At 40.3% G+C, this 63,838-nt stretch overlaps 1 protein-coding gene and 3 long non-coding RNA genes across 5 annotated transcripts; 3 read left to right on the top strand and 1 right to left on the bottom strand.

Moving 5' to 3' along the window:
* Positions 1–5,452: 5,452 nt before the first annotated feature.
* LOC145437425 (uncharacterized) lies at positions 5,453–13,958 on the top strand. The gene is made up of 3 exons (XR_013914660.1): positions 5,453–7,288; positions 9,857–9,937; positions 12,045–13,958. It is a non-coding gene; the product is annotated as an uncharacterized LOC145437425 (long non-coding RNA).
* Positions 13,959–15,292: 1,334 nt separating this feature from the next.
* Positions 15,293–19,230, top strand: LOC145437400 (uncharacterized). 2 transcript variants are annotated; one of them, XM_080314615.1, is made up of 4 exons: positions 15,293–15,860; positions 17,005–17,095; positions 17,554–17,633; positions 18,681–19,230. In XM_080314615.1, exons 2-4 carry the CDS (start codon positions 17,044–17,046, stop codon positions 18,888–18,890), a joined length of 342 nt encoding a protein of 113 aa, XP_080170741.1. In that variant the 5' UTR covers positions 15,293–15,860; positions 17,005–17,043; the 3' UTR covers positions 18,891–19,230. The 2 variants fall into 2 exon arrangements, with proteins under 2 accessions (XP_080170741.1, XP_080170739.1); XM_080314613.1 differs by lacking the exon at positions 15,293–15,860 and having other exon boundaries at positions 16,303–17,095.
* A 264-nt stretch (positions 19,231–19,494) lies between these two features.
* On the bottom strand, positions 19,495–23,147 carry LOC145437401 (uncharacterized). The gene is made up of 4 exons (XR_013914653.1): positions 22,407–23,147; positions 21,368–21,469; positions 20,827–20,910; positions 19,495–19,779 (listed from the first exon to the last, which is right to left on the bottom strand). It is a non-coding gene; the product is annotated as an uncharacterized LOC145437401 (long non-coding RNA).
* A 479-nt stretch (positions 23,148–23,626) lies between these two features.
* Positions 23,627–33,815, top strand: LOC145437402 (uncharacterized). Its single transcript, XR_013914654.1, has 3 exons — positions 23,627–24,929; positions 31,465–31,600; positions 32,220–33,815. It is a non-coding gene; the product is annotated as an uncharacterized LOC145437402 (long non-coding RNA).
* Positions 33,816–63,838: the final 30,023 nt, after the last annotated feature.

Genomic DNA, 63,838 nt, shown 5'->3' with positions numbered 1-63,838 from the left:
ATGTTTTATGGACGAAGCTATCAATTTGTCGGTGGTGTACACATCAATCTTGTGTATAATTTTTTCTTAACCGCTATATCTCTTTCTTCGGTTCAATTAAAGCGTCTATCTCCAACACAGCTACATCTCCAAGTGTAAGTTTGTTTATAATAAATATATTTCATTTCATAGTCACAGCTGCAGAATAAAATGCTAGGGAAATATATCAAAATTATTGCTCAAGAATAAATTAAATAAATTAAGAGTAATACAAATAAATTATCGGTAATGCATATGAATTAAAATGTGAAGACAAAAGGGCGGAGTTGTAGGACCACGCAAGTTTCTACGCATGATTCGATCATGGTACGCGAGACAACAGACGAGATTAGCAGCGTTGCGATGTTTCTAGCACCCTGGCGAAAAGCTAATAATATACATATTGCAAAAATAGAACCTATCGAAATATTGAAGGACAGGTGTAATATTGAGCTGAAATAGCATATAAATATCAACACTACCCTCCTGCGATCTTCAACGCGCACTTGTTCGACGAAATGCCAAAACTGTTGTTTCGAAGTGTATTCCCAAACCTTGCCTGCCATCGCGTTCAATACGGTTACAGTAGCGTGATCTCTGCAGTTTTTATCCCATAAGTTGTAGGTATCTTCAGTGTCGCGCAGCAATTTCTCAATGATGGCTTTGGATTCTTCTTTTTCACTGCTCTGGAACAAGGTACCACAATTGTCGGACTTAACCGACTTTACTTTTTCGATATACGTGACAGCGCGAGCTCCCAATACGGCTACAGGCAGGTAGGTTTTGTCCGGGATTCTTCGGCTAATAGTGAAGCGTGCTTCGTGGTCGAAACGAAGCTCGATGCATGTGTGCCGAAATGGCTCACGTTGCTCTTTGCGAACTGTGAAACTGAAGACGGTCGATTCCTCAAGCGATTTTAGAATATCCGAGTAAGTTTGCGATTTCGGCGCGTTCCATCTATGAAGATGGCCGAGCATATTCGTTATTTCAGTAAATCCAATTCGGTGATCTTAACTTCCGTGTCCCCAGCATGATGCACTGTACTCACTTTATATGTTTTTCCTGAACTTTTTTCCCTGCGACGCCAAGTCGCGCTCGAGTGACTTAACCCCCGCCTGACCTTAAGGCATACTCTTTGAGGTATGTCTGGCAAGAGATACGCTAAATTTAGAGTGTCGTATTTCGCGTATGTTATGTATCAATGACTGAATAGAAACAGCCAACGTATTACATCATATGCCGCTGATATACCCCTTACCATCCCCAAATCTTCGCCAATACACTCTAGCACTTCGCTCTCGTATTTCATGATAAGAATTGTCTGAATATATACTTCGACACGATACAAGCGCGCATCATGTGGCGATGTTAAATGACAGCAAACGACGGATCACTTATCAAAACCGTATGTTTCTTTCTTGCATATCATAAAACTTACATAGATCGCTGCAGTATTTATTTTTCGAATATACTTATCGCCATCGGTAGACCGCAGACGAAGACGAATTGTCAACTGAAATTTATCAGGATGATGAACGGCTATGGAGTTTAAAATGATGGCATAACGATCATTCCGAAGTCGAAATATCAACAAATCTTACATGTAAAACATACATAACAGATGAAAAGGTGTCATCGCTAGGTTGCAGTAATAATTATTCGTCAAATACCAACTGTCGCTACCATCGCAAGTGCGTGAAATAGCTGATGGGCACGGAAATAGCTTATCAATCGCATCGAATTTTAGCGACGAGTATATTTCCTATGGGATTATAAGCTTGGGACGTATAAGAAGTTGGTATATTTCAATTGCTGAATACGTGATCTCCTACTTTTACGTCGTTGCCACCGAGCTTTCGTATGCGAGTGTTTACTCCACAGTACCACTAACCGGGCATGCCATAATCAAACTGCATGATATGTGAAACTGTAGACTGATTGGAAATACGCTAATTGACAAAAAGATAAGAAATATCAAGGAGCTTTGAATTCTTACAAAAGTCGCAAAACAAAAGTCGGAAAAAGTTTCCAAATTAGTAAAGGTTATTTCTGCAGATTTGTTGAAACTAATAATGCACGAAGTCCCCGTGACTATAAGTGCGTAAAAGTAAGCGAAACTTTAGCCGTGGAATGTCCCCTTTTTAATACTGGCGTAAGAAGAAATATCCCGAGTTTCGTTTTATAATTTTAAAGTGTCGCTTTGAGAACTGTTGATGATTGTGTTTTATGTAGAAACGTCCCAATACGCTTCTGCATTCAGAAAGGAGAGACTCATACATCGTCAGGTCGCGTGTCGTTGGATTACCAAGAATACCCAAAACAACCGGTAGAGAGGAGAAAAATTTCGGAAACATGATATGCGACTGGTGGGTAAATATCCCACAGACAGAATTGAAACTCGACCATAATTCAAACGATCAAAATTGACGGGAGGACCGCGTGAAAAATTACCATGGCAACCGCAGCTTTGAAGAGAGTGTGAATAAAGAGCAGTGATTCTCAATTTTCTTGACCTCGTGGCACCCTCGGAAAGGGAAGCATAGTTCGTGGCACCTTAGCACTTAGAGTATACCATGCCACTGAATATAGCATAGTTGACGTTGAACCGATGCAACACGATGCTTGCCATGAATAACAAAAAGAAAAAGGTTAATCTAATCACGGCATGACATTGTTCGGTCCTGGTTTTTTAATGGTGGTGACTAGAAGAACGTCAACACCTTCGGCCAGACCTCAACATCAGGACCCTATTATCCAGATTCTTTTGTTTAGTTATCGCCTTCTTAAAGCTACTAGTGTGGGTAAGTTGGCGTTCCAGCGCCATTTATAGTGAAGGCCCCGGTGTGATTTCTGGCGGTAGCATGTTCCTAACTGTTGGAGGTGTTTCTGAGATTCCAGAGAGAGAGAGAGAGGGGGCAGAGAGTGGAAGAGAGAGAGAATGAGGGTGAGAGAGGAAGAGAGAGAGAGAGAGGGGGAGAGACGAAGAGAGAGAGAGACACACACAGAGAGAGAGATGGCGATTTCTCCGCCCTCCTAGCGGTGAGGTTGATTGTTACATTTGCCCCTACTTACACTTATCCTCGGTCTCCCCTACTTGAGTTTGAAACCATATACGGGAATGACGAGTTTACATTTTCGATTAATTTTACGTCCCAATTGATTCTATGCTCATAGCCGTACCTAGGCGCCGTAATGGACAAATTCCAGGTTACTTGACGAACCCAGACACGATCCATGTAACAACGGCAACGGCAATGCGTCTTTGCATATCCTTAAAACAACAAAAAACAAGCAGATGCATATCTTACGTCAATCAAATATCGTTTTTAAAGCTGGAGACTCGGCGGTAACGGGGATTTCGAACTTTGGCCGTGGGATGTGCCCGTTTTAATACTGGCGTAAAAAATATCCCGAGTCTCGGTTTTATAATTGCGAAGTGTTGCTTTGCGGACTCCCATGACAGTGTTTAATGCAGGGCCGGCCAACACGTGGCCCGCGAGAAGGTTTTAAGTGGCCCGCGAGGTCATTTCCGAAACTAGTAATATTATCAAAAATGGATTGCACAGATTGTGAACTTGCAAGGCCAACCAAAAATTTGATTACTCTGGCCGCCACACTTGAGATGTGATGACTAAAATATCAGAACCGACGCATTGGCAGATCCATGAGCCAGTAACATTTTGGCAGATCTTCGTACACCACAATAAAGCAGAATAATTTGCGATGTATTTATCAAAAGTAAAAATTTTTTACACGCTTCGCGCAAGATGTTGTCACTCAATTTCTCGCTTTTAATATTGATACATGAAAATTAAAGAACACCTAATGTATCAGATTGAGTCCAACTATATTCGTGATTACGAGACAAAGTGCCGTTTAACATCTGCGACCTTGCGTTTGCGCTCGCAGAAAGACCGTCGACTATGAAACCTAGGCACAAAATCATTGAGACATGTTGGTCGAAGCTATCGATATCGATATGTCCAGGCGCCGAATAGTCCATTCCTTTCAAACTTAGCCCAGTGATATACAGCAGGCCCGCAATATAGTCAAGTGACAATAGTATTGACCTATGAACTTCGAAAAATTTTCGCGCTTCGCGCGGCTAGTGGCCCGCGCAATAGTTCGTCAATCAAATGTGGCCCTTTGGCTGAAAAGGTTGGCCACCCCTGGTTTAATGCAATGCCAATATTAGGTAACATAGAAACGTCCCGAAGCGTTTGTTCGGTCATAAAGGAAGGAATCTTACGTTGTGAAGACGAGTGTATTTGGATGAACATTAATGCCCAAATCGGGAGAGAAGAGAAAAATTTCGGAAACATGAACTGCGACTAGGTGGAGAAATATCCCTGATAGATGAAATACAGAATCAACAACTTCAAGTGATCGATATTGACGGAAGGGCGGTTTGCTGAATTACCATGGCTATCGGAGCTATAAAGACCAAACTAATAAATAAACAAGCACTGCCTTGCTTAGGATCAAACTCAAAACCGAACCCTTTTGGAACGTAGGCTATTTATCACCAAAAATCGAGTTATAGGCTAGTTGGAGTTTATAAAAACCCTTCATGAGAAACATTTGCGCTAATTTGCCGCGTTGTAATCGTGTGAAAACTACTAGATAGCATAGTGATAGAGCGTCAACCCCGAGACCGTTAGGTCCTGTGCAAAATGACAATCCAAGTCACTCTAACGACGGCTCAATGGTGAAACTGGTTTCCGTGACTTTCCCGCCATAGTTGATCGGACTCCGTCATAGCATGAACAATTGGACATTCGGTGGTAATGAATCAATAACCTTGCGGTTCCTTCACAACTCAATCGTTTCCGAATTCCCGAAACAATGCAAATGGATATGTGTTTTATTTACCGATATTACGCAAGAATTTCCTGTATATCTCAATTGAAAGTATATTTGATTGAGGACCATTTCGTGGAACTTACCCGAATGCTACATAGAGTAAGGCAGATCTTGACAATAGACTAGATGGGATGGCGCAATATGTGGATTGGGCCAACCTCATTGTGAATAGAGTTGAAATAATGCTCAAGAGAAATATCGACAGAGTGAATCCTGTCAAAGATGCGATAGAATTAAGCTAAATACATGGGGTTAACCACACGTCCTCTTTTCAGGGGATTTGTCATTATTTTTGACATTTTTGAAACTGTCCTACGAGGACGCCTAAATGTCCTCTTTTTTGGAAATTTTGGTTGCCTAAACGTTAAAATCCAACTGAGGTATAGGAAATCAGTATTCAAGTAACGGCCCGGCGGGTCTTTTGGGAGTTGAGTCAGACATTTGACCTTTTTCTTAGTCAACCAACTACACAATCGCAATAAATCTACCAACTTTTCCGGATTTTTTCCGGTATTGTAAGTCAGCAGATTTTCAGATTCCCAAAATATGGTAACCCTATAAATATTAAAATAGCTGGTTCGTGGTACAGAACTTGAATATAGCTTTCAATACAACATCCATTGTAGCAGTATATTTATTTAACTCGAAGACTTTTCGGGTGCCTCTTTTCAAGAGTTATCGGCACACTGAAGAGATTTAAACAGATTTAAAAGCAAAACCAAAAAGGCAAAGTATGACGCAACAATCAAAATCACAGACCATGAAATTCGCATTGTATCAATGGCAACAATAACAAACTACGAAGTATACGGACATACGGTACTATAGTAGCAGCACAATTTGTAAATAAACAATTACACGCACGGAACAACACGCACTAATGAGAAATTTGTAGGTTATAGAGGTTACAGACTGCTATGATGATTACCAAGCATATGCTTCGTCAATCGGTCAGCATCTGAGCGAAAACCTTGCCTGTGCACAGCACTATGATGACAATATGTTCACTGTCATTGCGCGTGGTAGTTCTGTGTTTCATTTAAAAGTGTTGGAGTCTACTATTATTCAGTTGAGCAAACCTATTTTATGTAGACAGAAAGATTTCCTCTATAACCTACAAATTTCTCATTAGTGCGTGTTGTTCCGTGCGTGTAATTGTTTATTTACAAATTGTGTTGCTACTATAGGACCGTATGTCCGTATACTTCGTAGTTTGTTATTGTTGCCATTGATACAATGCGAATTTCATGGTCTGTGATTTTGATTGTTGCGTCATACTTTGCCTTTTTGGTTTTGCTTTTCAATCTGTTTAAATCCCTTCAGTGTGCCGATAACTCTTGAAAAGAGGCACCCGAAAAGTCTTCGAGTTAAATAAATATACTGCTACAATGGATGTTGTATTGAAATCTATAAATACTAGGTATATATATTGAATTTATATACAAATATCGTTCATATTCACAGCCTATATAGATATGTACTTTGTGAATTACTGCTCAAATTTTGATTTTCTTCGTACTTTCCTCATTGCTAAATTTGATGGATTGAATGTTGATTTTCGCCTTGAAATTTTCGTTACCGGGGACCAAATCATCCCTTTCACAATTGAATTTGTGTTGTCCTGCAATTGTAATTTGCGAATGGCTGTGAAATCTTTATTTTTCAAAATTTCCTTTTTCTGGCCTTGATAATTTTTCGATTTGCTGAAAAGCTATTTTTAAATATGATTTCTTCTATCCAACACGTAGGCCTACGCCTTTATTGTCTGCATTTCATTTCTTACGCTATTATTGACCGTGGTGCTACAGACCAACAGGTGATAAGCGATTTTTTTAAATAAACATCAACAACAGCATTTTACTCTACGCATTTTCTTGACATACTTGGCAGTCTTAGTCGAGTAGGTTACATTCGCAAAATCCAAATCGAGACCCAGTTTTCTTGAAATGACAATGTCATCCCGATATGTATAAGTTCATTGGCAATTAAGCAATTAGTATCACGCTGTTGAGTTCCTACTGAACATCTGATCACGATTTCCAAAGTAAAGCCTCGCCCTTCCGAACTGGTATCTGACTGGGAACAGAAGTCACATTGAATTGCATCAGTTATTCATTGTAATGTTTTCGTTCTGTATGAAAATTACATTTTATGGTTGTGATCTTTTAACGCTCTGTTTATGCACAGGTCATTTGTGTACCAGTAATCAATGTTCATGTATTAGAGGTGCAGTTAGATGTGTATTGTGGTATATTATAGTTTTCATGACTCAACGAAATGTTGAGGTTCCGCGAAGGCCTGAAGGTTTGCCTGAGTGTTCCGCGGGTTAGTAAAGGTTAAGAGACACCGTTCTAAATCGTTCTCGCCTTCACCGCGTTGTTCACACGAAAATCAACGCATTGTAAAGGTAAGAATCTATCGTTTATCAACTACCAAATGAAAAAAGTATCTTTCCCAGCAGATAATAGGGACTTGGGTCCTGCGATAGCACATAGCAGGCCTGAGTGATTGTTCAACCTTGTAATTCGGCTTAATTATAGCGATCCTCCACTAAACACATTGAACAAAGATAGTTTAAATATATAACTTTCGCTATATTTCAAAGAAACTGCGTTAGATTATGTATCAAAGCGAATGATTGTTTACATTATTGCACATAAATTGACTAAATCAATCAACACATCATTGGGATCATTGTAGCATTCTTCTCCCAAGCATATTGAACAAAGATAGTCTCAATACATATAAGTCTCGCTTTACTTCAATTAAACTGTGTTAGAATATGTATCATAACGAATGATTGTTTAAATGGCATTTTTAAACGACACTTAAGGTAAAAAAAAATGCCGGAAACATGTTTTATCGAGGAATATGGTCTAGGTCAGGGGTGGGCAAACTACGGCCCGCGGGCCGCATGCGGCCCGCAACACCGTTCTGTGCGGCCCGCGAGAGTCTGAAAAAACTTTTTAAAAATATTGATAAAATGGGTACTAAAAATCGAATTATTGCAGTGACTTGATTAACTTTTTATTAGTATATTCCACCATGATAATTCTAAGACAGTTATTCTCAAACTGGTGAGCGCGCCCCCCTGGGGACGTGAAAGCATCTGAAGGGAGGCGCTAAGCTGCGCTTGACCGAAAAAATTTTCGCGCTCCGCGCGATTTACATCCAGTTCAATGATATTGCTCTGTCTATAGTCTGAATTACATCTACAAATCTCTGATCCACAGTCGTAACCTTCCATGCCATCAAACTACCCGTTAGGTTTGCTAGCAACCTGGTTGCGTTTTGTGATATGACGATAAGGGGGCGCAAGATCTTTCACCACCATAATTGTCTTAAAAAGTTTGGGAACCACTGATCCAAGGAAAATACTTAATATCACAGCGAGTTAGCTGCAACGAGATTGAAATAATTTGGATCACGAGAGGGATTTCAGATTGGCCACTCCATTTTTAATAATTTCAGTGTTGTGCTGATAAAAAACGATTCGGGCGTGTCTTAGGTAGGTTCGTTGTCTGTATGCGTATAATTGGGGTATTTATATTTTATCCACACATAGTAGAAGCGTGTTTGATGCTAACATGGATGCTGTCAGCATTGTGTGTCCTGGAACTGAACCAAAAGTGGAATTGGTAAATCAATGAGCAGATCGCTTCTCTCAGATTTAAATTTCAATCCTGTTCTAACAATCGGCTCAACCGACTTTGATCTCTATAGTTTTGACAAATTGGTTATTGAGGTCCTACAACCTATGAGATCTCACCACTATATATGTTTCTGACGCGTGTACGATATCATCAATGCAATGTTTTGTTTGGTTTGTTTTAAATTAGCATAACTGTATTATCTCCATGTCCTCACTATATAATCAAATATCAATATTGCGTTTTGGTTTATAATCCCAATTTTATACAGTGCGGCCCGCGAATGGATTCAGATGTTGAATGCGGCCCGCGAGCTCAAAAGTTTGCCCACCCCTGGTCTAGGTAATATCAAAAACTGGGCTCAACTCATACGATAGCATACGATAGCAGGTCCAGAGTGCTTGTTCAACCTTGTATTTCGGCTCAATTACAGCCTCCTTCTCCCACACACATTGAACAAAGATAGGTTCAACAATTACCTTTTTCTTTATTTCAAAGAAACGGTGTTAGAATATTTATCACAAAGAATAATTGTCCAAATTATTGCACATTAATATAGTATATAAATCCACACTTTAAAATGAGATGTGGAATTTCAGAGGTGCGCAACTTTCAACGCACGATTCGATCATGGTAAGCGAGATAAGTGATGAGGCCAGCAGCATTGCGCTGTCATGTAGAGTCAATAAGATAGTTATTGCAAACAGGAACACGACGGAAATACTGATTGACAGGTGCAAAAGTGTACTGAAATAGAATGCGAGGATGGCCGTTATGGCGGTCTTCCATACGCACGCGTTCAACGAATTTCAGAAATTGCTGCTTTGAAATAAATTCCCACACTTCTCATTCCATCGCTTTCAAAACGATCGCAGTCACGTGATCTCTACAATTTTTATCCCATAAGTTGTATGAATATTCGGTGTCGAGAAGCAATTTCCCAATGATTGCTTTAGACTCGTCTTTCTTCCTGCTCTGGAACAGGGTACCGCAATTGCCAGACTTGACCGCCTTTACGTTATCGATATACGTCACAGCGCGGACCCCTAACACGGTCGCGGGCAAAGAGGTTTTGTCTGGAATTCGTCGGTTAATGGTGAATCGTGCTTTGTGATCAAAACTGTTCGCGTTCCTCTTTGCGAATTGTGAAACTGTAGACAGCCGATTCCTCGAGGGATTTTAGGATATCGGCATATGTTTGCGATTTTGGCGCGTTCCATCTATGAAGATTGCCCAACATGGTCTTTAGCTCAGTTCTACCAATACGGTGATATTATCTTCAGTGTTCCAATCCTAATGTATTTTAATTGCTTATATATCTGCAGACTTTTTCCTTTTGATACCAAGTTTCAAACTCTCGTTCGAGAAGATTTCACCTCCACTGACCTGGTAGCGCGTCTTTTGAGGTACTTATCGTTAGAGATCAGCCATATTCAGCGTGTTTTTTATGCTATCAATCGAACAGTATTATTGTTACCCGCTAGAAACCGACAACTGTATTATCCCGTGGATAATCCTGCTACAAACGCAACAAGTTTCATCATGTTCACAATTCGCACGGTTATCATACAAACACCCCACACTTACGCAGCTCCACTATCACACTCTCGTAAGACCCTTTCTCGTCTTAATGACACGAATTTCGGTAATGAATATATTGCCCGAAGCTTTTTGAGCCAACAATGTTCAGGGGTAATCGTCGGCATAAAGAGAATTTCAATAACTTGCATATAACTACATTGCATACAGTCAATTGTGACGTCATAGAAACAAAACAACATCAAGTGCAGACAAACCGAGAGCGCAGCTAGTGGCCAATTTTTAGCTGAAGCAAACGTTCCTTCTGCTGGCATAAGCGCGGTTGATGGATCTTAATGGATGTCGATTCCAGCGCGGAAAAGTGAAAAAGTGTGCGACCTCTACCCAAAATTGAGAATCTGTCGTCACTATAATTTTTTGCGCAAGTAGCATGCTGAGCTAAATGTCTGCCAATGGCAGAGTTCATTGCCACGGCCTGATTGTGTTCCAACACCCTTAGGTCAGTTTCAGTTTCAGCGGCCTGTTCCTGGGAATTTAATGTACTTAGGGCCGAGACCAATTTCTCTACTGAGTAGCGATTCTCTACTCAGCAGCAAATTTTTTACTCAACTCGCGCCAAAAAGTATACTCACACTCAAATGCGTTCGAATCGGCACTCAAATCTAAGTCAGCGGACCACCAGACTTAAGTGTCAATTTTTGCGGTCGAGCAGCCAACTGTAGGCATTTTAGGCAACAGTCGCTGCGGGGTTCGCCAAATACCGAAATACCGGACACCGGTACGGTACTCTATTGCTTTCTGCTGAACGGATGAAATCAGTGTCGCCTGCTGTACCATTTCGGCTTCTTGTACGGTATCTCGATTTACCGGAATGGTAACTTCTGCTGTATGAATTCGTTAGCGTCAAGTTCCGTTGAGTGAATGAGTGCGCTTTGGTGGATTTTGTTCCATAAAATTTTATTATACATACCGTAAGGCATGTCAACTGCCATTTGAAATTTATAAATACAGAAATGGCGACAAAGGTTGATCGTCAAGCAAAACCGACAAGTTTTGGGCTGCTGCTAGCGATTGAATTCAACGCTGCCGGCACTTTACGAATGCTCCTCTCACAATTAAGACGATGCAGCATTTTGAACCTGAACTGATAGAATTCTTGGTGATATCCGTGTTGGGATGGAGTCACTATACCTTCAGGCCTTTCAAAATTCAGACGAGACTCCCCGTCAACAGACCAGCAATAAGCTTTTGGAAACAAAAAAATGCTGAATATATCAGGGAGAAAATGTAGAGTGGATATGGCAAAGTTTAATGGTAGAGGAGCTAAGTGATTCGTGCATTTACACGAATTTACACATTTATTTACACGATATCGACGCATTTTGTTCTTAGAGGCCTGCACTGACGTTATTGTGGCCTGTTGTGAAACTTTAACTTGATAGATTTCGAATGGGTTTGTGGCATCTTGCGAATATACTTCTGTGGGGCAATGGAACGTTGTGGGTATCTTCAAGGACTTCTAATATTTCTAATGGGCCATCTTCAAAGGGTATTGATAAGGTAAATCAGTGAGATCGACGTATACGTAAGTAAGTTTTGTGACGAAATAACGAGGAAAGCGTCTCGTTGTCATGACAAAATCGTTCACGCGTGTCTGGTTCAAGGCTAAAAAAATCTGGCAACACAACTTCGGAAAATGACGCCTGGAAATCGATACTCAACTGAGTTGAGAGAATTGGCGCGCACTCAACGCTGAGTATCGATCGATACTTAGTTGAGTGGAGATACGCATTTAAGCATTACTTAGTTGAGGAGAAGAATTGGGCTCCACCCTTAGTCTCGGTAACACCTTATCAGACACGTTTGCACTCGATAATGGTATTCCACAAGGAAGTTTGTTGTCTCCGACTTTGTTTGCAATCATGATCAATGACTTCCCTCATGACCTTTCGACTAACATCATTGTATTTGCAGATGACGTATGGATTTGGGATATCGGACTAAACGCTTGTGATATAGCCTTAAACGCGCAAGCCTCGCTCAACTCCATTCAGAAGTGGTGCCATTACTGGGGATTCAAAATTAACGCTAAAAAGTCGGCCAGTGTGTTGTTCACGAGAAAGCGCAAGTACCCTAATATCAATTTACTTATTGGACAGGTCGAATTGCGCTTAGAACGAGAGTTTAAATATTTAGAGATGACATATGATGCAAAACTCAACTATGGTCCACATTCGCGTATGGTAGTCGCAAAGTGCTCAAGACGGCTCAATGTATTAAGGGCATTGGCTGGTACTGTCTGGGGTGCCTCGAAGTCTTGCCTTATGATCGCATACACAACTTTGATAAGATCAGTTATGGAATATGGTATTGAGGCGTATTTATTCTCACCAAAATACATATTGAAAGCGCTACAGTTGCTTCAGAACAAAGCGCTGAGAATATGCAGTGGTGCTATGTCGAGTACACCATCGTATGCATTACAGCACTCGTGTCATGAACTGCCTATGCACTTGCGACATCTGCAAGCATGTCTCAACTATCGCTGCCACATCATGGCAATCGAAAACCACCCATGTACATTGTACACCGCTAACAGAGCAGAGTTGGCATGAAATTTTTCCAGATTCATTTCGATTCGGAACTTTTAATATGCTCACAAGGTTGAACGAGGGCATAAAAGACTTGAAAATAGCAGAATATAATCCTTATCCCGACGCTCCATGGAATGGAAAACCATGTTACACCGTCGATACGCACTTGCAATCGATCATATCCAACATACAACACCCTGATGTAATCAAGTTTGAATCCAACCGCTATATTCTCTCTAAATATGGTTCTTATATACAAATATTTACTGTTGGATCGAAAACAAAAATTAGATACGGTAGCAGGTTTCCACGTAAAAGGACTCGGAGTCGATTCCCGCATTGCCTTGGATGGGAATCTATCAGTTTTTTCAACAGAACTTATTGCGATTCTGAATAGCCTAAATTGGGCGCGTAGCGAGTGTCCAGATCAGTCAAACATGGCTATACTATCGGATAGTCTAAGTGCCCTACTCGCTCTGCAATCTCGACAACGTGATAGTCAGATTGTTTCCGATATCATTATGCTTTACAGGAGCCTTTCTGGGCGTTCAATACGGGTCACCTTTATCTGGATTCCAGGACACAGGGGCCGTTAGTCGAAACGAAAGTCCTGACATCGCTCAGACCCACAGTCCAACTCCCAAAGAATGCAAATCCATCGTTACTGACCATTGCTGGAATAAGTGGAAGTCTGAACCAGTCAACGAAGACTCGCAATACCAAGGCCTCATACGCACTAAAGCTAAATCTCGCGGAATTTCTTGTCTCTCACGTCGTGAGTCATCGATCTTGATCCGACTCCAAACTGGCCATTGCGGGTTGAGCGAACATCTGCACAGGATCGGATGCCATGAAAATGGATTATGTGAACTGTGCGCACAGCCTGAATCAGTGGAACATATCCTGCTAAAATGTCCGAGATACTCAACTAACAGACAATATGTCATCGAAGCTGCAAGGACCCATGGCGTTATCATTCTATAATCAGAAATTCTTACTAGCCCTTTCACTGCAACACCTATTATAGAATTTGCACTCCTATCGAAACGAATAATTTAGAAGTCTTGTTCTAATCAAACTTTCGGCCTGGTGCACAAGACCACAGTAGCCGGGCACCAATAAAAACCCCATACCAACCAACACAAATTGACCCGAGTCGAGTCGAGTTACTTAACGCATTTGAAAAACATGACTCAAGTCAAGTCGCGTAACCAAAAAATCGTGACCCTGTTATCTAATGTAGAAACGTATCAATAGGTTTCTACCGTCATAAAAGATAGGGCTGGTGTAAATAACCGTACACTGTAAAAAATAAAGGTGGATTTCGGGGTGGAATCAGGGTGGATATATTGTTTCCGCCTATGGTCGAAGGAGGGAGAATAGAATATACCTTCAGAAAGGTGATATCCTTCTTTCCACCCCTATTTGAGCGTGGATGATGAATCGACCTATGCGCATGAGGTGCTTATACGGGATTGTTGTCGCGAAATTGAATGTATCTGCGCAAGGTGGCTGGTTAAACACACATATGAAGGCCGGAAGGACAGTGATATGGGATTGTGTTACAGTCATATGTGATTTGTTACCCTCATACACCGAGATAATACTTATAAGCCAACCGTGCAAATCAAGCACATAATCATCGAATGAAATCTCTCTCTCTCTCTTTATTGTGCGGGAAGCAGATATTTGTTCAATTTGAAAGTGTTAGAACCAACAATTATTCAATCTTCCGTTGATTGTACGCAGTACTAGTAGTTCGTCCGTTACTTAGGCTTACCATATTTTGGAAATGTAAGAGGACACTTTTTCAGAAATTTCAGACATGCAAAACTGGAGAAGAATTCTCAAAAACCGGTAAATTTCTCCCACTTCGTGATCGGTTGACTAAAAAAAAAAGGTCTTCACTACCGCTCAGAGCTCAAAATAACGTTTTTCTCTCCACATTGCCAGGTGGATGACTGAAAAAAAAAAAAAAAAAAAGGTCTTCTTTTCGCTCAGAGCTAAAATCACAGCTTTTCCCTCCGAAGCTAATTTGCGGCATATCACTCGCATTTTCCTCTAAATCTCACCTAAATTTTCAAAAAAGAGGACAAAATCTCAAAAAAGAGGACAAAAGGGCGTCCTCCGAGGACACTTTCAAAAAAGTCAAAAAAGAGGACAAATCCTCTTAAAAGAGGACGTATGGTAAGACTACCGTTACTATAGATAACTATGACCTACCGTTACCGTATAGTTCGAAGTTTGTTGTTGCCATTGTTACGGTGCGAGTTACATGGTCTGTGATTTTGACTGTTACGTCAGAATAACACAGACGGTGAAAGAAATCGTCAGACTGATGCCTGCTTCTGATTGGTTGTTTAATTACTAAAAAGTTCGGGTGGTAAAAAATATGGCGCCGACAACACACTGAACACAGTTGTCTTCGACAGATTTTTGTAGTAAGACAAGCGAGATTTTGTGAGTCCATCGAGTATGCGAGAGGGAAATAGTTGGCTTTGGATTATGGATTGGCTTTGTCATGCATGCATTATAAATGCTTTATCGTGTTGGACATACTTGCCCACTGCCCAGCCTATCAAGTCTTCAGCTGTAAAATTGGATCGTACAATCACATTGCCACGACATGCAACAGCTACAGAATGCATTTAAATTGCCATCACATGACGGTGCAGGCCAGACGCCAGCCATTCATGAACATTTGCTAATCAATCTGTCTGTTTAGGTAGCCATGAAATTGTCAGTTAAGCTATCAAATTATTGTCGGCTGATTACTGTCGACGATGCTTCTGAGATAAGAAGTGAGGGTTTCGGAAATATACAAAGGTGAACTCCATGAGCGTGACTTCAAAATCCAGTGTTATGACAGAAGATTTGGCCAGTATGTTGATCTGGAGAATGCGGATGTCGGAGATATTGACGTCTTCAAAGTGGACATTGCAATATGTGAAGTAATTGTAAGTAAGCACACACTGCATTCACATCATTTACTTGAAAATTACCAAGTTTTTCCAATGCCGTTATTCTTCAAATGAGCTATATAATTTATCATGTAGCTCAATGTTTCATCGCCAAGAAACGATCTGATATTGGTTCAAACGGTAACGCAGCCACATATATCTGTTGCAGATCAATGTCTCCTTACTGATTTGCGGCCCGATTCATCTGTTTCTGTCCAATTGGATAGTAGTGCACGGTGAGTCAAAAATAATTGTTTTGTTTGATCAACGTCACAAAAATTATCTTCCACTGTGTGATACAGACCTGGACAACTAGGATTATCTCACTAAATTAGAGTGAAATGCCAGTAATCTAATTTTATTTTAATTTGTGAAATGTTTCCATGCTCAAATTCTAGTTCTAATCTAATTTGGAAAAAGCTCTAGCTCTAATTCCAGTTCTAATCTAATTTGGAAAAAGCTGTGTAGCTCTAATTGTAATTCTAATCTAATTTGGAAAAAGCTGTGTAGCTCTAATTCTAATCTAATTTGGAAAAACCTGTGTAGCACTAATTCCAGTTCTAATCTAATCAAGGACAAAAATAAACTACGTCCTTTCCTTTCCTTTCCTTTGGAAAAAGCTGTGTAGCTCTAATCCTAATTCTAATCTAATTTTGAAAAACTTGTGTAGCTCTAATTCTAATCTAATTTGGAAAAACTTGTGTTGCTCTAATTCTAATTCTAATCTAATTTGAATAAAAAACTGTGGTTCTAATTCTAGTTCTAATCTAATTTGGAAAAAGCTGTGTAGCTATAATTCTAGTTCTAATCTAATTTGAATAAAGCTGTGTAGCTGTAATTCGAATCCTATTTGGAAAACTTGTATAGCTTTAATTCTTATTCGGAAATGCTGAAAATTTTCTAGTTGTCCAAGTCTATTGCGATAGTCGTTACATTTCTAATGTCGAACTCATCAAGCGTAGATTTCACTGGCAACCGTGGCCCGTGGGTATACATGCTTTGTAATACTGAATTCTGCAGTACGGTTTTTGTTTTGTAATGGTACCCCTGGTCTGCCCCAACCTTCTTTTGATTACGGAACATTGATAGTACTCAAACATTCACTCTTGCTGGTGCGAGACAACACTGTTGTGTTTAAGAACTACGATTGGTCGTGTGTCGCAAGTCCAACAGCTTTCAAAAATGCTTCATGACGACTAAGTTTGGGTGCCACTATTCTGAATGTCCTATCAAGTTAATTCGAATTATTCCACGCCTGAAAAAGTAGAGTAAATGCACAATTTTCATCCGCACAAATGCAGTTTGAAAAGAAATGCTGCAAAGCCAATTTTGGTTCCGTCAGTATTCCTTGCTCCCATAAGTACACATCTCTTTACCCAGGTAAATATGGCATTGCGAAGAAAATGAGTGATCCATTGGATGTGCTGTCGGACATCCCCCTCAGGTACTAATGACGGAAACGATAGTTCTGGTGAGTTGTAGTAAATTTTGAACTGAGCTGTTGGTTTTAACAGAACTAACGATCTCGTCAATTATGCAACCAAGTAATTAATTGTGATCCATGATTTTACATAAGTGCTCATTAGTCATGTTCAATTGTACAGCAATCAACATCAGGAATTGCCATCAGTTTTTGTGCCATTTTTGATCTATGCTAGGGGTGGCCAACCTGTAGCCTTAGAAGCCGATATGAATAAATAGGTGAGCTCGGAGTATAAAATGAATGGACATAATAGACAATTTAATGCGGGTATTTGGCGTCAAGTTGGTGCAGTACGACTGTGCGCTGGAATGCGGCCGTATGCTGTTTTAATATTAGAAAATGAGGCCGTGAATAGCAAAAAGGTTGGTCACCCCTGATCTATACCAATACCTCCTTAGCAAGCAACACACTTATGCTCTGTAAGTTAGTTGTATTTTGTATTACAGAATCTGACGATCTAGATTGGATGATTAGTCTACCTACCATTTTCCGCGAAAAATATTCCAACTTCTTCCTGGTTGATCAGGTACGAATATTTATCGATATTATCAAGCAGTTATTTGATTTCAAGTATACATAATTCAGGACTGTCAGAACGATGAACGATTCGATAGTCCTGGTCGAAACGTTTTTCCCCACTGTGAAAATTACCCAACTTTGCATTTTATAGCAACTATGTAATTGTAGTTTAAACACATTCTTTTCAACGGTATGTATCCCATTGCTATTAAATCGTTTTTAGTCTGGCATACTTTCATAACTAATCACGTTGCTGGGAATTCGACAGCAAAGCAGTCATATTCTCTATAGCTGCAACCGATGAAATAAAATCAGATAAGAGCATTTGAATATTTACTCCTGCTCAAACGCCCTGCTGTTGACAAGCCCATGTACCCTTTTCATAGCAGTCGCAGTGAAGCAGTGGTGTACAAATGGCGTTTCGCAAAGCAATTTCAGGGTGTCCACAAACTCCGTGGCAACATGAATGATAACCTAATTTTTAAGCCCAAATATAGATCATCACGCCGTACATTTCGGCGATTACAAGTATATAAGTAGTGATCTCCAATCCATGTTAGTGCTGTATACTTCAAGTGAAGTCTTGAGAAGTACAGCTTTTTCAAAAAGTAGAACTGATCGCTTAATTTCAGCTGTAATTCGAAGGTGGCCACTTTTCAACTCGATAGATGAATATTCGCAACTTACCCAATATAAGTAATGACATGACAGTTGCAGTAAAACAGAGTAACAAATTTAAAAACTTTTGACTTCTTGACTGGACGGTCAAGAAGAGGTCAGCGGTGACGACAAAAAGTTGTTGTCAACGTGAATTATGACTAACGCCTGGTTGTCAAGTCCACCTAATGTTCATATGCCCGAGCTAGAGGCGGAGAAAGTAGTTACAAGGCTATACTGAAGTAAAAGTAGGAAGACAGAATTTTAAACCAGCTACAAGTAGAAGTAGATTGACTGTCTTTTGATACTACTCAAGTGAGCAAGTATTTCTGAGTAGTTATAATACGCTACCAATATGTATGTTTGACCTGTTTCACAATACCAAATCTTTCTTTAGATGCCCAAATCAGCCTACCTTACAATTTCTTCTGCTGGGCAAAAGAAGGAGTGGGCCATCTACTTTGATGGGGAGAAACTGGGAGATATCAACAGCTTTTATGAGGGATTTGCAGTGATGCTTTCAGTCCACGGGATATTCGACATACAGTTTTCGACAAACATCAGAAATTCCCTCACTTTCATGTCAGTTCTAGCACACTGCCAGTGAAAGAGATGAGTTCTGCTGTTCGCACCAAACTTGGTAAAACCTGTGACTAATTTGAAAATAAAGTTTTGGAATAAAGGCGATGCTGTGATTTATGTCAACGTGAATTATGAAGATTTAATTTGGATGTTGTCCGCATCTATGTCGTTTGACGAAGATACCCGGATAGGATGAGGTGGTGTCTGGATAGGATGATGGGGTGGTTAACCGATAGGATAGGGGAGGAAATTTCTCCACCTAAAATAGGTGGGGAAGCCCACCACCCTCTTCGGGTGGGTAAAATACCACCTCCTTTGGGTGATTTTTGAAACACCTCTGTAAGGTGGCCACAGTTTTTACAGTGTACACTGTAAAAACTGTGGCCACCTTACAGAGGTGTTTCAAAAATCACCCAAAGGAGGTGGTATTTTCTCCACCCGTAAAGGGTGGTGGGCTCCCCCACCTATTTTAGGTGGAAAATTTTCCTCCCCTATGCTATCGGTAAACCACCTCATCAGCCTATCCAGATACCACCTCATCCTATCCGGATATCTTCGTCAAACGACTTCGATGCGCATAACATCTAAATTAAATCTTCATAATCCACGTTGACATAAATCACAACATCGCCTTTATTCCAAAACTTTATTTTCAAATTAGTCCCAGATTTTACCAAGTTTGGTGCGAACAGCAGAACTCATCTCTTTCCACAGTGTGCTAGAACTGACATGAAAGTGAGGGAATTTCTGATGTTTGTCGAAAACTGTATGTCGAATATCCAGTAGACTGAAAGCATCACTGCAAATTCCTCATGGAAGCTGTTGATATCTCGGACTGTCTCCCCATCAAAGTAGATGGCCCACTTCTTCTTTTCCACAGCAGAACAAATTGTAAGGTAGGCTGATCTGGGCATCTGAAGAAAGGTTTGGTATTGTGAAACAGGTCAAACATACATATTGGCAGTGTATTATAACTATTCAAAAATACATGCTCACTTGAGTAGTATCAAAAGACTGTCAAACTACTTCTACTTGTAGCTGGTTTACAACATAACTCGTACCGAGTAAAATTATGTCTTTCTACTTCTACTTCAGTATAGCCTTGTTAACTGCGTTTAACGCCTCTGGCTCGGGTATATGAACATTAGATGGACTTGACAACCAGGTGTTAGTCAGCAGCTCACGCTGACACCAACTTTTTATCGTCACCATGCCGACCTCTTTTTGACCGTCCAGTCCTGCGGGCTGGACACCCTCAAAAGTTTTTAAATTTGTAACTCTGTTTTACTGCAACTGTCATGTTATTACTCATATTGAGTAAGTTGCGAATATGCATCTATCGAGTTGAAAAGTGGCCACCTTCGAAATACAGCTAAAATTATGCGTTTAGTTCTACTTTTTGAAAAAGCTGTACTACTCAAGATGTCCACTTGAAGTATATAACACTAACATAGCTTGCAGATCACCACTTATATACTTGTAATCGCCTAAATATACGGCGTGATGATCTGAATCTGGGCCTAAAAATTAGGTTATCATTCATGTTGCCAATTGAGTGTGTGGACACCCAGAAATTGCTTTGCGAAACGCCATTTGTACACCACTGCTTCACTGCGACTGCGATGAAAAGGGTGCACGGGCTTGTCAACAGCAGGGCGTTTGAGAAGGAGTAAATATTCAAATGCCCTTATCTGATCTTATTTCATCGGTTGCAGCTATAAAAAATATGACTGCTCTGCTGTCGAATTCCCAGCCAAATGATTAGTTATGAAAGGCTGCCAGACTAAAAACGATTTAATAGCAATGGGATGTATACCGTTGAAAAAATGTGTTTAAACTACAATTACATAGTTGCTATAAAATGCAAAGTTCGACTAGGACTGTCGAATCGTTCTGACAGTCCCGAATTATGTATACTTCAAATCAAACAACTGCTTGATAATATCGATAAATATTCGTACCTGATCAGACAGGAAGAAGTTTATTTTTGAGGAAAATGGCAGGTAGACTAACCAATGTAACCATCCAGTCCAGATCGTCAGATTCTGTAATACAAAATACAACTAACTTACAGAGCATAAGTGTGTTGTTTGCTATGGAGGCATTGGTGTAGATCAGGGTTGACCAACCTTTTTGCTATTCACGGCCTGATTTCCTAATATTAAAACAGCATGCGGCCGCATTCCAGCGCACAGTCGTAATGCACCAACTTGAAGCCAAATATCCGCATTAAATTGTCGATTATGTCCATTTATTTTATACTCCGAGCTCACCTATTTATTCATATCGGCTTCTAAGGCTACAGGTTGATCCCCCTGGCATAGATCAAAAACGGCACAAAAACTCATGGCAAGTCCGGATGTTGATTGCTGTACAATTGAACATGACTAATGAGCACATATGGCAAATAATGGATCACAATTAATTACTTGATTGCATAATTGACGAGATCGTAAGTTCTGTTAAAACCAACAGCTCAGTTCAAAATTTAGTATAACTCACCAGAACTGTCGTTTCTGTCATGAGTACCTGGCGTCGAATTGAGGGCGATTTCCGACAGCACATCCAATGGATCACTCATTTTCTCGGCAATGCAATATTTACCTGGGTAAAGAGATGTGTACTTATGGGAGCAAGGAATACTGACGGAACCAAAATTGGCTTTGCAGCATTGCTTTTCAAACTGTGAGATGGCATGCACTTGTGTGGATATACAATATGCAATATGCATATACTTTACTTTTGCGGGCGTGGAATAATTCAAATTAACTTGATAGGACATTCAGTACAGTGACACCGAAACTTAGTCTTCATGAAGCATTTTTGAAAGCTGTTGGACGTGCGACACACAACCAATCGTAGTTCTTAAACACAACAATGTTGTCTCGCACCAGCAAGAGTCAATATACTATCAATATTACGCAAACGCAATCAAAAGCAGGTATATGGTAGGCTTAACATATTTTGGAAATCTAAAAAGAGGACACTTTTTCAGAAATTTAAAACTTGCAAAACCGGAGTAGAATTCTCAAAATACCGTTTTTCTCTCCACATTTCCAGGTGGATGACTAAAAAAAAAAAAAAAATCACCTTTTCGCTCAGAGCTCAAATCACCGTTTTTCACTCCGAAATACCCCCCGGAGCTTCACTTCTGTGCTAATTTGCGGCATATCACTCGCAATTTGCTCTAAATCTGACCTAAATTTTCAAAAAAGAGGACAAAATCTCAAAAAAGAGGACAAAAGGGCGTCCTCCGAGGACATTTTCAAAAAAGTCAAAAAAGAGGACAAATCCTCTCAAAAGAGGACGTATGGTAAGCCTAGTATATGAGCAGACCAGGGGTGGCATTACAAAACAAGAAGCGTACTGCAGAATTCGGTCCTACAAAACATGTATACCGACGGGCCACGGCTACCAGTGGATTATACGCTGGATAAATTCGACAATAGAAATGTAACGACTATCGCACTAGAATTGGACTACTAAAAAATGTTCAGCTAGCAGCAAGTAAATGATGTGAATTCAGTGTGTGCTTACTTACAATTACTTGACATATTGCAATGTCCTCTTTGAAGACGTCATCATCTCCGACATACGCATACTCCAGATCTAGATACTGGCCTAATCTTCTGTCATAACACTGGATTTTGAAGTCACGATCATGGAGTTCACCTTTGTGTATTTCCGAAACCTCTCTTCTTATCTCAGAAGCGTCGTCGACAGTAATCAGCGTACAATAATTTGATAGCTTAACTAACAATTTCATGGCTACCTAAAGAGACAGATTGATTAGCAAATGCTCATGAATAGCTGGTATCTGGCCTGCACCGTCATGTGATGAGAATCTAAATGGCATCTGTAGCTGTTGCATGCCGTGGCAATGTGATTGGACGATCCAATTTCACAGCCGAAGACTTGACAGGCTGGGCAAGTATGTCCAACACGATAACGCATTTCTAATACAAGCATCACAACGCCAATCCATAATCCAAAGCCAACTATCTCCCTCTCGTATACTCCATGGACTCACAAAAACTCGCTTCTCTTACTACAAAATTTGTCGAAGACAACTGTGTTGTCGGCGCCATCTTTTTACCACCCGAACTTTTTAGTGATACAACAACCAATCAGAAGCAGGCATCAGTCTGACGATTTCATTCACCGTCTGTATCATTCTGACGTCACAGTAAAAATCACAGACCTAGTAACTCGCACCGTAACAATGGCAACAACAAACTTCTAACTATATACGGTAACGGCATATAACTAACATACGTAGTAACCTATATAGTAACGGTCGAACTACTAGTACAGCGGACGACCAACGGACGATTGAATAATTGTTGATTCCAACACTTTCAAACTGAACATTGAACAAATATCTGCTCCCCGCAATGAAGATAGAGATTTTCATTCAATGATTATGTGCACGGTTGCGCGGTTGGCTTATAACTATTATCTCGCTGTCTCTGTGTGTGTACCGATATGAGGGTCACATATTACATACCAATGTCCTTCCGGCCTTCATATGTGTGTTTAACCAGCCACCTTGGGCGCACGCATTAAATTTCGCGACAACAACCCCGTATGCGCACCTCACGCGTATAGGCGGATTCATCATCCACTGTCAAACAGGGGTGGAAAGGAGGATATCACCTTTCAGGAGGTGTATTATAGTCACCCTCCCTTGATCATGAGTGGAAACAATATTTCCTCCCTAATTCCACCCTAAAATCCACCTTTATTTTTTACAGTGTAGGGGTCGACAAAATACCACAAACAACAAAATGACGGAGAATTAGCAAATTCAGAAATCGAAATATCAACAAAACGTATATGTAAAACATACATAACAGATGGAAAGATGTCATGGCTAGGTTGCAGTAATTTTACGTCAAACACCGACCACTGTTATTACCGCGCATGGGCGTAAAATAACTTACATACACAAAAATAGCCCCTCACTCCAATCTCATTTTTGCAGCGAGCATATTTTCAATGGGATTATAAACTTAAGACGCATATGACGTTGGCATATTCAATTTTTGAATACGTATTCTCATATACTTTATTTTGTTTGCCTACGAGCTTTCGCATGCGAGCGTTTACTATATGTTTACATGCCATAAACAAACTGCATGTCATGGGTAGACTTACTGAAGATTGGAAATACGCAAAATGACATGACGGCAAGAAATATCAAGGAACTGGAATTTTTACAAAAGTCGCAAAATATTTCCAGGTCAGTAAAGGATATTCCAGCGGTTTTGGTGGAACTGGAAACAATAATTGCAGTCCCAGTGATTGTAAGTGCGTCAAAGTAAGCGGACGTTGAAAATATCAAAAAAGATGCGTAATCTCGACATAAGAACAATGTTTTAGTTCTGGTTGTTCATTATTATTAATATATGCTGTTAGTATGTACCGTGATACAATCGTTCATTATTTAGGTGGGAATTTATATTATATTGGAACTTTTCGAATACTGTAATTATACATTTTAATCCTATACATTTAACGTACATATGGATTGGTTTATGTCCTGTCCCAATGTACCCTATTATGAACGAGAAATACAAATGAAAAAAAAAACACCCTATTATAATCTGCGAAGACGTGACACACAAAACCTTTGATGTGATAGAAGATTTTACTAACCCCTACACGAGTCATGTAACAACAGTAATTGAAATGCGTCTTTGCATGTCCTTAATACACAAAAACAAGCAGAGACATATCTAACGTAAATGAAATATCGTTTGTCAATCTGGAAATCCGGCGGTAACGGGGATTTTGAACGTTAGCCGCGGAATGTGCCCGGTTTAATACTGACGCAAGAAGAAACATCCCGAGTTTCGGTTTTGAAATTGTGAAGTGTCGCTTTGCGGACTCCCATCATGATGTTTATTGTAATAACATTATTACTTAATTTAGAAACGTCGGAATACGTTTCTCCAGTCATAAAGGAGAGAATCCTGTGTCGTAAGGACGCGTGTCGGTGGATTAGCATCAATACCCAAACCGGTAGAGAAGAGAAAATTTTGGAAACATGATCTGCGATGAGGTGGGGAAATATCCCATAAACGGAACACAGAATCGACAACTTCAAGTGATCCAAATTGAAGGGGGGGTTGTGTGATAAATTAGCATGGCAATCGGAGCTATGAAGACCAACAATAAATAAACAACTATTGAATAACACAGGATCAGACGCGAAACCGAACACTTTAGGGGCGTATTTATCACAAGAAATCGAGGTATAGTTAGAGTTTATAAGAATCCTTTGTGAGAAACATTGTCGCTAATTTGCCACGTGCAATCGTGTGAAAACGACAGGATTGCATAGTGTTAGATCGTCAATCGCTAGATCGCCAGGTCCTGCATACAATCCTCGTCCGAGTCACTCTGACGGCGGCTCAAGGTGAAACTATGGTGTCCGTGACTTTCCCACTATTGTTGATCCGACACAGTCAGTCATAACAAAAACATTTGGTAGTACTGAAACAATAACCTTGCGATTCCTTCACAACTCAATCGCTTCCAAATTCCCGAAACAATGCAGTTGGATACGCATCTTATCCGCCGTAATTCCGCAAACATTTCCTGTCTATCTCAATTGAAAGTAGGCCTATATATGATGGATGACCATTTCATAGGAACTTACGTGAATGCTACAGAAAGTACGGCCGGTCTTGATAATGTACTTGACTGGATGGCCCAAACCGTTGAATGGCAAATCTCATTGTGAATGAGTTGTAAGAATGCTCCAAATAAGTATGGGCATAATAGGTAATCCTGTTAAAGTTGCGATGGAATTAATCTAAATACTATGTATATATTCTGAATCTGTGTACAAATAATGTCCTCATTGACAGCCTGTAGATATGTACTTTGTACACTACATTATACTCTGCATTATATTGACATACTTGATAACCGCGGTGGAGAGCATTCACGTGAGGAACAATCACCACTTTCACTCGATATACCATGCCTGCATGAAAGATGTCTGAATGATCTACGTATGAATTTAAAACATTATCTCCTTGACCACGTTGTGCACACAAGAATCGAAGCATTGTAAAGGCCAGAATCTATCGATTATCACCAATCAAGTGAAAAATTCTCTTTCTCGGCAGATAATAGGATCCCGGAGACCACGATAGCATGCCCCGAGTGACCATTCCATCTCATACTTCGACTCAATATAGCATTCTTCTCCTCCGCACATTGAACAAAGATGGTTTCAATAAATAATTTCCGGTTTATTTCAAAAAGACAGTGATAGAATATGAATAAAAACGAATGATTGTTTAAATTATTGCACATGAATGAATTCAATAAATCAATACTTTAAGATGAGATGACGAATTTTCACAGGCACGCAAATTTCCACGCAAGATTTGATCATGCTAAGCGAGACTACTGACGACACCAGTAGTATTGCGATGTCTCTAGCAGTCTTATGAAGAGTCAATAAAATAGTTATTGCAAACAGGAAGACTACGGAAACACTGATTGACAGGTGCAAAAGTGCACTAAAATAGAATACGAATATGGCCGTCACTCTTTTGCGGTCTTCTACACGCACACCTTCAACGAAGCTCAGAAATTGTTGCTTGGAAATGAATTCCCAGACTTCCCCTTCCATCGCTTTCAAAACGATTGTAGTAACGTGATCTCTGCAATTTTTATCCCATAAGTTATAGGTATCTTCGGTGTCGCAAAGCAATTTCCCAATGATTGCTTTGGACTCGTCATTGTTTCTGCTCTGGAACAGGGTGCCGCAATTTTCAGATATGACCGGCTTCACATTTTCGATATACGTGACAGCGCGAGCCCCTAACACTGCGGCGGGCAGAGAGGTTTTGTCTGGAATTCGTCGGTTAATGGTGAATCGTGCTCTATGGTCGAAACGAAGCTCGATGCAGGTGTGCCGAAATGGCTCGCGTTGCTCTTTGCGAACTGTAAAACTGAAGATAGCCGATTCTTCGAGGGATTTTAAGATGTCGGCATACGTTTGCGATTGTGGCGCGTTCCATCTATGAATATTACCCAACATGTTCTTTAGTTCAGTTCAATCAATCCGGTGATATTAGCGTCAGTGCTCCAATCATGCTGCATTCGCATTGCTTATATATCTGCAGACTTTTTCTTTTTGATATCATGTTTCACACTCTCGTTCGAGGAGATTGTAACTCGGCTGATCTGGTAGCGTGTTCTTTGAGGTATTTCTCGTAATATATATATCCTATATTTAGCGTGTCTGTTTACGCTATCAATCGAACAGTATCAATGACCCGTTAGAAACCGACAATTGTATTGTCCCATGTGTAAGTCCGCTACAAACGTATCATACTACATCATGTTCACAAGTCGCGCGATTATCATACAAATGCCCCGCAACTAACATAGCTCCGCTACACTCCCGTACGACCTTATCTCGTATTGACATCAATTCCGTGTGATGCTCTTTTACATAAGATTGTTGCTGTGGCGATGTGACAAGATGCTAATCTATATCTTAGCATGGTAGCCATTATCCACATCACACCCTCCGAAATCGCACGGTTACTCCAGTATAATATTTATTTTTCGAAGCTTTCCCATCGATCGCAAATGGGACGTATCGTTCACACTCTATCTATATACATTTGCTTAAAATGAGGGCTATATCGTAACTTAAAATAACGGTAGTAGGATGCCGCAATGATTTGGAGCCAAGTTATCACCAATACTCATCACTGAAACATTTATTAACAGATAGTAAGATGTCATTGCCAGGACACGGTATTAATTTCACGATCAAATATCCAAATTGGGAGTTCATAATACCGCTACTGCCGCGAAAGCGTAAAATCACAAATCTTTCTGGAAATATATCCTGAAGCGTAGTTTCTTGAGATATGTGGTTGGAAAACAATATTCGTTATGTTTAGAGATTTACCGAGTATTGCAAACTCTGTTCTTAAATAGCTGGTTCGTGGTACAGAACTTGCATATAGCTTTCAATACAACATCTATTGTAAAAGTATATATTTATTGAACTCGAAGACTTTTCAGGTGCCTCTTTTCAAGAGTTAACGTCAGACCAAAGCAGTGGTCGGGAACCTATGGCCCGCGAGCCATATATGGCTCTTTTGGGTATAAGATATGGCTCTTTGCCAAATATTTATTTTTGTACTGAATTGATCAATATCGCAGCGACTTGTTGGCATATTTTCATCACGGCTAAAATAACTATTCTCGTGGCAGTATAAGCATGTCTTCGAGAGGTAAAGACAATGCCGTCTTCGGGTTTAGGGGCTTGGACCCCCTCTCTTCAAAATCATCAATTTTAGGTTACTGTCACGCCAGCGGCCAAAATATCACTCGCAAATTCCATGCGCCAGTTTTGTTTGTAATAGAATGGAGCCGAATTTCGGCACCTGTTAATTGGCACGCTAAGGATTAGTTCTCTGATTGTGCCGTTTATTTAGTTGACTGACATAACCATTACTTGTAATGTTAAGATTTCTCTTATGTATTAAACGTTTATCGTGTGGCGACATCGTTTCGTGATGCAACAGGGAGTACAGGCTCTGTATCGTGGCGTGGTGGCATCGATGGGATTCGAACCCACGGCATCGAAATGACTACTGACTCAAACCTCCTGGCGGTGTATCCGAATCGAAATCATGAATTGTGCGATACGTTGACTCGAAGAGCACAGCAGATATGGCGCCGCCCATTTCAAAACGCAGTTTTCAAATACACATTGTCTTCCTGATCTACGGCACGAAACGAACTGTTGTGGATGTGACACTCCCAATTACAAACTCGAATTACAAACAACGCCATAGCTATCCACGATCCGTTTTCTCCACGTTCTGTGTAGCATGAAATTTATGCGTGTAGCGCAACATTATGTTACCGCCGAATACTTTGAGAATGGGGAAGTCGGTATGTATATAGGGCGGAGATAAAAAAAAGTTGGATTAGCCATAAAAGTCGATTATCGCGTTCGTCAGGATTTATCAAACCAGGATTAAGGAAACCGGTTGATCGCAGCGCATAAAGTTAGTGTAGATCTCTTGATTTATCAAACCAGAACAAACTATAGATAACTTGTTATCTATAAAAACTGGGTACCATTCCTAGGCACGAATATTTCTAATAATGACCGTGCCGATGGTCTCCTAGGTAATAGCTTCACTAATTATGTACCCGCCATTGCAGAGCTATACCTAATATTCTATAATCCATTTCTTAGTTGTACCGAACGCATTGGACACGACCTTCATTTTGCGATGATGATATTTCGACATATTACTGTGGCAGTTTCGCTATCAACAGGCTGCTGTTTCATTCAACAAATTGACAACTGATGGCCTTTAACGCGTTTTCGCATTATGATGCAACAGATAACGCCACTTGATTTAAAACTCGGGACACCTCGACTAACCATCGGGGGTAACCTTTCCAACTTGATGAGTCGCAATTAGCAGTGTTTAATCACACGATTAGCAATATTCCGGATCAGCTAACTTTATTATCTCCGCCTGAGATGCGTCCCGATTAGCAGTTTTTAATCACATGATTAGCATTCTCCCAAATCAGCTGACTTTATTATCTCCGCCCTTGGATTTTTGGAATCAGTGTGACAGTCACATTCGCTTAATATCAGTTATAATAAATTCTAAACTACTTATACAGGGAATTGCGTTATCCTTGGTGGAGCCTTGGCCCGTCTGCGTCTTACCTCTCGTTTCAAGCTTTATATTCGAACAATAAATACCAGTTTTTACAGAGGAAATGTGGCGCACACGAGGAATCCCATGTAGTGAGTTCGAATTAGTGCTACCATTACGTCACGAATTTTCAATTGTGACGTAACAGTTGATTTGCATGTATGGCTCTTTGGGAGTTGAGATGAAAAAAAATAGGGCCAATATGGCTCTTCGGCCAAAAAAAGGTTCCCGACCACTGCACTAAAGGGATTGAAACAGATCTAAAAGCAAAAACCAAAAAGGCAAAGTATGTCCCAACAATCAAAATCACAGACCATGAAATTTGCATTGTATCAATGGCAACAATAACACACTGAAATTAGACGGACATACGGTACTATAGTAGCGACGCAATTTGTAAATAAACAGTTACACGCACGAAACAACACGCACTATTGAGAAATTTGTATGTTATAGAGGAAATCTTTTTGTCTACATAAAATAAGTTTGTTCAACTGAATAAAAGTAGTCTCCAGCACTTTTAAATGAAACAAAGATCTGCCACGCGCAATGGCAGTGAACATATTGTCATTATAGTGCTGTGCACCGGCGGAGTTTTCACTCAGGTCCTGACCAATTGACGAAACATATGCTTGGTAATCGTCATAGCAGTCTGTTTTAGCAGCCAATTTGCGCTGACGTGCGAGCTCCGTGCGATCATTTGCGCAAGTTTTTGACCGAATCAATTTGGGGGATGTGCTGCTTAATACGCTCAAACAATCTTTGAGATGTACGTCCTACATACCTACTATCACAGTGGCACTTGTATTGGTAGACAACATTACTTGCATTAAAAGCAGGAAGTACATCTTTTCGAGAGTTAGGCAACAAGGGTTTCGTCGTGTACACCACATGCGTGTTAACGCTGAAATAACAACGGTGAGCAGCCGATTTAATAAGTTTTTCAAAACGGTTAGACACGTTACCTAGCCAAGGTAGGTGTAAGAATGCCGGGCGTTTTTCTGGGCCATATTTGGGAGCTATATCCGATTTTTTTCAATACCCTAGTGATGGTCTGTGATTTTGATTGTTGCGTCATACTTTGCTTTTTTGGTTTTTGCTTTTAGATCTGTTTAAATCCCTTTAGTGTGCCGTTAACTCTTGCAAAGAGGCACCCGAAAAGTCTTCGAGCTCAATAAATATTCTTTTACAATGGATGTTGTATTGAAAGCTAAACTCAGTTCTTTGAAAATGATGGAAAAGGTATATTTACGTAACTTCTTTCCAAGTTACGTTCCAAGGAAAACATATGCTGGAAGTTTGGTGGCATTGCAGTACATGCATCAAATTGGATTACCAGCAGGCCTATGAACAATCCGTGTTTTGGTGATAGTCGTACATGATTTTATTTTGGCCTATCGTTATAAATAATATGTACAATTAGATATGTCGACGTAAATTTATTTAGATGGAAATTTATATGATACAGCTGAGCTTTTTAATTGCCACGGTTATATTTCAATTTACCTTCTGTTTTGTATATTATCATTAGGGCGATTTTTTTGACATGTCAAAATTTTTCAAAATTGTATAAAAATTCAAAAAAAAATGACCTCTGCATGTTGTATGTATCGTAGATTTTGCACTGGCGGTGACCTTATCATTTGATATTTTACAGCTTGTAGCCTCTACTTTCTAGGCCTGCCGTTGTAAACGGCCAGTTGTCCGCTCATTGCGAATCATAAACGGTCAAATGAAACAAATAGGTTGTCATGGTGTTATGGTCACCGTACTGCAATGTCCTAACTGAAGCAAGACTGCGGGGGCATTGCATGGTTCTTAAATCAAGAAGCGCATGATGAAAAATTTTGATGTATACAACATTGTCAGAATGAAGAAACAAGGTGTGTCACCAGGAGTGTACGCACAACTTCAGTGTTGTCAGCCAACAACTGCTGCTGTTGAACGTTCGTTCACCATTCCTGGCAAGCTTCTTAGTACGGACATACACTTTCTACCCAAGAATGTAAGACAGTATCTTTCGTTGTACTACAACAAATTTAATTGATTTCTACCATAATGCGTATTGTAACTACTGGGATTCTTCATATGGCCAGATTTCGTTAAATTACTAGTATTTCATGTAGGCTAAACATTTGTCAGTTTTTAGGCCGAAGCGTTTTTCAGACCAAACTTGTTCGTTAAGACAGCCAGTTCCTACCAGAAACGATAAGTAGTACAATTTCAACATTATGTGTGAAACCCCTAATTTGCATACGTGAGGTCAAAATTTAATCAAAGTTTAGTTTTTTTTTAGGTCAAAAAAGTCAAAATTTTAATTTTATAGGTCAAAATTTTAATTTTTCTGGGTCAGAAAAAATTCGCCCTAATTATCATTATCATTAGTTCATGGAATTTTGCACAGAGGGACCAATAAATATGACACGAATACCCGTTAATAAACTGCATAGACCTGGTGTACCAGACGTTTGATTTGATCTGAACCACTATCAATTTTCACCAATAATATCAATAATAATGATAACATGTTTCCACAAGTTATCCAAGCTACTGCTCTGGAAAATGCACAAACATAGTGTTACTTTTTGTCTTCCGTTTAATTACCTACTCGTCACCTTGCACAGATATAATGGAATTGGATATCTCGGGTGATTATCGCAAGCCTGAACACGTGATGTCTAGCCTCCACAATCGCAATACGTCGCTAAGTGTCCTTGAACGATAACAGAGCACTTATGTAAATGAAGTAACTTTTCACGGGAGAAATTCGGCAGAAACGGGGATTTCGAACTTTAGACGTGTCTACTTGGCGTGTGGTCGCATCAATACTGGACTAAGAAAAAAAACTGTGCGTAACGATAATGGAATTATTACGTGTGACCCTACTGTCTGACGTTCATGGTATCCTGAGCAATAGCATTCAGTCGCAAATGCTAAAACGCTGCAGTACGTTTTCCCATCAGAAAGGAGAGAATCGTAAATCGTCAATGAGCGTGTCTTTGAATTACACTCCATACCCAAAACAACCGGCGGGGTATAGGAGAAAATTACGGAAACGTGATACGCAAGAGGGTCGCAGCAAAATCCCAGACGGACTTCGAAATGCATTGTGTCGATCCGGATTGATGGCGCGGTATGAAAAATGGCGTGACAATCAGAGCTATAAAAAGAAACAAGTATTGCCTAATAATCTGCTCGTTTGTCGCTGTTTTCTTTACGCTGTCATCGTGCGATATAACGTCGATATTGAAAAATCGCATACCGTCCAACTTCTTAATCACTACAGGTTCTCTGCTCAATTTTCAGACTATAGCAAGGTTTCCCAACATCTTTTGCTGCTCGAACCCTTTCGTCAGGTCAGGGCATTCTTGTTACTTCCCAAAAATTGAATTTTTCGGCTAGATATTGCTAAATTAAATGCTTCTACAGCTGAATTAAACGATAAGCCGATACTTCACACAAAAATGCAAAACAAATAAATGTCAGTCATTCTGTTTGTCCCTTCTCAGTGAGATATTTGTTCCCACTAAAATTGGATCAAACGATGACTCGATTCTACTCATGAAAACAGGCGATTTCATTTCTTGATATATGTCATGGTCGAAAAGCCACATTTATTTTGATAAGCTGTTGAGATGTGAATTATTAACATGCATGCTTTGTATAGCCGGACTCGCTGTAATCTTGTCATAGCGTGCAGTATAGTGTAGCGTATTTATGTGTTATACGCGTTATTTCGCCAGCACGTGGCAACTTGTATATTACATGTATTATCGACATTTACGCTTGCACTGAAGTCGAATGAATTGATGTTATCTTTGTAAATTAGAAAATAAATTGAAACCCGTTTCATTTGATTTGGGCGGCTACGTAGTACGTACGTTGTAATCCGAATTATTATGAGACAATTTGGCTTTCGCATAATATCTTTTACTATTTCAAAATAGAACTGTACGGTGAAATCTGTTTGAAAAGCTGTTTTGTGGCCCAGGGATATTTTTACCACCCGATGTTTATTTCGTAACCCCAAAGGGTACGAGTACCTTCGCTTGCGAACCCCTAGACTAAAGACTGTAAAGCGTGACACGAGTAGGGCCTATTCAAGATTTCGGCGCTTCTTCGATATACCCCCGATATCAAATAAGTGTTCGCAATGACACCAACAAAAGTTTCCCATGAACCTGTCAAAATTTATAAACGTCAAAATAAATTGTTTTTCGTGTTGGGATTGGAGTTGTGGTTCCGGGTGGGGGATATTGGGGTTGAGGATTAGGGATATTAGGGCTGGATGTGAGTTAGGTGAATGGTTCGGGTGATGGAAAGGAAAGGACGTAGGCCTAGTTCATTTTTGTCCTCGATGTTTTTGCGGCATATACACCGACTCGTGATACACATACACACGATCTGCGCATATGCATATCATGAGTGTCTGATGTGCATATGCCGCTGGATAAGGAAGGTACAGATATAGCCTTTTACGGCTTTCTAAGTCTTACAACACCCCTCCATGCTATCCCATCAATGCATGAGCGCCAAACATGGAGGCACGGATACCAGTGTTACCAATCAGGTCTTTGGTCTGACCCGGCCGGGGATCGAACCAACGACCTACCGATCAAAAAGCCGGACGCTTCACCATTACGCTACCTTGTCGGTCGGTATCCCCTAGGCTTCGGGGTATCCCAATATTATGGTCGTGCATGGGATGACAGACAGTAAGGTTGGGGTGGTCGAGGTTTGCGTTAGAATGGGGATGATATCACCGCAACCCTAATATCCCTCACGCCGAACCCTAATGTCGCTAGTCCCAAACGAAAATGGTGCGTCATCGCCCCAACACTAATATCCGTCATTCCCCAACCCTAATATCTGTTAGCCCTCAACCTAAATATCCCTCACTCGTACCCCTAATATCTCGCACGCACAAAACAACACAATTTCTTTTGAAGTTGATAAATTATGACATGTTCCTGGAAAACATATATTGGTCTCATTGGGAGCACCTGTTTGATATCGACCAAACATACTTACTCACTACTTACTTGAGGACTTGTGAGATCTAATATTTCTATCTCCACTTGTAGAAGCTTTGACATGTCTTCGATGTGTTAATCTAATTGCCTCAAATCTCAACTTCGTGACAGACCACAGACCGGCAGATATGAGAAACACCCCGCAGTGGTTTTATGAAATCACAGCACCGTGAGATTTGTAACGTAGCAATTACACAAACGACCTGTAAACAGTCAAGTATCATACGTATTCACGTTTTTGACTCACAGCCCTTGTTCGCTGTTACAATGTTACGTTTTACTGCGAAGTTTAAGGGAGACGTAAATGAGTAAGCAGACCGTGACCATTAGGGTTGTCCATAATTTGGAAAATCTCAAAAAATATGCGTATCCATGTCTCATTCTGTAGATTATTGGTAAAAAACGTCAATGAACCTGCAATAAGCTCATAGGAAAGTCGTTAACATTTGTCTAAATGCGTTTGAAAGTAGCTGCCGTAGAGTGGGCGTGTTAGCGACCATAGAACGGCGAGATGACTAGTAATCGAAATCACGTCTCTTGATTGGTTTTCCAGCTATGCTTGAATGATCACGACCACAGCGGCTTGCTGATTATGTGCTTCTATTAGTCCAAGGAGATCGCTAACGGCAATGATTCTGCAAGCGCATCGTACACAGGTGATTTATTATTAAAATGAGACATCTGGTCATTGAATGTTTTAGTGTTAAAACTAGGAACGATAGGTTTAGAGCAACAATAGCCTCTTACAGGCATGACAGAGGTGAAACAGCGACTGATTGTGAACTTAGAGAACTAAGTATAGATCCAAGAAATACCTATATATGATATGCTTGAGATTACGCCAAGTGGTCCTGCTTTTCTGGGTGCAGGTATGGCATATTAGACATCACCAAACTGGTGCAGCATATATAACATGTGAGATGGATGCTGGACACAATCCTGTATGCTCAGAAGATATGTGGGCCGACCAGGTAGCTTAAATTGGATTTCTGAAGAAGAGTGTAACCACCACACCGCTTCAATCCATCCTTTTTATGTCCATGTCTGGTTTGATCCAAGCATTAGTCGTTATGCAGCCGGTAATGACCTAACATTCATTAAGGACATGCTAAGCAATGTAAGCAAACTGTCTTTTTACTGGTCCTACCAGCATAGTCTGTGCTTATCTTTAGACCTCTTTGCCTGGCATCATTGATGACTTTGCTGGTATGATTCATTATGCTGCAAGAATCTGACAAGTGCCAAGCATAAATGACTGATTCATCCTGCCCTTACAGCATTCAAGACTTCAATTACGTACCACGACAACAGCCTAATAAGATCAGACAAAGTACTTTCAATGACAAGCTTTATATTTGTATTCTATGATGGTACATCCCCTCTGAAACTAGAAATTCGTTTACCACTTGCATAAGCGCCTTTGCACTATTTTTCCGCATGATTTTGTGCTAGGCATACAGGCTGCAACGGCTACCTTCACAATAAGCCATCCAGTCATGCATTTAAAGATATTGTGAAGCAGCTGTTCTTAGTTCATCATTTATTTCGTAACTCAATATGTTCTGAATTAATCCCAAATCATTAGTTGCGGACCAACCTATAATGCGCTTACAGAATCACCGCCGTCAGCCGACTCCTTGACCAGCTGATCATCAAGCCGCCAACGTCGTGATCATTGAAGCATAGCAGATTAGCCAATCAAACGCCGTGATTTCGTGATTACTAGTCTACTTGCCGTTCTATGGTCGCTGACACGCCCACTCTACGGCAGCTACTTTCAAACGCATTTAGACAAATGTTAACGACTATCCTGTGAGCTTATTGCAGGTTCATTGACGATTCTTAACTATAATCTATAGAATGAGACATGGATACGCATAAATTTTGAGATTTTCCAAATTATGGACAACCCTAGTGACCATCACTAGTGATACATTTTTCTTACTTGCTCCCAAGCCTCGACTTAGTCGTGTGGTTCTGAAATAGACAGGGTTATCTTCCAGTCAACCCATGCTCGGATTATTTCACCGTTGAGGGACTGACGATATATGTAATGGAGATGTACCAATATTATGGTTTAGTTGTCACGATCTTAGTATCGGAAATGACGAATGTTCTATAAATTAAATAAAGAAATATTAATGCACGCAGATTCGAATGCACCTAGTCATCACGATGATTCGCGATGTCAGAAATGTCTAGATTGTCCAGAATATTCCCAGTTAGGGGCTTAACTCAGAGTGATATTCTTTTCTCGGAACAATTTGGATTTTCCAGATTTTCACCATGCTATATGTGCTGCATGTATCAAAGCAGTATCACAAGTTTTGATATACGTAGTTTGACTTTCACACCCATGCCAGTTGATATAAACGAGTCACCCATAAAAAATGCTCATGTGCATGTTCAAATTGTTCATATTTGGAGAGGTTGCTTCCGTTTACATGTTCCACTTTTTGAGGTGGTTATAGAAACAAGATAACCTGCTCTGCCTTATTCTCACAATTCTCCGCTGATTGTTCATAATATGATTTTTCAAGTTCTTTCTTGATAGAATTGTGTCCTAATGTTATAGTTGAATTCATCACATACAATGTCTTAGTTTTGACTGAAATACTAACGCCGGTTGCCGAGTTTGCAATTTCATGCTATATAGTGCCCTGTAACAATTACCTATGCTGTAACTATAGTTTCCAAGATGTATAGGTGACGTATCAAATTGAAGACTGTGGAACACTGGATATGGTATAGGTGCCGCTATATGACTATTACCTTTTAAAGCACAAATACTGATTTTTATAATAATAATAACTAACTCCAAAAGTAAAAATCTATTTCTGTCATCTTGAGAAAGGAAACCCTCCTTTGCCCTAGAACTTTATTAACCGAGAACTTGCATGCTGCAAATTGATATCCAGCTCGGTTAGTCGTTTGAACCAATAATTTCGTTTACTAAATATCTACCCGTTTATTTCAAATTCGCAGTGCTGAAATATTATAAAAACAACAGTACATTCGTCGCGCATAATTAAATTAAGGACCTACATATAAATTAACAGTGAATGAAACATATTAAAATTAAATACGAAATCGCGGAATTTCAGTAGGACGCAAATTTTTGCGCAAGTTTTGATAGTAGCAAACGAGATAACTGACGAGGCTAGCAACGTCACTATGTGTCTACTGGCCTTATGAAAAGTTAATAAAAGACTTATTGCAAATAGGAAAATTAATGAAATACTTGAGGCCAGGTGGTTGACCACGCTGAAATATAATATCAAGATTGCCGTTACTCTTCTGCGATCTTCGACACGTACGTACTCAACAAAGTCGAGAAACTGTCTTTTGGAGGTAAACTCCCACACCTTTCCCTCCATTGCGTTCAGCACCGTGGTTGTCACGTGCTCTCTGCGATTTTTATTCCATAAATTGTAGGTTGCCTCGAAATCGCGAAGCAATTTTTCGAGCATCGCTCTGGACTCTTGCTTGTCTTGGCTCTGAAATATGGTTCCGCAATTTTCGGACTTGACATCCATCACTCTCTCGATATAAGTGACTGCACGTGTTCCCAAGATGGCGATAGGCAGGAAGGTTTTATCGGGAATTCTCCTGCTGATGGTGAAATGCGCTCTGTGATCAAACTGAAGTTCGATGCAGGTGTGCCGAAAAGGCTCCCGTAACTGTGAAACTGAACACAGCGGACTCCTCAAGGTTCTTCAGGATGTCTGCCTGAGTTTCTGATTTAGGAGCGTTCCATCTGTGAATATTAATGAGCATACCCGATGAGAGTCCAATTCACTGTTATCAACCAGAATGTATGTGACACGGGGTTTAGTAGCGCTTTATATATGTAGATAAAGCTGAACTTTCTCTTTGGAGAACAAGAATTTCACTCTCTCATCGCGTGTGGCATATGCCGTAGAGGAGACCTAATTATATCTAGATACCGCTAGGGTATCAATTACTAGTAAGTATTGTCTGGCGTAGGCCAGCTCCAAACGTACTGCATTACATCATTCACACGAAGTGTACAACTTTACGTATGCGTATACTGAGACACCAAACATAGATACCTTCACAGGACACACATTAGCTCACCAATACACTCTACAACTCCGCATTCGCAGTATTGATAGCATCAACAGCTGTTATGATCTGATTCTGTGGCAACGATAATTGTTAGGTAAACACTGTCACCTGTCATTTTATCAAGATTGTGATGCAATAATATAATAGGATTCGAAACTATTTCAAGAGGAATTTAATTGAAGCATCCACCCTGACCTGCCCGCGCTATTTGAAGGAGCTGCCTTTAAAACAGGGGTTACCAACATGCGTCTATTTCTTTTGTGACAACCATGCCAGTCGCCCAAGTTAGAGATCACAGCGTGTACCGATGTAAAGTTTATAAAATAGTGGTTGTTGGACTGTGCGGCCTATTTTATTCCGATATTGAACCCGTGCGGCCTGCGGCCTCGACAAGATTTTAAAAGTGGCCCGCGGCCCGTTTTGAGTTATCGATCTCTGTTATAAAATGAAACATGCACATTTCACTTTCGGGTCTGCTTTCCTATAACGAGCTGTGACTCGCGTTCACAATCGCAAGTGCTAAAACAACCGGTGCAAAACCCATGGATCCGATGATCTGACCTTCGTAAACCGCACGAACACATAGCCTACGTAGAGTCAATATACGAGTGTGGAACCTTTGTATGGGGCCGAAGTATATCTTGATAAGATTTAAACGATTTCGCCCAAACCCAAAGCTGTAGTTTTGGTAACGTTCGGAAGAGGGTCGGAGACGAGCTTGTGTTTGAGAGGGCTCTTACTGCATGATATCAAAATATAATCCCTGCAATATTGGTTGGTTGGTTTGTGGTATTCATGGTGTTTGTCGACTACTATGGTCATTTACACCAGGCCGATATTCTTTTTATTTTCCGTAACTGCCGACTTATAGCACGGCCCACCTCTAGGCTTTTGTAAGACACCGCTGACGCGGATGATGTGGCGAGGAGGAGCCTAGGTAAACGTCCAACACTTAGGTATCGGAATTCGGAAGTCGACCTCGGTCGGACTCGAACCTTTTGAGTGATTTTTATTCAAGTATGTACATAAAATATCAATAATTTCATAAAGAAAATCTTTCCCCTTCATCGGGTCATCTCGTCTCAGCCGTCGCCGAATTTGGATTTGTAGTCGAGGTCGTAGCCGCTCGGTTCATCTCATCTCGCTGTAGTAGATGTAAATTTGTAGTCGTGGTCGTAGTAGGAGCCGCCGGTATCTGGCGCTCGTTTGCGTTTGTGGATTGGGTTGGGTGCTGGGTATTCGGTGCGGAGTGGTGGTGGGGTTTGGGAGGTGGGGGTTAGATGGGTTAGGGAAGGGTTTAGGGGGTGGGGTGGAGTGGGATAGGATGGGAGGTTAGAGTGGTTGGGATATGTTGTGGGTGGATTGGTTGGGTTTTGTGGGTCGATAAATATGATACGATTTATCTCGTTTTATCGGTGCGTTCAGTGGGCTCGCTTAAATTTTTCGGTATATTTTACTTCTTATATCATTGATGCGTTGGTCAATATTTTGGGCGTATTCATTTTGGATGTCGAGTGCATTTTTCCATTCCCACACAAGGGTTTTCACGTTCATAAAGGCTTTTATTATGGTCGCAGCCTGCGGTCCGTCGTATACGTTGCGCATTATCTCGTCGGGTGTAGCGTCGATAGTCGTTTGCAGGTCGTTCTCGAGATCCTGTATTACAAGAGAGAACAGTTTTTTGTAAGTTGCACATTCGGCGAAGGTGTGGCGCAGAGTATCTTCTGCATGTTGGCAGAATTTGCATTTGTTTTTCAGGTAGGCGTCTTTTCTTCGTATCCATCCAGCGTTGGTTTTTCTGGAGCCTGTAAAGTAGCTCTCAGTATTGATCCTATACGACAGTGGTTCTTAACCTTTTTTCTTCCAGCGCCCCCTTTCAAAAATTATAGTGCTCCAGCGCCCCCCAACTTCATATTGTAAGGAATGTAATAAAGACAATGAGTAAGAGGGAGGGCCGTAATAGCACTTCGTCAACCCCCCTAAAAACGATTGCCTTGCGCACCCATAGCGTGATAAACTGAACCTCTGAGGGCTTCGCCCCCACGAGCCCCATATCGTGATTTTGATGGTCAGCAAAGTTTGTGTGGCCTGGTCGCACTAGGTACCAAAATTTTCCATAATGCATGAATGGAAAGGTGGTAATTACATATATAACTCGCTATAAACTTTTTATCCTCTCAGCCCACGTAATCAGATTTACCAGTAGCACTGAGTGAGCTGTTGTATAGGAAAATAAAGGGCACCTAATTAATAATTAAATATATTCGGGCGTGCCCGCAGGTACAATTATTCGTTACCAGGGCCGTAACAGCACTTCGTCAGCCCCCCTCCAAACAAAAAACGTTGGTCCAGGGCCCCCATCGGGTGATAAACCAAACTTCCGGGAGACTTCACTCCCAGACCTCCATTAGGCTGTCCGCTATTGGCTGATAGCCTATTAGGTATCTACATTGGGTGTCCATTTACTGAGGCAGCTATGCTCGCCTAGTCGCGCGAAGCGCGAAAAATTTCACTAATTAATGATTAAAGTGGTCAATATCATCGGGAATTGCATGTAAATTGAGATCAATTTTTATCCTCTCTCTGCTCATGTAAACACATCTACCGGTAGAGCTGAGTGACGTGCAATGTTCCCACTAAGCTGCGCACGTGCGCAGTGCTGACACGGTCTCTGCGCACAGGAAATCTACGTTGCGCACAACAAATCCGAAGTTATTACCTTTTTTTAGTCGTTACGCACTGTTATCCAAGGGTCAGCGCAGTGAGTTGTTGAGTTTGCGCAGACTCATCAAAACTTGAAGCGAACATTGTGAGGTTTCTAGAAAACTGTAGGGCCCGTTACTAATAATTAAACATGTTCGGGCGGGCGAGCTCGTTGGTATGACTTCGTTGCATGATGTTATTTCGTTACCCCCTGTCTGCAATATCAAAAAATATAGAATCGCTCAACGGGGATATCGCCCAACAGGAATATCCCTGTCGCCCAATCGTACTAAACTAAAAGACGCACCAATTTCAGATTGGTATTTCCTCGCTGACATATAATTTTTCCCTGCCCGATGGAATTCGTCTTCTGGGGTTCAGATTGCTAAGACAGGAACATTCGGTGTCAGTCATTTAGGCGCCCATGTACAATCAAACCTATATGTATTTTGAAGGCTATATGTAGCGAAGTTTTCGGTGTTAATTTGCCCTGAATACTCATTAAGGATAAGTCCTATCACCACATCATCTACTGCGAAGCCATTTTTCTCCAGCGCCCCCCATACCGCCCCCCTGAGCCCAGCGCCCCCCATATCGCCCCCTGAGCGCTTCCGCCCCCCTTCAAAGTCGCCAGCGCCCCCTGGGGGGCGCTGTGGGCAAGGTTAAGAACCACTGCTATACGAGATCTCGCGTTGCTTGTTGTCAATGTGATCTTTGATATTGGGTTGGTATAGCCATATCTGTTTCCAGTCCGACATTCGGTTTCCTCCTTGTTGCGTCTTCTTTTTAACAAGGATCTGGCACATTTCTTTCTGGCTTAGTTCTTGTACCTCTTGTGATTGGCTTTTGATTACGTAAAAAATTTCCTTTTCCTTCCTCCATTCCTTCGTCAAGGTATTTCTGTGAGGGTAGAGGAATAATTTCTTATTCCTCCGATATAATCTTTTGTTGCAAATAAAAAACGTCTGTCAACTATATTTATCACTGGATATATACGATAGGATTTTCCCTCTGTATCATAATCGGAATGAAGCGGATACTCTTCATTCCTTCTTAACAAACGCTGGACAACGACATTACGTAAATTTTCCAATACTCTTTTAAGTTGACATATAAATAGGAGAATTCTACTGATTTCTACCAAAGTATTCAATTCAGCGTTTAATAGCTGTACAATGCCCATCGTATTTGACAAATGTTGCGTATATTAGAAAATTCGGAGAACCAAAAGCTTTTCAAGGGCAAAAAACATATCCGTCAGCATTCGCGCAAGAAATATCGCAGCATCGTAGTCTGCAAAGGTGCATTTCGCCCGGTCACGTCACTGAATCCATCAGGGCATCAGCAAAATCAGAATATAGGTTACCAAGGCTTGACACCCGTCATTTACGGTGTAGTACAAAAGGAAGTAAAGGAAGAGCAATTGTGGAAATAGAAAGCGTCGTTGAGCGGTTGTTGGAAATTGACAAAATACACGATATCCGTTCACAGTGAACAACTCGCAATTATACGCAATCCGTCATGAGTACACCTGAGAAAGCACCCAAAACAAATGCAATATCGATGAAAAGAATTACGAAATGCGCGCTATGCAATGCAAGCTATTACAACCAGTCCCGCTCTTCTACTATTTTCCGTGTGGGCACTCTCAATAAATTCCAAAACCTTTTGCTTAGAAGTCCATTTCCAGGGTCTGCCTTCCATCGCGATTGCCACTGTCGTGGCGACGCGGTCTTTGCTGATATTGCCAGACGAATTGTATAACATTTCTCCGTCCCCCCCAAGCAGTTTGTCGATTACTGCTTTCGATTCGACTTTGTTAGTGCTCTGGAACACAATTCCGCAGTTCTCCGACCTCACTTCGTTAGCGTTTTCGATGTAAGTGACGGTGCGGGATGCAATGCGTAGATCTACCGTGTATCGCGCTTTACCGTCGAATTGCATTTCTATTGACGTGTGTCGAATTGGTTCGCCATTTTCTTTGCGGATTGTGAACGCAAAGGTCATCGACTCATCTAACGTTGATATAATATCGAAATAACTTCGCGACTTGGCAGAGTTCCGTCGATGAAGTTCGCGAAACATACTGACGAAGTTACCTGTCGGTCGGTGGTGCGACCGTGTGTGAACCAATGACGACGGATTTCGATTTCGTACTCCTTTTATACCCTCGGAATTCAGGCGATACCGGTCAATCCGAGAGAATACCGTCGCGCGGTTTTGTATGCACTTATTTTCGGCACATTCCGGAGATACCGCAACCACCGCGGCGTATAAAGAAAAAGTAATTTGGAGACGGTTGCGGTATACGTCACAGGGATATCTAGTTCCAGAGATCCTTGGGTACGTCATAGAATCAATGTATATCGGCCATTTGTATTGTATATTATGCGGACCTTGTCTCATGTTTCATATACTTCAAACGGGTAGCGGTTTGTGCATTTTGTTTATGTTCTATTTGTTTAATTGTTCTATCAATAGAGTCGTAACTATAGCAGTGTAGTAGTTACTCTGCGTTGAACACGCGTGGTATTTAGTTTTGCTCAGCATTTCATAACGTTGCGGATAGCAATTACATCTTAGTTATTTTGATGCTGTTATTTATTTTGATACGCTTCGCAACCTTTTGCATAGTCAAAGAGCACATTCAAAAAATTATCAAACCTACCACGCACGGATCTCTAGATTGCCACAACCGCTTGACGCCAATGCGACAAACCGGTAGTTTTGTAAATTCACGCTTATGTAGATAAATATTAGCAAACTTCAAGCGTCATATTGCATTAGAATTATATTGCACGCGTTCTACGTTGTACAATTAGGGTTGCATTTAAAACAAATGATTGTTTAAAACACTTTGTTTAACACATGTTTTGAACAGTGTCTTAAACAAAGGCCTTTTTCAGCAATTTGTATAATTATGTCATAGTTGTGTAAATACGTTCCAAAAACATGTTGTATGAGCCTACGGACGATTACCCCCGATATAGCCGGCGTATACGATATGGGATGGTTGGAACTCTCAAAATAGTCGGTTTAACAGCCATAGTACGTAGATATTTCGTCAAAGGAGGTATATTCGCCCTTTATTTTCAATTGTCAATGTCAATCCACTGTGACTATGGCTTAAAAATGAAAAAAACATATTTGTTTTAAATAGATTTTTGTTTCAAATGCAACCCTATATGCAATTACTATTTGTTACAAAATACTTCGAAAGTTGATTTAGCGCAGACGTAATTTATGATAAAGCTATATATGTACGCTATATCACTTTGATCGATGAAGGACTTCTGTGTGTTTGCATTTTATAACAAGAAAACCTAAATACTGCATTGGGCGGGATAGTTGAATAGCGAATACAATCAGATAGCTTAATGCTCTAACCACAACTCTAAACACCAATTAATAATTGTTATATTAATATAGATACTGCGAATTGACGTGACGCTTGTCACCCCAGACGGTCTGGTGCACATCATGCAAGGTTTGTTGTGAACAAGGGTCAGATCAGCAGAAATACATGAATTTCCGAATTTCGTGACGGCCGGAAGCGGGTAACTAAAAGGTTATAAGTTGTGAACGAAAGATTCAGTCTCTCACATATACTGTTGTTGTTGTTAAGTTAAAGCGTTGACGTATCCGACTGGAATCCCGTCATAATATCAGAATTGACTCCGAGCTATTAAGATCTTGGTTGTGGCCATGGCAGACACATGGACGGATATATTGCTTAGTCTACAAAGCTATCACGCATATTAACACTCCTGCTTAAGATATGCCTTGTATGGAAAAACTATATTGTATATCTCAATTATACCCACGAGAAACAAGTGAATGTATTTTGTCCACTACGCTATGGTACAAACGTAACCTATCACATCATGTACACGATACATAGTGTATAAATACCCATCATACGTCAACACCCCTCGATTCACTTGACAAGAACACACCCTGGATTGTCCCACTGTCGCCTTCAATGACACCAATTGCTTTGGTGACCTTAATCGTATTCGTCTTAATGCAGAACTGTTCATCGGAAATACATCGCAGTAGCGATGTTAAGTTTCGATTACAAATAACAATATATGATGGAATTAACCTCGTCCTTATATATCCTGCACTTTCTCACATATGTAATGCTGATTTTGTGTATTTCCAGTACTATATATCTTCAATGCAACACATATCGACGCAAACCCTTACATCCGCTTATATGAATCGATCCAACTGGTGATTAAGCGCCTAATTTGTCTTTTAATAGACAACAACAACAATATGAGTCGATATCACAAAGAAATGATACATATGGCAATGACGTTTTGTACAGGATTTCTCGATATGATATGTAGGTGCCTTTCCGTAACTGCAAATCCATAGAATTATGTCATAATAGAGCGCCCATGCACTCTGCGCACAGATGGGGTAAAGAAAACGTCGTTTAGTTTTCCCGGAATATTAGGATGTTGCAAAAAGTTCTAAATTAGGGCACGTTATGTACGCAGAGTTTATAAAAGTATAACCACGATATATGTCTAACAAAATTAGCGTTTAAGGGATTCGCACATGTTGCTATTATGCAATACACAAATTTCACTAGTAGACCTATACCCGAAGATTAAGAGAGTTCATTTATCGTCGCGATTACGCAGTTAACCCCTGCGCATTCCACAGATGCCAGGCGCTAAAGTGATAAATGTAGCTGAGACACGTCATACTTTCGTTACCTTACTCTACGTTTGCTTATTCCTACGTTTGCTTATTCCTACAGATGGGTCGTCCTTCAGTATCGTATTTCGCGCGAAACAAGTCTCGTATTTCGTACGCTCGACGCCGGTGATAACGATAAGTAATTAGGGTTTTTGTTTATATTCTATTTGTGTTAGTTGCTAGATCATAAACCGGTTTAGTTGTAGTAGTATTTCCGAAGCTCCGCCTCCAACGCAACAGATTTATTATAACTTTTTGAAGCGGACATAACCTTTTTCACGTACGGCACATTCCTAGCGCACAAACAGTGTCTTTGCAGCAATACCACGAATAAGTCGTCCTTGTCAGGCCTTCCGGCATAAAGCATAGTACATCGTCTCACCCCAGATACGCTATACATACCAACCGATGTGCTAGTGTAAAATTCAGCATCTGGGGGATATATGCCAACGATAACAGGCAATATCCCGTACTACACAATTCAGACATGGGGTAATCGCGATTAGTAATCGTAATCGATTACGACGATTACAGCATTTTCAAGTAATCGTAATCGCAATCGACTACATTCGAAAAAAATCCGAAGTAATCGTAATCGTAATCGACTACTTCCCATATCTAATCGATTTCTTTGCGAAAGTACGATTCCTTTTTATTTGTATAAGGACTATGACATCAACTGAACATTTGTGAACAAGGAATATAGATTATACCATATTATACCATACCATATTATACCATATTATACCAGTTTTCCATGATTATACCAAGTGAGCGACTGCTCATTATTACGTCAGAAGTATTAGCTTTGCTCGTCATTGCGTAAGAAGTCTCCGCACATATAAATACATATTCGATATAGGTCAGGGTTGTCAAACTCAACTTGCATGGCGGGCCGGATACCAACCTCCAAGTCGCTCGCGGGCCGCACTATTGAAATGATTCCATAGTGTTAGCTCAAAATCCATTGACTTGTATGTATAACCGTAAACTCGGACGTTGAAATTTAGCTCATTAGGCTAATATGAAATCTTGATACGGTTTTCTCTGGGAGCCGGGAACTTTTGAGTCCGAAGGGAAACAGTACTGCGAATCTGCGATCATGGATATTTGAAGTCTATTTTCGTGACTTGAACATAACAGTTTCGCACTGGCGATTTCGTTTCTGTGAATAACTATCTCTCGGTAATTTTTGGCATAGAGCTCGAAATCCAGTGTTGGAATTGGATGCTAATATCGCCGATTTTGTTTCTAATGATGTATAGAGTTAAAATACAATACCACTCTCAGATGGCTTTAATGTGGCCTGACCATGCTCGACATTTGCTGTCTTGCGGGATTGTTTGATGGAAGTAATCCTTACTAAAAAATTCAACAGTCGTTAGAAATGTGCTGGATATTAGAAGCATTTTCAAACTACTCTGAATGGCTTCGGATGAAATCGTCTGACGGGCCGGATGTTTGACACCCCTGATGTAGATGGTAGTGTGATTGTAAGAGCACCCGCCGTGCTGTATATCAGGTTATCAAAACACTTGAGTCGCCATTACCTCGCCACAGGATAATGATCACAACTCTGCCTATAGTTTCAAATAGTAACTTATGTATTGTATGTTTGGTTATGCTTAGTTAAATGCAGTTTGACCTTGGCTGCTTGGCGAGCAGCAGGCCTATGTAGTAGGTACAAACGTACACTGACTGGACAAAGATTTGAAAATTTGTACTCGTCAAATAATATTACGATTTCGACAACGAAGCATTAAAAATCAGCAGCTGCTGATATATATCATAACCAAGACGCTCTTTGTTGTTTCTCGTAATGGCAGCTTGCAGTATCAGTATTATGTGGATGGCAGAATTTTATGTTCTTATTCTTAATCTTATTCTTATATTACTATCCTTGAATAGGGGCCAATCGTTATTTCGTAATTCTTTACTCAACATTTGGACCTGCCGCCTGCGTCGGTGGTAGCTAGAATCAGGACTAAAACAGCAATTCCTCCCCCACTTTAAACGTTGGTCTTGGGGCCCCCATAGGACGGTTAATTTTCAAGTTGAAGACTGGATTTCGTCAATAATATTAGTAATTGCATTAAATTACTATTCATTTTTGATTCTCTCTCAGCCCCCGAGGGCCAGGTTTACAGTTAGAGCGGGGGACGCGTAATTCATTATTATAGCATCTGGTACGTTGTTATGATATGACTTGATTGTATGTTGTTGACTCGTGACCACAGGTCTGTTCAAAAGATTGTTGTCGCCAAAACGTAGCACGTGAGACGCACACACAAATTCTCATGTCTTTATTCCTCTGTGGATGCCCCAGGTGGCAATTGTATTGTGGGCTCGGATCGGAAGGACAGGACTATTAGTCACACCCAACCAGCGTGGCTATTGACAATGGACACATACCCAAAGTTTCGGCCAATTTCTTTCTTTAATATAGCATGTCGCATGTTGACCGAAAGAGCATGACTTTTGGTGTGTCGTGGCGCGGTAATGACCGGCAACGAAATCCCCATTCCTATAAATTATGCATGCCTTTTTCTTGAGGGAGATAAGTATGCATTTCAATTCACTACAAGCTATCTAGAGACATTTAAATCGCGAAGCTCGAAGAATATTTTAAAATTAATTAAATACCGTATCTCGAAAATACTCTATAATTTATGTTGGTTTACGAAATATATTTGAGTACCCTTTGAGGTCGCTCCCTACCCCAATGGGGAGTTTGGGGTGCGGCAGTTACGGACCTGGCAAGAAGGCAAATCGTAGGGTGCGATATGCCGTCCCCTGTGAAGTAGGGCAATGGGTACGTTATGACGTAACAAACAAATGACGCATCAATTAAAAGAAAGTTGTTTTCTCATTAGGCCTTTTCATCGCAATCCTTAAATTGTCTTCCAATATATGTTCTGAGTTTAGTTCTAAGAAGCAAAATAAATGAAATCGTCAGTAATCGTGATTACTTTTACAATGTAATCGTAATCGTAATCGACTACTTCCTGATTTTGCTGTAATCGTAATCGTAATCGTAATCGCGTGATTCAGAAGTAATCGTAATCGCAATCGATTACATTCATGAAGTAATCACCCCATGTCTGCTGCACATAAGCGGTATGTACACCAGGGGCGTGCAAGATTGGATTTGGCCTTGGCACTCGCATGAAACTATTGAATAAATTCGCCGACATCATTTTCAAGTAAGAGAGTCAGAGCACATCCTCCCGTAGAGACGGTTTCCGTGCCTGTGCCTAACGTAGCAATATTTAGCTTAGTAATGCGCAGGCAACGCGTTATGCATCGGTTATACATCGGCATCATTTGAGGATTGGTGTAAATATAGCTTAACCTCTTGCGTGACACGAAAGAATATCAGCGTCAGTGAAGAAAAAATATATGGCATGTTTAACACATCTGTGTTCTATTGATTTCACTGCGCTTGGATTTGGCATGAGCAGAATACACTCGTCATTCTGTACTCATTCTATTTACTTATTACCTGGAGAATACGTGGGTTCGAAAAGAGTTATCAGACGAGGATTTACTCTTTAGGGGGAATCGAATTAATAAATACCATTTTTGTATAACTACCCCTCTAAATGTGTGATCAGTCGAAAATTATTGGTTTCGCATCTACTAATCAATCTTACTGAAATTCAAACTAAGCCAGTCATATTCGCTAAAAAATCTCTAGCCGTCGTAATTATTGCGACTGATGATTCCAAATCGGGAATTAAACAATACTGATGGATTCCTTGAATAAATATGTGCATGGATATTGTGTATTTATGCTGAATATGATACCCATTCAAATTGCAATCATTATTGAAATCGAGTCTGATGAAGTCTTTGTCATAACAAATGGCTCACAATGCCGGTCTATCACCAGTAGAATCGTCCGAACTCTCGAGGGGTAGAGATCTGTCGGCAGAAATTCAAGCTTCACAGTAAATTCGCCTTAAAAGCTGACACTGCATGCCAGTTTGATTACTCGAATGGTATTAATTTCTATCTATGCATATCATTTGGCAAATTTGGTCACACTTCCCCCTTGGTCATATAATTAAGTATATCCGACATATGGACTCGCACCAAAAAAAGGCCGATGCGTTGTGCTGGTTTATAAAGTCCAATACTAATTCCTATCCACACGAGGCTAAGCGTCTGTCTGCGTCTGTCTTAACAAACATGATCTTTAACCTGTGGGCCGCGGAATAATTCAACGATTTGTCAAAGAAATCTATGTAAAATGATGAAGTCCGTAAAAGTTTCGTATTCAGCTTCCTTCGTATTTTTATTCCAGCAATCACTGAATCACATTTCCAAATTTGTATATCAACTGAAACAAACTCAAATTTACCGTCAACGACGTAAGAACCTCGCATCTAACTTTATTGGCAATCATCACTGTCCGCTTACTTGTGATTACTATGTTTCAAATACAACAATCCTCCTATATTTTCAGCTGGTGGGCGACGGAATATTGTCAATACGTAACCTGTGCCACAACCACACAGAGGTTTGGAGCCACTTATGTTTCGCTAAGCTCTGGGTATGAGACGTTTCAGTCGCGAATGGCACACGATTTGTTCTATCTATGCTGTATTCCTTCCTCCTCATGCAGTCTACACACTGCTACTGACAGAAACCATGTTTCATCCTGGCATTTGCTGAATAACGCTCAAGTTTCCAATAAGTATACTTCACCGTAGCGTCTCTTGTATAAGATATTATTTATTTAGGTAATAAATATCACAGTGATAGGATAACACAGTAGCTGGACAATTGATTGGTAAAATATTGCACTTGGTCGGTGAAATGAATAACAGTCATAAGCATTCAAAATATAGAAGAGACAGCTCGCAGTTGGCGAAAGTAACCCATTTTAGCACCGGCATTAAACGCATTTACCGGCGTTATCGAAAGCACCAACAACGTCATTATGCTTCTCGAATATTTATCGTATTTAAATAATATTAAGGCCATGGCGGCGTTGAAAATAAAAATTGCTGATGATATTTGTAAAATAGAAAAAGCGTAGAAAATAAAAATAGCCGCGACTCGCTGGCGGTCTTCTTCTCGAACTTTTTCAACGAAATTTAAAAAGTCAGATTTCGACGTATATTCCCATGTTCTGTCTTTCATTGCTTTTAGCACCATGGTTGTGACGTGGTCTCGGCAATTTTTATCCCACAAGTTGTATACTTCTTCTGCGTCTTGCAGTAATTCTTTTATGACCGCTTCTGATTCTGATTTATTTTGAGTTTTGAATATTGTCCTACAGTTTTCAGACGTAACACTCTTTGCCCTTTCGATGTAAGTAACGGCACGGGCTCCGAGCACCGCCACTGCCAATGAGGTTTTGTCGGGTATCCGTCGATTTACGGTGTAGCAGGCTTCATTGTCGAATTGCAGTTCGATGCAAGTATGCCTGAAAGGCTCTCGCTGCTCTTTACGGACAGTGAAGCTAAACGTAGTTGCATCTTCTAACGAATTGATGACATCCGAGTAGGTTTGAGAAGCCGGAGCATTCCATCTGTGAAGTTTATCAAACATTTTCTATATTCTTGTAGGAGCGACAGTTGTAGCTGATTCTGTATTAGACACGCTCCGCGCTCAGCCTGCTTTATATACTTGCTGTCCCTTTTTCTCGCGTGCTACTCGGAAACTCTCGTTTCGTCGGATATATACTCGGAAACTCTCGTTTTGTCTGATATAGTACGTAGTTTCGTTCGCAACCAGAGGCACTACAACAACGTAATACGTCACGGGGACTACAGAAGGATATTCTTGTGTGCCCACCTATTGTGTACCTTGTTTGTACTGCGATGTTGTGGGCTATTCATAGAGTGGTGTCTTGAAATAGAATTGTGACGCCAAACGAAGGGCATACTTTCTGTGTGCCGAAGACTTTGCAGCGGGGAAGCACTGCAATCCACGATTGTGATTGGGTAACACACGATTTATACGTTTCTGGTTCGTGTAACGAACTCAAACTACAGATTACGTGATGACACCTTGTCACTAGAGGCGCCGTGCCAACTTGTAACTTTGGTGGTCGTATCGTGATTTGGAATGCTTCACAATTTCTCCATCGTTATCGTTTACGAGATCTCTTCAACTTATAGTCCATTACTCAGGCCCGAATACTTACCCAACTACAGGTAAAAAAAGAGTACGCATATTGAACACCCTATCGATTTCTCACACTAACTTGAAAACTATTAAACGTGGAAACGTGACGACACCGCTTCATGAAATGGGGGAAAATAAGCTTGCACTAATTGGAACTTTTTTGTATAAATTCCGGTGATGCTGTTTTGCTACGTGACAGAATATCAGTTTGCATCGTGATTTCTGATATCTCACATCCGCAAACAGCCTGCTTAAATGTTACACGCAGCCAGTACATATGCCAGGTCAGTCACGTTTCACGGATATATTTTTGAAAGTATTGTTGTACCATAACTTACATTGCATAATAAGTGTATTTCTGTACACTAGAAATATCGTAAGTAACAAGGCAAGCATGAAAGCGCATTTACTTTGAATCGATAATAAATATTTTATTAAATTGGTCACTCGGATGCGATATATGAATCAAACTCTCTTAACCTCAGCACTAGCTTTGCTAAATCCTAATTTCTAATTTCGATCAACACATTGTTTAGTTAATAATAAAAAAATGTAACTAGAACAGCGAAGTTGCTTACGATCATAGTAATTTTTTTATCGGAATCAACATCGTCATATATACCACGCAGCATCTAGCGTTACACATCGACGCGGCAGTACTTAAGTAGTATATGATGTATATTCGAGCACCCACCCTCATAATGTGAAATAGCTGATGATTAGGACATGGAATTAATTATTTGATATTGGTGATTTCTAGTACCGAGTCAGGATCACATACGAAAATCGTATGATCTTACATATATACTATTTCATATTAAAAATTGGGGCGATTTGTTTATTTTAAATTGAGTGGTAGTGGTGCTGACGTTAATATATTGTATTTTGGCGTTGAGTTAGCTTTTGCTAAACATTTTTATTAATTGAATCACAACTGAAGAATGAATGTCGTATAAACTGAATCAACAATACCTACAGCGGAATATATGTGAATTGGACTTTGCGTATAGCCAAAACATCTAGTAGTGGAGATTTGTAATTATATGGCAATACTATAAATCGAATCAACTAGTCACAATTTGAAACCGCTCAACACTAACAAACATCAACAAAACCACAGACGAGATAACTGGAAATAGGTATTGCAATCAATTTTGAGAAGGGAAATCTGCACATTTGCAACCAGCTGTCTCTTGTATAACCCTTCATATACCGTTGCAACCACTACGCAGCCGTGCGACGACAATAGTTGACCGGGGATTAAATCGAAGCAATGCAACTAGCATACATTTGTGTAAATATAGTACTGAAGCGTTCTAAAGATAGAGTCACGGTTCCTCAGATTAGCACAAAGCCGTCTCAAAATAGACTACAACTTCACGGAGGTTTGAATACGGAACATGTTTGTCAGAATTTAACCAATTATTATCACCACCATCTATGCAACAGCTGACTTTTTTGTAAATGAAAATGAACCAATATAGTTGATGGAAATATTTTACTTTCTAGGATTGCTACAAATGCATGCATCATGTTCTGTTTTGAAATACAAACGTCTACTGCATGACGCACATTCTGGTAATTGCTATTGAATTTAACAAGAATATACTGGTTTGTAATGTTTAATTATGTAAACCCATACAGATTTGTTGTTGTCAACGCTGCCCCATGAACGCATAATTTAGTTTCCTGTGAGAGTAGAAAAGACACCTATGTAACGATTACCAATTCGCCATTCGTATTCGAGTAACGAAGTCATTGTTGGACAACCATTCGGAATGAACGATTTCAATTAAAACACAGTCACTCCTGAGCCATTTTCTTCAATATGCTACATCATTTCCCCGATGTATGGCTTGCGATCCAAAGACGGGTCCTGAACAATATAAATTTCGGTCATCGCAGCGCTAATTCGAAGTATCTCAGAATCCGAATACAAAAAGTTCTAAATTTACATAAATTCTGTCGAATTTTTTCCGGTTAAGCCAAGGGCAGGCAACATACGGCCCGAGGGCCGGATCCAGCCCGCGAAGGGATTTTGTCCGGCCCGCGGACAGTTTTCCGTCTTACATGATAATGTGACCCGCGACCCCAGTCTGCCTAGATTCCTCACTACTTGCTTAGTACGTCAAATTTTACTGACTGTATGTTATTATATACGTGTATGTGCATTGCGCAGTGTGCGAGAGTAGAGCTTACGCGTATAAGCTCGTCGAACCGAGAAGACTTATATTATCTGTGGCGAGATAGCGTAGTGGTATAATCCACTGCTACAACACCAATGGGTTGTGGGTTCGAGTTCGACCAAGGTCGACTCCAGAATTCCTACTTGAGTGTTGGAGGTTTATCTAGGCTCCTCCTCGCCATCTCATCCGCGTAAGCGGTGTCTTACAAAAAGCCTAGAAGTGGACCGTGCTACAAGTCGGCAGATACGGAATCAAAAACAAGGAATATCGGCCTGGTGTAAATGACCATAGTAGTCGACAAACACTATGAATACCACAAGCAACAACAACTTGCATTATCGGTATTACGATATACTCAACTCTAATGTCGTGTGTGGTAATCATGGTGTTTGTCGACTATACAACGGTCATTTACACCAAGCTGATATTTCTTATCTTTGATTCAGTAACCGCCGACTTGTAGCACGACACTTTTCTATAGGCTTTTGTAAGACACCGCTTATGCCATGGGTCGCCAACACAGAACGGGTCGCGGGCCACTTTCAAATTTCGTAGAGGACGCGGGCATGCATTCAATATCGAGATTAATTAGGCCACACAGTTGAACAACGACGCTATGTCGTCACCTACTCAACCTTAATGAATTGATATATTGGTAAATTTCGGGTACCGGGCTTATTGAACGCCTTGAAATCCTAATTAAGGATTGTTGATTGATTGATCAGATAGAAGCAGACATGGCGGCGCCTGTTTGACAATGCTATTCTCAAATCCACATTGTCTTCGTCATTATCGGCGAGAAATGGCATTAAAGTGACGTTGCTGTCGTTACAATACATTGATATATACGATTTATTCCTTGTATATGTGAATAAACGGGCGAATAATGTATCGATTCAGCAATCCGGCCCGCCAAGTACTTCATCTTCCTATATCCGGCCCGCTGACTGGAGAAGTTGCCCGCCCCTGGGTTAAGCCATTCTTCAAATATTATTCGCGCGAACTCTGCTGCAGCTGCGTTGGGTCCTTGCCGCCAATAATCGGACCGCGTAGACAAGTACATACAGTTTGGACAATACGCCCCGATTATAAGACGTATGCCGACCCTTGCATTACAAAATTAGGTTTGAAGTAACACTAAGATTTGCCTGGCATTTGAACTATAATAGAACGCTCTATCATGGGTTAGTAGAAATCACCAAACATCACGCAGAATAACCATCGAAATATTTCACATGGTCCAAAGGGGCACGGGTAAATCTGTTCAATATATTGTCTCGCATAATAATTGGTTGGCGTCAATTTTAAGCATATGTAGGTCCTTGAGCTTGAAATCTTCTTGTAATGAGCATGTGACTATACAAAGCATGGTAACCACTTATGTATATATAGGTGAGAATTGTGCTCAATAAAACGGATCCACTTGTTGCAAATAGAAGGTATTTTAGTTTGATCAACATCATCTGGCTTGCTACAACTGCTTTCAATTGCACCTTTTTATTCACACACGCCTGAAAAAACGATGCATGATAACATGAAAAATGTGTTTTTCGGGGATTGAGGTTTGGTTGTAAAACGTGTATACGCTCGAACTTGGGTCGCGTTTGAAACAGTTTGGGAACCACATGCGCTGTTGAACCCTTTCGTTGCACATTTTTTGAATATGTTTTGTACATTTTTTGAACCCTTTCGTTGCACATGTACATGTACATTGTACATGTCCTGGCCACATAGGACTTGCACTTAACCGTAGATTCTTTAATCATTTAATGTGGATTTCGGTTGTATGTAACGAAATTGAGGCCAGGTTCAAGCCGCGCTATAACTGATTTCCGTGTAAATAACACGGGAATGATTACAAATTATCGAAGTAACGCGCGTAACAGGCGAATTCCACAGTCCCTACGTGACGACAGTTTCAAGAATTTTCTCTCGGAAATGATTTTCCTGAAAAATATTCAATTCACAACAGGCAAGTTTTTTATCGCCGTTGAGTAATGCATATCATCATCAGTATGCAGGGCCGTACAATAACTTATAACACTGCGATAATCCACGAAAGAATTCTAGTGAGGACGCAGTATATTTTACACATGGTATACTTGCTACACATACCAAGGTAATTTACTGAGTCGCATTGAGATACATGCTTGAAATACTGATGGGATATCCGGAACATGACAACACACACCGGCATGCCATATTCTCATACATTTATGGGTAGGTAGGCTAACAGGTATCACTATACAACGTAATCGCTGACACTTTCTGTTTCAAGTTCAAGGTGGTGAGCGTAAGTTTCACGGGGTATTGGAAATCGAAGGGTTCAAGCTGGTGTGCTTAGAAAAATCTTTCACATTCTGAGATGATATTGAGAGTTTATTCACTAGGCTGGGCTCAGAGATCCATGCTAATGCTCGTGCGTAATTTAATTTCGCATGCGCGCCTGTTAAGTCACGTATCTTGAGTGCTTTCCAGTCGCAACGTCGAACCTTTTCTGGACCACAAACAAACCTATACATCTGCGTGTGGTAGTCTAGCCATGTATCTTGGTAAAATCACTTCATCAAAAGTATTACTGAGAATTTCACTTATCTCCACTGGTAAATGAGTATTTTATCTTGCTACAAACTATTATCCAGTTTCCGATATCTCAAAACCTCATTAGTCGTAAGTTTGAAATTCCAGGAATGCATGACATCACCTATGATGAAAATAGTTCCCCTTGTAAACTTTCCCTTGTTCGAGAAATAGCAGCTGATATGATGATGAAACCTCAAGGTAGAGACACACCAAATAAAGGAAAGACGCACCCACTTGACCACTTATCTCAACTGCGTTAGTGCTTGAGTACTGAACAGACGTGGTTGCGTGTATACTCACGTTGTTGTTGTCTGTGGTATTTTCATTTTTATTTAAATGTCCCACGGACATATAGGCTTAGGAGTGTATAAGTCATGAATACAAAATATTGACTATACACTCATCCTATTTTATGACTACTATCAATTCAAAACTATACATACGTGTCTATGGAAGTGGTGACAACATTAAATGTTCCGTGAACGAGAAAGGTAGCCTCACGGTTTATGACATCCGTTATTGAAGACGCGAAAGGCAATAATTCTGGAATCAAATCGATCATCAACAGATATTTCACAAAAATCGTATATAACTCCATTTTCATCAAAATTATTGAAACTGCTATTTTAAAAAAGTAGTTTTGTCGACAGTACATTTCAAATGTCATTCCCACTCACGCTGTCCACGTGACATCCGCCATTAACACGATTTTCCTTTTACTACTACTGCTGATTTTTGTTTCATAAAGTACATAGTCACTCGAACGGCAGCATACTGTTTCGGAGGCGTGCGCAAATCAGCTGACGTGTCGCCGTATCCCCGCCATGCATCACGGTAACATCCGTTGGCACCAGTAATCTCGGTTATGACGAGTATAGCCACGGCGACTCAATTAATTAAGTTCTTCCCAATAATGGTTCGACTGCGGATTTGAAACTCAGATAGTTTAATAATAGATTTCCATACCGCATAGGCCATGCAAATATCTCATTGTGTCACAAACTTTCGGTATTACGTGGATTACGGCATAGTTACAAAGGTACAGTCAATTAGCGCAAATCGCAAGTGTGATGCATGCCATCGTTGCGTAAATGCTCAATTGAACCATCTCAACACACATAATACAATCGGTAAAAATTTTTTAGAAAGGTTTATCTTACCCACCCTGGAAACGATGAAGCAGACCCTTTTTGATGCGATAGAATCAAGTTACCAATTCAATACAAACAACACACGTGTAGCAAACGTAGAGCAAAGCACGTAGATAGTAGCTACACTGCTATGTAGCCGCTGGAAACTTATGATGAATATCATGCCAAGTTACAGTACGAAATTGCAGCATAATTCGATTGCATCATTGCAGTGGCGTTTAATCAGTCACTGATGTATGCAGTCAGTGGTAGCTACTATACACTATAGGTGTGAGTTTACGTCACAGCGACTTGACGTCACGTTGGATTCTATTGCGATCTGCGGTATCGCGTGATGAAATAGTACGGTGCAATTCGGATTCCCCGTTGCACAGTGTTGTTCTGATATGCAAATTGGTAAGAAAGATCATTCGCGAAGGTATGTAGTCGTAAACCCGAAGGATGTATAGTGCCTTTTCATGATTGAGCATAAATTTGGCTATTATAATTTCAGAATTCATAGCCCGTGTGTTTCTCGTAATGAAAATATTCCGTTGATAAGATAGCATTGCCTCAAATCAGAAGAGATCGACGATGGGCATATGTCGCAGAACGAAGGCAGAAAAGGATTTCCAAGAGTTGTTCTCTATAAACTAAACCACACATTCCCGTATGCATATTGCTCAACGCTCAATTCTCAATTGCTCATATGAAAATACGTACACGATTATAATTTATCGAATACCAGTGTTCACTGTTCACTGTGTTCAAATATCAGCTCGGCCTTCGATATCCTAGTTTGTTTAATTTTTAGAACCGCGAAAATCACATATGCAATAAGGCCGCAGACATGTAAAATTATCGAACTTTAAAATGCAATGGCGTAAATATTGTAAATCCAGTAAATTGTTTGTGCAAATTTAATCTGGAATTCTTGTACCAACAATACAGTAAGTCCAATCTGTTTCCACCTGCCCTTATTCTTATTAGCAGGCGTTTACTGTGAACATAAACGAAGGGACGAATTCACCAGTATAACTCGGGTAAATTTACAAATATTTCTCTTACAGTATTGTATACCTAATAACGGAATCGAGACATACCTCGCATGCAATTTGTATTGGTACCGTTTCTCCACGCGGCTGATTAAATGGATACACGAGTGTACGACTCTGCACGTGTAGCGAGGAGGAAATACGTTAATAACAGAACCTTTGATAAAATTTTGCAGAAAATAGTTGAAAGTAAATTCCGAACGTCATTTTAACTGGAACGCAGCTGTCGGTTGTCACAGTTTGCTGTCTCCTCACTGTCAGTACCCAACTGTTGTAATAAATAATTTCGTTGGTTTTCGTATAATGCCATCTTCTTGTAATGAGACATTTATACACGACAGACAAATGCATATTTGAGTCCAATTTCGCAATTATCAACAACGAACCAACAAACCATGATTCGAGCGAAACGGTGGCATCGTGGTGTACATCAGGAATATACCAGCAATTGAAATTGAGGACATTTTTCTGTAGCTTTAGATGCGATATTGGTAATATTTTACCAAGCCGGACAAACAACAGGGCCAGCTTTAGTCGTGGTAGTTTGGAAATTTGCGTATCTTTATGGTGGTAATTTGCTGGTCACCTCTCATATGATAAGATTTGGGTCGCGTCAGAGAAAGACTACGATCCACTGCTTTAGTGCGAATCATAATTAATAATCATTTTTGAATATTCGTCATCCTGCCCCGTCACTTTATGAATGTTCTGAAACGAATAACACTGATATTGAGTTTGAACGCAGAGTGTGAATTCGTGCGCGGAACATTTGGTGTAGCAATCGAGATTAAATCCAGACCCGCAATCCATCGCCGCAAATCACCACGTTTAGCCATGGTAATAATATCAGGCATGTGTAGAAAGACCGAGTTCACACATCAATGGTAAATGTTTGTGATTATAATTACAATAATTACATACACCGACATTTACGTTTGTGAAATCGGATATACGTGAGTCCGCAATATTGGGGGGCGGAAAAGATGCGAAGTAGCAGCATCCCATTTGGTGCGCGGCAACGGAATTGTCGTGAGCATGTGGCTTCATCGCATAAATATTATACATCAGTGTCTCATAAGTGCGCATAAGAGTCTGGAATCGTACATCGTGAGTATAGCGAGAGAGGAGAATGTTATTGTTTTAGTTGTTATCAGACTGTTTAAACCATTTTCGAGCTGTATCATCACAATCGTCTTCCCCGCAATGTAAACAACAAGACTTAGCACTCTCGCGGTTACATTGAAGATTAAAATGAACTTCACGACTCTCCTATGACATATTCTAGACTCTATCGTCACCCGGTTCTTATAATTTTATGTTATACTATCAACTGTTGTGGGCATAGGTAGATAGCCACCCCCATCAATAGATAAATGAACGCAACTTGCAAAATTGACCATACGAGTCGGAATCTGTCTCAATTGCATATCTATTTATCATTAGGTTTGAGATTTTTGCATCATGACCAATGTAGGTGTGCACTGTGCAATCAAGCAAAATCGATTATTTTGCGTGTAGAAGTGACCTAACGGAAGCATTCATCGCGAGAAGGGTACTGAAGACACCTCAATAGGCTTTAGCAGCAGTAGCATTTCACTTTCACATGTCCACTGAAGTGATAGTAGTTTTCACATCATATACGTGGCCCGGGTCCGTTATTATCGATGCTGGGATATTGTAACATAATTACTTATTTCGCAATCATATCTCTTTGGTTGTCAGAGGATGAAACAAAGATATCTTGATCCGCATATCGGAAGGCGCCGTAAACATCAAGCCAGATTCCTGTCGCCGCGATTGATGAGCAATAACATGCATCGGTTCAGTTCAGTTCAGAAACGTCTAAGGTTACTAATACACGACCATCGTGGTATGCTGTCCAGACTGCTAAACGGCAGCGGCGTGATATCACAAATGATCATGACGAATGTTGAGAAAAATCCAAGCAAGACTTGATGGCTTTGCAGTATAATTGATGGTTTATGTAAACAAAAACCCAGCTGAATATCCACGAAGTAATACATATAGACCTACCGAGATATCTTCAGTAGAAAACGGTTACAGCAAAAAAGAGCAGTGGCATAGGCTTTTGAGAATATTCATCATAATAAAAAATTCATATGTATCATACCATATGATATTTATGATATTATTGCGAACACGTGGTCAGGTCGAAATACCAACATCAATAGAGTACGGACGTCGTCCAGGCCTTTACTTTATCCTGCGAACTTATTATATCTGTTATATGCTTTACTCAGTCGACAGAGATTTGTATTCTGTATGCATCGCATTTCTTTGCTAACGACGATTGTGTTTCGACTTCTTGGTTCAAGGATCAGTTTTTTCGATGGTTCCCACATTAAATCCAAAGCAGAGCAAAACCAATCGCGATATATTTTGTCTATTTAAATGGTCACAGAGCCGTGTCTGTTGAGCCTGAAGACAGCCCGTGCCCGAGGACCCACATATTCATCGATGATAGCTGGATTTGTAATCTACACAACGTTAAAAAATGGCGTCAAAATTGTCTAAATACGCGATTGGTCCACCACATAGGCGAAGATAGCGATAGATAAAATGCAAAGAATGTGATATGTTGTGGATAAACGGCTGTGATCCGATTAACATTTCGCATCTGTGCATTGAACACGTTTTATTTGCATATAAACAAATTAATTCTCTATGAAAATGCAATAAATAAAATGAAGTTGTTATATAATGTACTTTCGTCACTCATGATGTGCGAGAGATGAAGTGAGCGATTATCCCGGGAAACTTCTGTACTACGATGGTAGGCTGCTAGCGACCGGTTAAGTCATGCATCATTTTATAATTGATCGTTTGCCTACAATCATAACAAGGTCTACCATCATTATATTTTTATATGCGGTATCGATTTTGCTTCTACTTTTACATTGACAGAAATCTAATCGACACTACAGCAGGAGACTGGACAGTGGACACATAGGTCAACTTTAACAGGCGATATTGTGTCAATGCAGTCTAATTGTACCCCAAGCCTTATCTGATCGTATTACCAACACGTAATGATAGAGGGCGTGAAATTCGTTCTATATACATAAGAAATGCTTTTGAGATAACAGTGCTCCGTTACTGAACGATAATTATGAAGCAAAGGTCGCGATAGGAAAATTATTCGCAAAGGCTTCATGATGTATATCGTAGATGTTGTAACTGTGGACGATAGTATTTACAATGTGATTAGGTAGGCTAGTTATTGGAAGCACATGCAGCGAATGAAGCTCAGAGATGGGAACTCAAAAGGGACAATAAGAAGTTGGAGACGCAGTACCGAAATAGCAAATGGCTTTTAAACATAGGTATCTGAATTAGGTGACCCTGTCTAATTCCAGTTTCAGAAATCCCTTGCCGTGCCTTTGTCGGTGTAACGGGCATGGGCGTGACCCGTGATCGGTCGCCATTTCACCAATAACAATTGGCAATCTTCTATAAAGCACTTTATGGGATTTATGATCAAATATCAGACACTATGTTAAGAGCTAGTAACAAGCAAATAACCAGCTACTAATATAATATTGTCCAATATTGATTCGGTGGAAACTTTTTAGACAGCAATAATGACTATAAAATATACATGGTCCCGAATACAAACCCTCTGGGACCAGTGGTAGAGTAACAAATGGGATGAAAATGACCGTTAAATGTAGACCGTATGCGTAACTGAGAGTAAGCATAAATCAAGTATACCTGCGTCCGCTAACAATCATTTCCGATAAATTCCCTTATAATCGCGTTCGATGGTTTCGTATCAATGACTCCATTATAATCTATAATTATTCTATAGATTCATATTACTGCGAATGATTACCTTTGAAACTCGCACGTTTTATTGATAGCACATGATTGGAACAACACTCACACTAGTACATTGTAAAAACTTTACTGATACCATATAAAGCAGTCAATTCAGTTCATATGTTCTGATGTAATGTCCATATTTCTGGTGGGAATTCCTAATCAACGCTTCCATGGTGTTGTTTTCTGACGGGCATAGCTCGTGTGAGCTAAGTTATTTTTGTCGCATGCCTCGATGCTGCAACGCGATAAACATTATGGCAACTGTGACATTCGGATAAGCAATGCTTATAGGTGATGTGTGGGCTACATTGGCAATCATAATTGGAATTGATCTGTAATGTTAATTATGGCTTGCCATATATGGTAATTTGGCGTGAATGCATTGCGCAAAATGTATGGTCAGTGTGTCCCAGAATGTGTTCAAACTTCATCTAAACCTGAATTGTACTTCAAACTCATAAAATTGTATTGTGTATGTATAATAGCTTTGGTGAGGCGTTGCTCTTCGTAATAGGAAAATATACTCCAGAGAAATCAATTCGTCTCTGAGTTTGTAGTTGATGTTTTATGAGGAACTGGTTCATTGGCCTAAACAACATTTTCTTTAGCAAAATTCTGAGATAATTATAGGGATGTGTGAAGGTTTGTTTCAATCAATCATTGGCGTTACTGGTTGCGTCCACACAAGGCGCTCAATGCACAGTATACGTGATCTACAAGTCTGGATTTTGTTCGGGTAAATGAGTACACTCAAATGCTGATTTGATTCG

Source organism: Botryllus schlosseri, chromosome 4, assembly GCF_051294905.1.
Source record: "Botryllus schlosseri isolate E-star chromosome 4, Bs_hap1, whole genome shotgun sequence".
Taxonomy (NCBI): Eukaryota; Metazoa; Chordata; class Ascidiacea; order Stolidobranchia; family Styelidae; genus Botryllus; species Botryllus schlosseri.
The sequence above is the reverse complement of the archived record's forward strand: the minus strand, read 5'-3'. Positions and strand labels throughout refer to the sequence as shown.

Excerpts from the sequence above, each read along its gene's own strand:
- LOC145437400 (XM_080314615.1), top strand. The coding sequence starts at position 17,044 with ATGTGCTGTCGGACATCCCCCTCAGGTACTAATGACGGAAACGATAGT. Across the intron at positions 17,096-17,553 it reads TGACGGAAACGATAGTTCTG|AATCTGACGATCTAGATTGG; the intron begins GTGAGTTGTAGT and ends TTTGTATTACAG. Across the intron at positions 17,634-18,680 it reads ACTTCTTCCTGGTTGATCAG|ATGCCCAAATCAGCCTACCT; the intron begins GTACGAATATTT and ends ATCTTTCTTTAG.